At 41.2% G+C, this 72,089-nt stretch overlaps 2 protein-coding genes across 3 annotated transcripts in view; both read right to left on the reverse strand.

Annotated features, from left to right (window-relative positions):
* Positions 1 to 6,017: 6,017 nt before the first annotated feature.
* On the reverse strand, positions 6,018 to 44,385 carry LOC126253466 (collagen alpha-2(IX) chain-like). 2 transcript variants are annotated; one of them, XM_049954822.1, is made up of 3 exons: positions 44,232 to 44,385; positions 16,496 to 16,689; positions 6,018 to 6,389 (listed from the first exon to the last, which is right to left on the reverse strand). In XM_049954822.1, exons 1-3 carry the CDS (start codon positions 44,338 to 44,340, stop codon positions 6,213 to 6,215), a joined length of 480 nt encoding a protein of 159 aa, XP_049810779.1. In that variant the 5' UTR covers positions 44,341 to 44,385; the 3' UTR covers positions 6,018 to 6,212. The 2 variants fall into 2 exon arrangements, with proteins under 2 accessions (XP_049810779.1, XP_049810778.1); XM_049954821.1 differs by having other exon boundaries at positions 16,496 to 16,707; positions 44,232 to 44,370.
* A 22,202-nt stretch (positions 44,386 to 66,587) lies between these two features.
* LOC126253467 (collagen alpha-1(XVI) chain-like) overlaps positions 66,588 to 72,089 on the reverse strand; it is a 22,339-nt gene continuing 16,837 nt past the window's right edge. Inside the window, exons 2-3 of the mRNA XM_049954824.1 lie at positions 71,704 to 71,900; positions 66,588 to 67,694 (exon numbers count right to left, since the gene is read on the reverse strand). Of these exons, the coding sequence (XP_049810781.1) occupies positions 67,518 to 67,694; positions 71,704 to 71,900 (374 nt within the window). The 3' untranslated portion in view covers positions 66,588 to 67,517. The remainder of the gene's footprint in view (positions 67,695 to 71,703; positions 71,901 to 72,089) is intronic.

Consider the following 72,089-nt stretch of genomic DNA (forward strand, 5'->3'; position numbering starts at 1 on the left):
ATATTGGTTCCCACATATAAGGGGAAAGGGGTTATCCAAAACTGTGACAATTATAGAGGCATAAAACTGATGTCCCACACAATGAAGATCTGGGAAAGGATAATTGAGAAGTGGTTGCATCTAGAAACTGAAGTATGTGAAGAACAGTTTGCGTTTATCCTGGGAAGACGAACGACCGATGCAATATTTGCAATAAGGCCACTTACGGCGAGGCTCAGAGAAGTACAAGCCGAACTGCATATGGCCTTTATCGATCTTGAGAAGGCATATGGCAGAGTGCCGAGGCAAGAGATATGGAGATGTCTGAGAAGTTAATGCCTGCCAGAAAAATATATCAGGGTGGTAAAAGACATGTATGAAGGTGCATTGACACAAGTCAGGAGCAGTGCAGGTGCAACAAAGGCATTTCCAGTGAGAGTAGGACTACATCAGGGATCTGCTATCAGGCTGTACCTCTTTGACCTTGTCATGGATGTACTAGTCAAAGATGTGAAAAAGAGGCACCTTGGAGCATGATGTCTGTCGATGATGTTGTAATGTGTGAACCCACCCAGGAGGCACTTCAAGACAAGCTTGAGTAGTGGAGAAAAGCTCTAGAGGAAATGGGAATGGGAATTATTAGGATGAAGACAAAGTATATATGTACAAATGATGCCAAAGCCCTATATATTAACCAGCAAGAAGAACAACTGAAGCTGATCAAGATATTTGAATCCTAGGCTCTTACATGCAAACTGATGGAGGACTGGAGGCCAAAATATAGCACAGGATAAATAGTCGATGGATGAATCGGAGGAAACTGAGTGGAGTACTATGTGATAAGAAGGTTAGCTGCAGAATGAAATGAAAGCTTTACAAGTCTGTGGTAGGACCTGCGATGATATATAGCACAGAAACTTGGCCAATCACAAAAGCCCAAGAGAGAAAGGTGGAAGTGGCAGAAATGAGAATGTTAAGGTGGATGTGTGGGGTGACACGAATGGATACATTAAGGAATGAGTACATCAGGGTGACAGTGAAAGTGGGGCCCATAGGGAAGAAGATCCGAGATAGTAGGCTAAGATGGTATGCGCATGTGCGGAGAAGAGGGGAGTACTACGTGGGGACAAGAATTGAAGACCTAAAAATCGAAGGACCAAGGAGAAGAGGAAGACCGAAAATGAGATGAAACCACAAGGTAACAGGGGACCTACGGGAGAAAGGATGCCTCAGAAAAGAAGCACTGGATAGACATTTATGGAAGAGAAGGATCCAGCAAAGCAACGCCAACCCCACATGACGTAGCAAAAGGCTGAGATGATGATTATGATGATTACAATTTGTTCTTTCAAAAAAAATGGTTCAAATGGCTCTAAGCACTATGGGACTTAACCCCTACAACTTACAACTACTTAAACCTAACTAACCTAAGGACATCACACACATCCATGCCCGGGGCAGGATTCGAACCTGCGACCGTAGCAGCAGCGCGGTTCTGGACTGAAGCGCCTAGAACCACTCGGTCACAATGGCCGGCATTTGTTCTTTCATAAACAAAGGATTTTCTATCTATAAATATTATCTAAAAGTCCACAAACAGCTAAACGTTTATAGGATGACTAACTACTATGCATATTCCATAAAGCGTCACAGAAATTTTATATCTGATCTTGTGTAGAGGATATTACAACAAGTAAGAATCTTATGGGATTGATCTCAGTTAGAGAAATCTAAGATACCACACGCATTTAACCATGCTTACGCCTGTTTATGGTAGTAAAGTATCCTGATTCATGTTTCTGTATATTTAGTAAGTTTATTAGCTCTTGGATGAAGTTTCTGCTTATATATACTTTACAGATTATACCTCGATAGTTTATTACACTACCAGGCTGTATCATGAAAATAGGTCAATCTGATTTCAATATTATGAACAAGGCTGCGCTTCAGCAATGGTTAGAGATCAGTTATTGAGTCCAAAGCAGCCAGACTGTTGCAACGAAAGGTAGTTTTATTCAACCTTTGACCATGATCTTGACACATGAAAACCTGTCTCTTACAGAAATACGTGTAAGCCAAAGACAATTTAACAGCAATAACTACAAACCCGGAAACAAACATGTCGAAATTATGCATCATACAGAAACTAGAGCCCCACAAAGCGGTGTGAATATCACATATATCGTAAAAGATAACTGAAAGAAAAACACCAAATAATGAAGCAATTAGACATTTGTCCTAAGAGAATATGCTGTCAGTGCGCGTCATTGTACACATTACTAAATATGAAACTTCCTGATAGATTAAAACTGTGTGCGACACTCAAACTCAGTAAGTTTCATATCAGCGCACATTCCGCTGCAGAGTAAAAATGTCATTCCGGGTTACTAAATATGCTGGTCCCTATGATCAGGGCTTGATAGGCGAGAATAATTAAAATCCAGTAATAAACCCAGTGAAATAAAATGTCAGGCCATGCTATGAGCTGTGCTCCAACTGAAAGGACACAGAGTGTGAACACCAGGAAAACAAGGCAGGTGGTGCATGCACTGAGAGTGAAGAAGTACGCTTGCATCATGAATGGCCAATATGTGGAAGAGCATTGGGGGGGGGGGGGAGGTGGGGGAATGAGAGAATAGCGAAAAACAAAGAATAAAATGAATATAAACAATCACAACTACAAGAATCTTTTTTTTAGGTTACACGTTTTGGTCTGTTTTATACCATCTTGAGACCACATGGCATGCTGGTAGATGGTGGCAGTGAACGGAGCAAGCACTAGGAATCAATGAACCAACTTTTTATTTGATTTGATTGGTTTTATTTCTGGATTTTTACACATTTCACATTTGACAAGCCTGATCATAAGAGACATCATATTTAATACCTTACAAAATGATATGCGCTGGTAGCACATTTTTATTGGTTAAAAAATCGATTCATTATTTGGTGTTTCTCCAATGTGATTTTCTAGTTAGTACTAGTTTTATTAATTTAGTTATGTTTTACGATATGTGTGATACTCCTATACTTTTGTGGAGAACCAATCTCTGTGTGGCAAGTAATTTTGACAGGTGAGTTACCGGGTTTGTAGTTACTGCTGCTACATTGTCTTAGAGGTACTTTCATTTCTGACGAAAATGGGTTTACGTCTGTCGAAATTATGGACAAAGGTTGAGTAAAACAACCTTTTGTTCCAACTGGTTAACTGCTTTGGATTCATGAACTTTATCAATCTTGCGTTATTCGAGATAAATAGTAATATATTTTTTGTTAATTTACCGATCGATGTTAAGTCAGATTAATGATGTGGCATAAGATTCATACTTTTAGAAATATTTAATTTTGATGTATTTTCTATGTCCTTCATTTTCATAATGCTTTCAATGAATTTACATGTGGAAATTACAACTATTAATTTGGAATTATGTTGTCGTTGTTGTGGTCTTCAGTCCAGAGACTGGTTAGATGCAGCTCTCCATGCTTCTCTATCCTGGGCAACATTCTTCATCTCCCAGTACCTACTGCAACCTACATCCTTCTGAATCTGCTTAATGTATTCATCTCTTGGTCTCCATCTACGATTTTTACCCTTCACGCTGCCCTCCATTACTAAATGGGTGATCCCTTGATGCCTCAGAACATGTCCTACCAACCGGTCCCTTCTTCTAGTCAAGTTGTGCCACAGACTTCTCTTCCCCCCAAATCTATCCAGTACATCCTCATTACTTATGTGATCTACCCATCTGATCTTCAGCATTCTTCTGTAGCACCACATTCCGAAAGCTTCTATTCACTTCCAAACATGGCTACACTCCATACAAATACTTTCAGAAACGACTTCCTGACACTTAAATCTATACTCGATGTTAACATATTTCTATTCTTCAGAAACGCTTTCCTTGCCATTGCCAGTCTACATTTCATATCCTCTCTACCTCGACTATCAGCAGTTATTTTGCCCCCCAAATAGCAAAAGTCATCTACTGCTGTAAGTGTCTCATTTCCTAATTTAATTCCCTCAGCATCACCCGATTTAACTCGACTACATTTCATTATCCTCGTTTTTCTTTTGTTGAGGTTCATCTTATATCTTCCTTTCAAGACACTGTCCATTCCGTTCAACTGCTCTTCCAGGTCCTTTGCTGTCTCTGACAGAATAACGATGTCATCGGCAAACCTAAAAGTTTTTATATCTTCTCCATGAATTTTAATTCCTACTCTGAATTTTTCTTTTGTTACCTTTACTGCTAGTTCAATATACAGATTGAATAACATGGGGGATAGGCTAAAACCCTGCGTCACTTCCTTCCCAGCCTCTGCTTCCTTTTCATGCCCCTTGATTCATATAACTGCCATCTGGTTTCTATCCAAATTGTAAATAGCGTTTCGCTCCCTGTATTTGACACCTGCCACCTTCAGAATTTGAAAGAGTATTCCAGTCAACGTTGTCAAAAGCTTTCTCTGAGTCTACACATGCTAGATTGTAGGTTTACCTTTCCTTAATCTATCTTCTAAGATAATTCGTAGGGGCAGTATTGCCTCACGAGTTCCTACATTTCTACGGAATGCAAACTGACCTTCCCCGAAGTCGTCTTCTACCAGTTTTTCCATTTGTCAGTAAAGAATTCGTGTTAGTATTTTGCAGCTGTGACTTATTAAACCGATCGTTCGGTAATTTTCACATCTGTCAACACCTGCTTTCTTTGGGATTGGAATTATTATATTGTTCTTGAAGTCTGAGGGTATTTCGCCTGTCTGATACATCTTGCTCACCATATGATTGAGTTTTGTCATGGCTAACTCTCACAAGGTTATCAATAGTTCTAATGGAATGTTGTCTACTCCCGGGGCTTTGTTCCGACTTAGGTCTTTTAGTGCTCTGTCAAACTCTTCACGCAGTATCATGTCTCCCATTTCATCTTCATCTACGTCCTCTTCCTTTTCCACAATATTGTCCTGAAGTACATCACCCTTATATAGACCCTCTATATACTCCTTCCACCTTTCTGCTTTCCCATCTTTGCTTAGAACAGGGGTTTCCATCTGAGCTCTTGATATTCATACAAGTGGTTCTCTTTTCTCCACAGGTCTCTTTAATTTACCCCTATTGATATATGCCTCTACATCCTTACATTTGTCCTCTAGCCATCCCTGCTTAGCCATTTTGCACTTCCTGTCGACCTCATTGTTGAGTCGTTTGTATTCCTTTTTGACTGTTTCGTTTGCTGCGTTTTTATATTTTCTCCTTTCATGAATTAAATTCAATATTTCTTCTGTTACCCAAGGATTTCTACTAGCCCTCGTCTTTTTACCTACTTGATCCTCTGTTACCTTGACTATTTCATCTCTCAAAGCTCCCCATTCTTCTTCTACTGTATTTCTTTCCCCCGTTCTTTCCCTAATGCTCTGTCTGAAACTCTGAATTGTGTTACATCTTCCAAAAAACAGAAGTTTATAAAATATTAATTTGAGTCATGGATAGTTCTAGAAGCTTCTGAAATAAAGCTTAATTGGTGTACCCTGTAGCTTTCATGCCAAAATTGTTACTTCATTCACTTTATAATTTCTATTCTGACAGTACAGATGAGCAGGCATGAAGCCCTTTGCTAGTTTACAATGAACAATTATGTATGATGTTGTGTAACAGTTTCGTGAACTTCAGTGGAAGTAAAGAGATCTTGTGACTTTGTGTCTATTGAACAACAAGAAGTGGAAATAAATAGCAGATATGTGAAAATTAAACAAAAACGTTAGGCTATGCTAATGAAAACTAAGAACCTTTTTTTAACAAGTTTAAGCAGACGCCGCAGCTCCTGAACACTGACACTCAAGTAAAAGGTAAGTAAAACCTTTCAAATTGTCATAGAGCTCTCTCCTTAAAGTTTATGCAAAGTTTACTGCACTGACAGTTTTATTCACTAGTTCGCAATGCATTCTGGAACTACTATCTGTAAAGTTAATACATGAGAATGGAACTCTATACAGGGGTGAGGGGGTGGGGCGGGTTGGGGGAGTTTGAGCCAGGATACAAAGACTTTTTGAATGAATTTTTAACATAAACTCTATTTTTCAGAAATACACTATTATATGAAAATATGCTTAACACGAGAATGTAATCAATAAGTGAGCAACACTGGATAATTAGCTAATATGCTAGATCTAAGCAACAGCACAATGCACATCACCTTACTGCATTCAGGATGTATAGCCTGCATCTCAAACAACTAGGTTCACTGTGGTGGGAACACATTTCGAAGGGTACTGCACTTGCAGCCAATGAAGGTGCTCCTCAGCTGGTGCAGCAGCTCCTCGAATGTCAGACGAAGCTGATGAAGTGACTCCTCTTGCTTCACTTGCAGCTCGTACAGGTTCTGCTCCAGTTTCTGCAAGTCTTCACTCCACTCGCACTGTGAATATACACGTAGAGGCTTGATAATGAGGAAATACCATAGTCACCATGTTGATTAAGACGCCATCAGACACAGACACAAACACACTCATCTACACACACATACACACTTACACACACACACACACACACACACACACACACACACACACATACGACAAACTGCAAGAAACACATCACAGTTCCGATGTCTTATATAATTGAGGGATACATTAAACTGAGCTGTGCTTTACTGAGAGTTAGTAAGCATAGTTCAGAGTTACATTAGCACAGGTGAACTGACAATCTTGCATGAGCAATCTCCATCGTTTCTACAGGCCATCAGTCCCTCTCAGACGCGAAAAGAAGGGGCATCTGGGGACATATCACAGGGATAGCCCAATACTTAACCATCAAATCAGTCAGATGTAAGGATTTATAAGAACACGATGATGGCAAATGATGACGCCCAACAGAAACACCAAAATCATATTTGCTGTTACATCATATTACAAATGCGCTGAACTTGTTTATTTATGAAGCATTTGATGTAGTTCTTTAGAGTGAGTTAAAAATGGATAAAAATGTACAAGGATGCACTTGCATCACTGTAGCTCACGAGAACTTTGCCTACCTGAGTCAGTGTTCAGACTGACAGAACAACTGCAGTTATACGTCATTTCCTGAACAACTGGAAAGACTATGTGTTAACAGTTAACAGCCAAACCCGATTTTAGGATGAACTAGTTTCGCCTAGGTCAAAACTCGTTCATCCTGTTACCGATAGGATAAAACAGTTTAGCCTAGGTCGAATCGTTTTATCCTAGTAAGAATTTACATGCCTCAGGGTAAACTTGTACATCCTAGTCTAAACTAATTTCACCTAGTTTGTATCTTCTACAAGATTTTCAAAGTAAACCATATAAAGGAATAGAAATAAAATAGTTAATTAGTTATTTTTTAACTAATCAGCAATTTCACATCTATCACTAGATCGACTTACATATATCCAACCACAGAAATCATTTTATCTGCAATTTGGTTATTTACTTATTTTTCCAAGGTTTACTTTGGAGGCACTTAGAATTGCAGAGTACTTTTTTTCTTACAATTGCATTTGTTGTACAGTTTTTCATGCAACTACATTTCACGAAGCCTTCCCTGATCCAACCGAATGTTTTGTGGCTGCAATCGTTAAAGATATTTCAATATCCTGGTTAACATCTCTCACATCTAAAAACTTCTGAATGCAGACGTCGAAATCAGTTCTAAAAAAATAAAAAAGAAGTTAAAACAAATATTTTTTAAATATTTTATTACAAAAATTATGGAAAATTTTAATAAAATTGTACATGCAATAATGTTTTTGAAGTATGCCATGTTTGGTGCCACCTTTGAACAGGCCCTCATCAGTCTTTTGAAGTATTACTCCACTTATGTTTCGAAGGTCACCTCTACCACTATCTACATCTGGAATAGGTATGGTTACGTTGTCTCCACTGTCAGTTGGTGGATGGGATTTGTCAGAGGAAGCTTTCATTCTTTTAGCTTGTTTTTTTAAATTGTCTGTCGCAATTTTTCTAGCATTTTGAATGTCGTTTGTGTCAATTTCCATGATGTTATCATCATCACTGTCTTCGTACTATTCAGTATTGCTGTCATCTTCGATTGCCTTCTTTAGGTCATCTTCATCCTGAATACCATTTATGATTTCTTGAGGCAACGAGGAAGTGGAAAGTCTTACTCTTGGTTCGATTCCGATTAATGCTTTGTAAGGTGATTGTTTTATGCCAGAGTGGTAAGCTCGATTTTTCATGAATTGGACATACCTTAATCCTTCCGACCACTTCGTCGAATTGTTGTCCTTTAACCAAGAAGTTATCATATTTTCAATGTCTTGGATGGCACGTACATCAGATCCCTGACTCTGGCTGTGCCTTGGTTTTCCACGCACAATTTTCAGTTCTGACCAAAGCTTTGCGAGTTCACTTATAACATTATTGACAAATTCTCTGCCATTATCAGATTGAAGAATGCACGGCGCCCTTACAGTTAAGAATACATCATTCAAATGATAAGCCTCTTCTTCAGCCCTCTTTGATGTTAACGTTAGAAGGAGAACAAATTTTGTGAAATGGTCTTGGTAAACTAGAATGAATTTTAAATTCCCATCTGGTTATGATTAGGAAATCAATCAGATCTACTTGGCATCTGCTATTAATTTCCGAATGGAGAATTGGCTTTGAAACTAGCCCTCTTTTCTTTTTTGTCTTCTTTTGTTGACAAACATCACACATTGATAAATAGAGGCATACCATTTCCTTTGTGATGTTGGCATATTTTTTTGATGTCTCGGCCAACATTCTATCGCGACCACCATGACGCACGGCTATATGAGCTGCGCCAATCAAATCATCATAAGGTTCGTCAACTGGAACAAGGTATTTTATATTCACTTCACACCGTGCAATGAGTTTTTTCACATCACCAATTTTCAAAAAAACCAACCGTTTCAGTCTTCTTTTTTGTAATGATGTTCTTTTTTCCAATTTTTCCGCGTCTTCTACTTGTTCAACCAAACCCGCATATTCGTCTACTGATAAAACATTTTTATGAGAAGACATTTTATTTTCACTCTGCAAAATTTCCTCCAGGGGCTTTTCTCTCAACAGCTTTTGATTGGTATGTCTACTACACGAAGGCTAGTCCATGATGAAAGGCCTCACAATAATTATACTAGGATTATAATAAAATCCTTTAAACGCAACCAGCAACTTAACACGCGTACTCGTCGATTCAAAATACCGTTCAAAACAAAGAACAGTGCGAGAGAAGAGCGGTTGGCAGGCGAGAGGGGCGAGCCAGAGATGATTCGGGGATCCGTCGTTCGTACAGGCAGCGACATGCGTTCAGACTAGGCGAAACTAGTTCAGATTAGGATGTACCATATTTAAATTCTAACTCGGATAAACCGATTCGACTTAGGCTAAACTATTTTATCTTATCGGTAACAGGATGAACGAGTTTGACCTAGGCGAAACTAGTTCATCCTAAAATCGGGTTTGGCCAGTAACATATGCACTATTCTCCAGGTTCGATTAGCCGGCCGCTGTGGACGAGCGGTTCTAGGAGCTTCAGTCTGCACCGCTCTACCGCTGCGGTCGCAGGTTCGAATCCTGCCTCGGGCATGGATGTGTATGATGTCCTTAGGTTAGTTAGGCTTAAGTAGTTCTAAGTTCTAGGCGACTGAAGACCTCAGATGTTAAGTCATATTGTGCTCAGAGCCATTTGAATCTCTTGAACCAGGTTCGATTTTTTATAGGCTTGCAAAGGAATAATCTGAGCGATAAAGTCCGATTTTCAAATCTAACTCTAAGGGTTTCTTGTGGTAATCTAGTTTTATTCTGTACTCTACCATTTCACTCCACTTTATCGTTCATTTTTGTATTTAGCCTTCATGTATATCTAAAACTTAGAGTTTTGTAATTTTAGAATATGATTCACTAACAATTAAGTAATTACTCTTTCCATGACCAAGATACTAGAAGGTATCAGATAGATTATATAATGGTAAGACAGAGATTTAGGAACCAGGTTTTAAATTGTAAGACATTTCCAGGGGCAGATGTGGACTCTGACTACAATCTATTGGTTATGACCTGTAGATTAAAACTGAAGAAACTGCAAAAAGGTGGAAATTTAAGGAGATGGGACCTGGATAAACTGACTAAACCAGAGGTTGTACAGAGTTACAGGGAGAGCATAAGGGAACGATTGACACGAATGGGGGAAAGAAGTACAGTAGAAGAAGAATGGGTAGCTCTGAGGGATGAAGCAGTGAAGGCAGCAGAGGATCAAGTAGGTAAAAAGACGAGGGCTAGTAGAAATCCATGGGTAACAGAAGAAATATTGAATTTAATTGATGAAAGGAGAAAATATAAAAATGCAGTAAATGAAGCAGGCCAAAAGGAATACAAACGTTTCAAAAATGAGATCGACAGGAAGTGCAAAATGGCTAAGCAGGGATGGTTAGAGGACAAATGTAAGGATGTAGAGGCTAATCTCACTAGGGGTTAGATAGATACTGCCTACAGGAAAATTAAAGAGACCTTTGTAGGAAAGAGAACCACTTGTATGAATATCAAGAGCTCAGATGGAAACCCAGTTCTAAGCAAAGAAGGGAAAGCAGAAAGGTGGAAGGAGTATATAGAGGGTCTATACAAGGGCGATGTACTTGAGGACAATATTATGGAAATGGAAGAGGATGTAGATGAAGATGAAATGGCAGATACGATACTGCGTGAAGAGTTTGACAGAGCACTGAAATACATGAGTCGGAACAAGGCCCTGGGAGTAGACAACTTTCCATTAGAACTACTGACGGCCTTGGGAGAGCCAGTCCTGACAAAACTCTACCATCTGGTAAGCAAGATGTATGACACAGGCGAAATATCCTCAGACTTCAAGAACAATATAATAATTCCAATCCCAAAGAAAGCAGGTGTTGACAGATGTGAAAATTACCGAATTATCAGTTTAATAAGTCACAGCTGCAAAATAATAACACGAATTCTTTACAGACGATTGGAAATGGTAGAAGTTGACCTCGGGGAAGATCAGTTTGGAATCCGTAGAAATATTGGAACACGTGAGGCAATACTGGCCTTACAACTTATCTTAGAAGAAAGATTAAGGAAAGGCAAACCTACGTTTCTAGCATTTGCAGACTTAGAGAAAGCGTGGAATGTCAGATCCCTTAATCGGGCAGGTAGGTTAGAAAATTTAAAAAGGGAAATGGATAGGTTAAAATTAGATATAGTGGGAATTAGTGAAGTTCGGTGGCAGGAGGAACAAGACTTTTGGTCAGGTGATTACAGGGTTATAAATACAAAATCAAATAGGGGTAATGCAGGAGTAGGTTTAATAATGAATAAAAAATAGGAGTGAGGGTTAGCTACTACAAACAGCATAGTGAACGCATTATTGTGGCCAAGATAGACACAAAGCCCATGCCTATCACAGTAGTTCAAGTTTATATGCCAACTAGCTCTGCAGATAATGAAGAAATTGATGAAATGTATGACGAGATAAAAGAAATTATTCAGGTAGTGAAGGGAGACGAAAATTTAATAGTCATGGGTGACTGGAATTCGTCAGTAGGAAAAGGGAGAGAAGGAAACATAGTAGGTGAATATGGATTGGGGGGAAGGAATGAAAGAGGAAGCCGCCTTGTAGAATTTTGCACAGAGCACAACTTAATCATAGCAAACACTTGGTTCAAGAATCATAAAAGAAGGTGGTATACCTGGAAGAATCCTGGAGATACTAAAAGGTATCAGATAGATTATATAATGGTAAGACAGAGATTTAGGAACCAGGTTTTAAATTGTAAGACATTTCCTGGGGCAGATGTGGATTCTGACCACAATCTATTGGTTATGAACTGCAGATTGAAACTGAAGAAACTGCATAAAGGTGGTAATTTAAGGAGATGGGACCTGGATAAACTGAAAGAACCAGAGGTTGTAGAGAGTTTGAGGGAGAGCATAAGGGAACACTTGACAGGAATGGGGGAAAGAAATACAGTAGAAGAAGAATGGGTAGTTCTGAGGGATGAAGTAGTGAAGGCAGCAGACGATCAAGTAGGTAAAAAGACGAGGGCTAATACACTCCTGGAAATGGAAAAAAGAACACATTGACACCGGTGTGTCAGACCCACCATACTTGCTCCGAACACTGCGAGAGGGCTGTACAAGCAATGATCACACGCACGGCACAGCGGACACACCAGGAACCGCGGTGTTGGCCGTCGAATGGCGCTAGCTGCGCAGCATTTGTGCACCGCCGCCGTCAGTGTCAGCCAGTTTGCCGTGGCATACGGAGCTCCATCGCAGTCTTTAACACTGGTAGCATGCCGCGACAGCGTGGACGTGAACCGTATGTGCAGTTGACGGACTTTGAGCGAGGGCGTATAGTGGGCATGCGGGAGGCCGGGTGGACGTACCGCCGAATTGCTCAAAACGTGGGGCGTGAGGTCTCCACAGTACATCGATGTTGTCGCCAGTGGTCGGCGGAAGATGCACGTGCCCGTCGACCTGGGACCGGACCGCAGCGACGCACGGATGCATGCCAAGACCGTAGGATCCTACGCAGTGCCGTAGGGGACCGCACCGCCACTTCCCAAGGACACTGTTGCTCCTGGGGTATCGGCGAGGACCATTCGCATCCGTCTCCATGAAGCTGGGCTACGGTCCCGCACACCGTTAGGCCGTCTTCCGCTCACGCCCCAACATCGTGCAGCCCGCCTCCAGTGGTGTCGCGACAGGCGTGAATGGAGGGACGAATGGAGACGTGTCGTCTTCAGCGATGAGAGTCGCTTCTGCCTTGGTGCCAATGATGGTCGTATGCGTGTTTGGCGCCGTGCAGGTGAGCGCCACAATCAGGACTGCATACGACCGAGGCACACAGGGCCAACACCCGGCATCATGGTGTGGGGAGCGATCTCCTACACTGGCCGTACACCACTGGTGATCGTCGAGGGGACACTGAATAGTGCACGGTGCATCCAAACCGTCATCGAACCCATCGTTCTACCATTCCTAGACCGGCAAGGGACTTGCTGTTCCAACAGGACAATGCACGTCCGCATGTATCCCGTGCCACCCAACGTGCTCTAGAAGGTGTAAGTCAACTACCCTGGCCAGCAAGATCTCCGGATCTGTCCCCCATTGAGCATGTTTGGGACTGGATGAAGCGTCGTCTCACGCGGTCTGCACGTCCAGCACGAACGCTGGTCCAACTGAGGCGCCAGGTGGAAATGGCGTGGCAAGCCGTTCCACAGGACTACATCCAGCATCTCTAAAATCGTCTCCATGGGAGAATAGCAGCCTGCATTGCTGCGAAATGTGGATATACACTGTACTAGTGCCGACATTGTGCATGCTCTGTTGCCTGTGTCTATGTGCCTGTGGTTCTGTCAGTGTGATCAGGTGATGTATCTGACCCCAGGAATGTGTCAATAAAGTTTCCCCTTCCTGGGACAATGAATTCACGGTGTTCTTATTTCAATTTCCAGGAGTGTAGAAATCCTTGGGTAACAGAAGAAATATTGAATTTAATTGATGAAAGGAGAAAATATAAAAATGCAGTAAATGAAGCAGGCAAAAAGGAATACAAGCGTCTCAAAAATGAGATCGACAGGAAGTGCAAAATGGCTAAGCAGGGATGGCTAGAGGACAAATGTAAGGATGTAGAGACTTGTCTCACTAGGGGTAAGATAGATACTGCCTACAGGAAAATTAAAGAAACGTTTGCAGAAAAGAGAACCACTTGTATGAATATCAAGAGCTCAGATGGAAACCCAGTTCTAAGCAAAGAAGGGAAAGCAGAAAGGTGGAAGGAGTATATAGAGGGTCTATACAAGGGCGATGTACTTGAGGACAATATTACAGAAATGGAAGAGGATGTAGATGAAGATGAAATGGGAGATACGATACTGCGTGAAGAGTTCGACAGAGCACTGAAAGACCTGAGTCGAAACAAGGCCCTGGGAGTAGACAACATTCCATTAGAACTACTGACGGCCTTGGGAGAGCCAGTCATGACAAAACTCTACCATCTGGTGAGCAAGATGTATGAGACAGGCGAAATACCCTCAGACTTCAAGAAGAATGTAATAATTCGAATTCCAAAGAAAGCAGGTGTTGACAGATGTGAAAATTACCGGACCATCAGTTTAATAAGTCACAGCTGCAAAATACTAACACGAATTCTTTACAGACGAATGGAAAAACTGGTAGAAGCCGACCTCGGGGAAGTTCAGTTTGGATTCCGTAGAAATGTTGGAAAACGTGAGGCAATACTGACCTTACGACTTATCTTAGAAGCTAGATTAAGAAAAGGCAAACCTACGTTTCTAGCATTTGTTGACGTAGAGAAAGCTTTTGACAATGTTAACTGGAATACTCTCTTTCAAATTCTGAAGGTGGCAGGGGTAAAAAACAGGGAGCGAAAGGCTATTTACAATTTGTACAGAAACCAGATGGCAGTTATAAGAGTCGAGGGGCATGAAAGGGAAGCAGTGGTTGGGAAAGGTGTGAGACAGGGTTGTAGCCTCTCCCCGATGTTATTCAATCTGTATATTGAGCAAGCAGTAAAGGAAACAAAAGAAAAATTCGGAGTAGGTATTAAAATCCATGGAGAAGAAGTAAAAACTTTGAGGTTCGCCGATGACATTGTAATTCTGTCAGAGACAGCAAAGGACTTGGAAGAGCAGTTGAACGGAATGGACAGTGTCTTGAAAGGAGGATATAAGATGAACATCAACAAAAGCAAAACGAGTATAATGGAATGTAGTCAAATTAAGTCGGGTGATGCTGAGGGAATTAGGTTAGGAAATGAGACACTTAAAGTAGTAAAGGAGTTTTGCTATTTAGGGAGTAAAATAACCGATGATGGTCGAAGTAGAGAGGATATAAAATGTAGACTGGCAATGGCAAGGAAAGCGTTTCTCAAGAAGAGAAATTTGTTAACATCAAGTATAGATTTAAGTGTCAGGAAGTCGTTTCTGAAAGTACTTGTATGGAGTGTAGCCATGTATGGAAGTGAAACATGGACGCTAACTAGTTTGGACAAGAAGAGAATAGAAGCTTTCGAAATGTGGTGCTACAGAAGAATGCTGAAGATAAGGTGGGTAGATCACGTAACTAATGAGGAGGTACTGAATAGGATTGGAGAGAAGAGAAGTTTGTGGCACAACTTGACTAGAAGAAGGGATCGGTTGGTAGGACATGTTTTGAGGCATCAAGGGATCACAAATTTAGCATTGGAGGGCAGCGTGGAGGGTAAAAATCGTAGAGGGAGACCAAGAGATGAATACACTAAACAGATTCAGAAGGATATAGGTTGCAGTAGGTACTGGGAGATGAAGAAGCTTGCACAGGATAGAGTAGCATGGAGAGCTGCATCAAACCAGTCTCAGGACTGAAGACCACAACAACAACAGAGAAAGCTTTTGACAATGTTGACTGGAATACTCTCTTTCAAATTCTGAAGGTGGCAGGGATAAAATACAGGGAGCGAAAGGCTATTTACAATTTGAACAGAAACCAGATGGCAGTTATAAGAGTCGAGGGACATGAAAGGGAAGCAGTGGTTGGGAAGGGAGTGAGACAGGGTTGTAGCGTCTCCCCAATGTTATTCAATCTGTGTATTGAGCAAACAGTAAAGGTAACAAAAGAAAAATTCGGAATAGGAATTAAAATCCAAAGAGAAGAAATAAAAACTTTGAGGTTTGCCGATGACATCGTTATTGTGTCAGAGACAGCAAAGGACCTGGAAGAGCAGTTGAACGGAATGGACAGTGTCTTGGAAGGAGGATATAAGATGAACATCAACAAAAGCAAAACGAGGATAATGGAATGTAGTCGAATTAAGTCCGGTGATGCTGAGAGAATTAGATTAGGAAATGAGACACTTATAGTAGTCAAGGAGTTTTGCTATTTGGGGAGCAAAATAACTGATGATGGTCGAAGTAGGGAAGATATAAAATGTAGACTGGCAATGGCAAGGAAGGCGTTTCTGAAGGAGAGAAATTTGTTAACATCGAGTATCTATTTAAGTGTCAGGAAGGAGTTTCTGAAAGTATCTGTATGGAGTGTAGCCATGTATGGGAGTGAAACATGGACGATAAATAGTTTGGACAAGAAGAGAATAGAACCTATCGAAAAGTGGTGCTACAGAGGAATGCTGAAGATTAGATGGGTAGATCACATAACTAATGATGAAGTATTGAACAGAATTGGGGAGAAGAGGAGTTTGTGGCACAACTTGACAAAAAGAAGGGACCGATTAGTAGGACATGTTCTGAGGCATCAAGGGATCACAAATTTAGCATTGGAGGGCAGCGTGGAGGGTAAAAATCGTAGAGGGATACCAAGAGGTGAATACACTAAGCAGATTCAGAAGGATGTAGGTTGCAGTAAGTACTGGGAAGCTTGCACAGGATAGGGTAGCATGGAGAGCTGCATCAAACCAGTCTCCGGAGTGAAGACCACAACAACAACAACATAACCAAGGAGCTAAGAAAAGTACAAACCATAAAAAATAAACCATAAAAAATTATACCGCAGCAGATGGGTCTTCCACTATCGGTCCAGCACGTCCAGGAGGTCCGGGAGGTCCAACTGGCCCAGGAATTCCAGGTGGTCCAGGTGTTCCAGGTCGCCCGGGATCGCCCTTCCTCCCCGGTGGCCCGGGAACACCATCATATCCAGGTCTACCAGGTTCTCCGGGAGGGCCGGGAGGGCCTACTCGTCTGACTGCAACAGAGCTGGCCACTGTCATGCAGTCTTACAATTAGCACTGTCTTTACACAAACCAATGCAGTCGTAACGGTAGAAAAATGGTTCAAATGGCTCTGAGCACTATGGGACTTGACAGCTATGGTCATCAGTCCCCTAGAACTTAGAACTACTTAAACCTAACTAACCTAAGGACATCACACAACTCCCAGCCATCACGAGGCAGAGAAAATCCCCGACCCCGCCGGGAATCGAACCCGGGAACCCGGGCGTGGGAAGCGAGAACGCTACCGCACGACCACGAGATGCGGACGTAACGGTAGAAACTAGTGAGACTACCTGTTGAGGGGAAAGCTCTTTCAGGTACACCATGGGAGTTTAAAAAAGTAATATAAGTACCAAATTATAAGAAGTTAATATCTATAACTCAGACATTTACCTTGACATGTGATATGCTAGAAGCAATACATAAGTAATTATTATTTTGTAACTTGAGTAGAGTTTTAGACTGTATGAATCATGAGACACAGCAGACCCAACCGCATATTGAAACAGCGTCATACTATTTGCATAACCAGGACTCGCCTGTAAAGACGACATGGTGCCACTGCTGTGTTTGTAATTGTTGTTTTTCGCATCTTTGTGGCGCTACTCTCTCTGCTACCACTTCAAAGGAAGCCAGAACAGTGGCCGGCCTACTGACTGCAGTGCTGCAGACATCAGCCTGTTGATACTGGTCTTGCTGTGAACAAGCCCATTTCTTCATGGAAGGTATGTGACCTGCCTATACGGTACTACATGAACGAAAACACACTGTCTCGACTCTCGGGCGCTAGTGGAGTGGAGTCGTTGAGAAAGAGCATGGCGTTGGATATGTCGCTCCTGTATCAATCGCTCTCATATTCGCGTGAGAGTCCTGTTATTTCGACCACCCCAAACAGCAGTATGATGGAATGATGAACAGCAGTCTCAATAGGCGGCGATATCGCCGCTGCCACTGTCGAATTCTGAAATGTGCTGCTTACAAACAACATCAAATGCGATTTCTTAATGAGAACTGGCTATGTGTTTTTTCCCTTACGTACAGAATATACTCCTACCTATTTTGTGGGGTCTCACTGAAATGCTTATCATTTGCATATCCCATCATGTAGTAGAGTTATTGCTAATTTGACATTGCTTGCCTGTCACCTTCGTGGTATTCCAATTTTAATGGCCAGTAGTTTATACATGTATAGCAATAGAATCGGACCACTACCAAACTGAAATGAATAGTTATACATGTGCATTTGTTACTGAGTATTACTTTCTAACGTATGAAGTTTATTACTAATGCTGAACCACAAAATAATTTACTGAGCACAACTGAGTAAAACTGAGACACCTACCATGGCTAATGCAAGAGAGTACAGAAGCAGGTCACACCAGAGTCGACTGGATGCTGTTATATCGACAGCCTGCTAATACAAGAACTATCGCTATGACGCCAGGCAATTACCAAAACACAGACAGCTGAGGGACCAGAATTGTAACATCAGCAGAAAGGCAAAGCAACTGCTGTGTTGGTTACCTGTTTCCTTCACATCCAAGCACGATTTTTCTGTGGTTTAAATGATAGAAATTGATGCTGTAGCAAAATAAGGGTGGATCAAGTCCGTATAAATACTCTTCGTTTTTAGTCAAAGGTATCACACTCTACCAGCCGCCAGTCCTGAGGATTTACCTAACTCAGTCCACATGTCTATGAGTCTGCGGGTCTATGAGTCACCCTACCTGTTCTCTGTCACTGCCCTGATGCTGACGAAGTCTGATGCTGTGACCTTAGCTTACTTCAGCTTCTATTCTGGTGGCCTATAGCTTGAGCCAGTGGCTATGCGGCCATTCATCCACAATCGCTCGTGGAGGAAAACTCCTTACTGCTTGCCTCTACTTGCGTGGCCAGCCACCTCTGCTGCTGTCAGCCGTGTCACTCACCTTGGATCCAGGACATAGTTCAGAATGCACCTCTGCATGCTATGTCCTGGGCTGCCAGCAGTCTAATCTGCATTACGAGTCGCTGCTCACTGTTGTGGTCAGTGTCCTTGTAGAATCACTGCAGTAATCACCTCTGGGTGTCCAACACTGCACCCTGTCTGGCCCCCAGCTGATGGCTGCACCTCCCTGCAGGCTACACACGGGTTACGTCGCAAGGGGGTTTGGCTTCTTAAAGTACCATCATGACAGTTGTGGCTGATGAACAAAATAGGAATGTCATAACAATAATGTTTTAATGCCAACACGTCAGACGACTACCAGGCATCCACTCACCACTCCACTACTATCCTGGCCACAGTGGTGAACTATTGGCTACCTCACTTTTGCCAGCCCATTACCACCACCGACCACAGAGGCTTTCCACAGCCACCTCTGTACTAACATGCTCCGTATCCTCACAACGCCTGTCTCAAACCACCAAAGCACTTATTAAAATTTGTACTCGTAGCAATGCACTAGGTGTACACTAGAAAGATGTGAAAATTAAAGTCATGTGTCCTGGCTGTGTTATGCTAATAATTTTTAAATTTAATTAACAGGTGTGCAGCTCACTTCCCACAGAACCTTTATTTACAAGACATCAGCTATTAACAGTCAAAATTTTGATGCCTACATTAATCGAATATACAACAGTTTGATGACTGCTACACGCACAATAGATGGTGCTGAAATTTCATAAATATTTAATACACAAATAAATAAAACAGTAAACATATTCAACATATATGGAACCCTACAAATTATGCTACAAAACAGGCTGAGAATACCATACAAACTTTCATAAAGGATCATTATACGACGACCATTCCATCAGTCATAATGCCTACGTAACGACAAGGTATGGAACGAATGAGAGAATACATTAAGGCAAGCACCGCTCCACCGTTCCAAATGTCTACCCATAAAAACTTCTATCAACAGAGGTTAGCTATCAAATCTACCTCTTACGTAGTCTAAAACACATGGAGTGCTGAGGAGATGTCCTGTACAAGGTAGTTAGTGCATCATAAGCGCGTTATCTATCTTAAATATAACTTTTTTCTCACTAAAATTTCGCTCTATAACCACCAGACAAAGATAACATCAATTTTACATTTTTATATGTTGATAAAACAGAGGACTGATCAACTGCCTTTATGAAACCTTCTTATATACTCTAAAGATCCAGGATGTATGCGACAGATGGAAATAATGTTCGGGAAACTGACTCATCCTATTTTAAATAGCAGTTGCACTATTTAGTGTATGTGGAGGGCGGGGGCGGGGTGGTTGTGCAAATCGTGGGTACCTCTGAGCCTGCAGTAGCGTTCAGACGTGCATTCATCAGTGTTAGATTCAAGGTAATGTTCAAAGTTGTATCCACCGGCATTATGTGTGGGGCAGTATCCGGAGGTGGCTCCACCCGCACAAGGTAGGGTGTATGCGATGCTGTTAACCCTATATTAACTGTATTAATTAGGAATGACTTAACTGATCTAAATGCACCGCACTGAAATAGTAACTGTCACTCATTAGCTTCTTCAAAACTTATTCTGTAATGTTTTGTTAAAGCCAACGAAATGCATTCAAACTGTCACACTTAACTTTATATCGAAAATCCAATGAGCTGCTGAACAAGTTGCTACCTGCACTACAATTTTCAACTTAATGGTGAGGAGGCTGTGGTTTAATGGGTACCATAACTGGGACACATTAACTTGAATAACACATCCTGTCAGCATATATTGTGCTACTAAAGACCAACATATATAAAACATAATATTATACGACAGTTATATAAAATTACACGTTCCAAACAGTTAAAAGTAAACACATGTGACTTAAAAAAATGTTTTCACTGTAATTTGTTTCATCCCAGAGAATGTCCTGTATAATAATTAATTCGACTTGTTATTTGTTTAGATTAGATTAGATTAATACTAATTCCATGGATCATGAATACGATCTTTCGTAATGATGTGGAACGAGTCAAAATTTCCAATACATGACATAATTAAGTTAATTTAACAACATAATTAAGTTAATAGAACAACTTTTTTATTTTTTGTTTTTTTATTTATTTTTTTAATTTTTTTTCTTAATTTATATCTAAAAATTCCTCTATGGAGTAGGAGTTGTCATTCGGAAATTCTTTTAATTTCTTCTTAAATACTTGTTGGTTATCTGTCAGACTTTTGATACTATTTGGTAAGTGACCAAAGACTTTAGTGGCAGTATAATTCACCCCTTTCTGTGCCAAAGTTAGATTTAATCTTGAATAGTGAAGATCATCCTTTCTCCTAGTATTGTAGTTATGCGCACTGCTATTACTTTTGAATTGGGTTTGGTTGCTAACAACAAATTTCATAAGAGAGTATATATACTGAGAAGCTTCTGTGAATATCCCTAGATCCTTAAATAAATGTCTGCAGGATGATCTTGGGTGGACTCCAGCTATTATTCTGATTACACGCTTTTGTGCAATAAATACTTTATTCCTCAGTGATGAATTAGCCCAAAATATGATGCCATATGCAAGCAATGAGTGAAAATAGGCGTAGTAAGCTAATTTGCTAAGATGTTTATCACCAAAATTTGCAATGACCCTTATTGCATAAGTAGCTGAACTCAAACGTTTCAGCAGATCATCAATGTGTTTCTACCAGTTTAATCTCTCATCAATGGATACACCTTTGTGGCACATTGTACAATTGCCGCAGCAATCTGTTTTTATTAAGATTTAATCAACAGCATGTTTTCTTTTACCTTGTACCAGGATTAACGTATATGACTATGAAGTATGAAACAGCTTTAGAACATTGAATAAAGGAATGATATTCATTCATTGTTTACAAATTGATTCACATAAAAACAAAACCGCTTTTCACATAAGTGACTACTTAAATAATCTCACACATGCGAGAGACAGCTTGACTTTACAAAACTGCAACACAGTGCTTTGCATGACGGTGTTCTGAGAACAACTTCATTGTTTCACATAACACTTGATATAAACTTATCGAATACAGTAGACACTGTAGTGAGCACTTTGACACCTTTATAGACGATGTTATATAATTCCACCAGCTGCAGCGAATCAGACATTTCGCTACATCGTGTAGGTAAGATTCCATTTCCGTGGTCCAGTCGCGTTAATGTGCCCACTGTCCATGTCCGATGCCAACGTGCAATAACCTCCCACAGACGGCAGGTAGCAGCACTACCAGAGGACAGAATATAAAGCGCGTCGGGGATACGGAAAACAGTGCAGTCGTTTTTGTAATGTGGAAATGGAGTAATTTATCTGACGTCCAAAAGGGCATGATTATTGGCTTTTGGACCAAGGGGGAAGCATTTCCAAAACAGCTAAGTTTGTAAACTGTTCACATGCTTCCATGGTCAAGGTATACCTTGCATGGCAAAATGGCGCTATCGAAAACAGGCGTCGTGGTGCAGCAACGGCCATAGATGCCACAGGTGAATGACAGCTGTAGAAATATGTACAGGCGAATAAAGTGCAACTGTTGAACAGATGAACCATCCAGACGAACCAAGGGTCTACCGGCAGTGCCTCCTCAGTGATCATTCAGTGAATGTTGCTCCATATGGGCCTCTGTACTAGGCTCCTGGTGCATGCTGACTGCTGTTCATCAGACACGAAGGCTGGAATTTGGGCGCCAATATCGCAATTGGACGTCCACTAAGTGGTGACAGGTTGCCTTTTCAGATGAATCACGTTTTATGCTCCATTAGGCAGACGGCCGTTGGCGTGAACAGCGCGAACGTCTCAAAGCAAACATCCTGCAACAGTCGTTGGAAGGGAGTGTTATGGTCTGGGGATCGTTTCCGCAGCATTGTCTGAATGGCCTTGTCATTCACCGTAAGGCACAATGGATTAAACCAAAGATCCATGACACAGCAGCTTTGTCATTCTGTACGGCACAATGTATTAAACCAAATATCCATGACAAAGCATATTTGCGGAGACAATGTCCACCACTACATGCAGTTTAGTTTTCCTCAGCATTATGGCATCTACTAGCAGGAAAATACAACGTTTCACACATCTCATAGTGTATCTGCATGGTTTGAAGAGCACCAGGATGAGTTTACTACATTTCCCTAGACACAAAACCCCCTGAATTAAAACCCAATCGAGAATCTGTGGGACCACCTTGGTCGAGATGTTCACGCCGTAGATCACCAGCCGAGAAACCTAGCGCATACGGTAAAGGCACTAGAGTAGACATACGAGGGTCACTCCAAAAGAAATGCACACTATTTTTTTTAAATCCATCTTTTATTCTACATGTTTCAAAGTTTTACAGTGTGTAGATACATCCTTTAGGAACAATATTTTCATTTCTCCACATAATTTCCATCCCTCTTAACTGCCTTACGCCATCTTGGAACCAGCGCCTGTATACCCCCACCGTAAAATTCTGGACCAACCTGTTGGAGCCACTGTTTGGCAGCTTGCACAAGGGAGTCATCATCTTCAAACCTTGTTCCATTAAGAGAGTCTTTCAGTTTCCCAAAGAGATGATAGTCACGTGGAGCCAGGTCAGGACTGTAAGATGGGTGTTTCAGTGTTGTCCATCCGAGTTTTGTGAACGCTTCCATGGTTTTCTCACTGACATGTGGCCGTGCATTGTCGTGCAACAGCAAAACATCCTGCTTTTGCCGATGTGGTCGAACACGACTCAGTCGAGCTTGAAGTTTCTTCAGTGTCGTCACATATGCATCAGAATTTATGGTGGTTCCACCTGGCTTGGTGTTAACAAGCAAGAGTCCTTCCGAATCGTAAAACACTGTAGCCATAACTTTTCCAGCAGAAAGTGTGGTTTTGAACTTTTTTTTCTAGGATGAATTTGCATGATGCCACTCCATTGATTGCCTCTTCGTCTCTGGTGAAAAATGATGGAGCCATGTTTCATCACCTGTCACAATTCTTCCAAGAAATTCATCTCCACCATTCTCGTACTGTTCCAAAAGATCGCTGCATACCGTTTTTCTTGTTTCTTTGTGAGCCACTGTCAACTTCCTGGGAAACCATCTGGTACAAACCTTTTTTGACGCCAACACTTTCAGTATTCTGCAAACACGTCCTTCCCCTATACCAACGTAGCGTGATGCGTCTGTCAGCAGTCACCAATTCGTTAACTCTCTGCACATTGGCTGGAGTGTGTGCAGTACAAGACCTGCCGCTGTGAGGACAATCCTCAATATTGCCGTGCCCGCTTTCATCACGTAACCTGCTTGCCCACCGACTAAGTGTACTGTGATCGACAGCAGCATCTCCGTACACCTTTTTCAACCTCTTGTGGGTGTTTCCCACTGTCTCGTTTTCACAGCACAGGAATTATATGACAGCACGCTGCTTCTGGCGAACGTCAAGTGTAGCAGCCATCTTGAAGACATGCTGTGACGGCGCCACTCACGGGAACAGGTTGAACTAAGTTTGAAAACAAGCGGGAAGGATTTATCTACAAACTGTAAAACTTTCACACATGAAAAATGGAAACTGTATTTTTACAAAAATAGTGTGCATTTCTTTTGGAGTTACCCTCGTACCTCCACATCCCTATCGGTACCTTCCAGAAGTTCAGTGACGCTCTTCTTGCACGTCTCGCAGTGATCCGCACTGCAAAAAGTGGTTATTAAGGCTCTTGACGGTTCGTCACATTAATGTGATTGGACAGAGTATAGCTGCAAATTGAAGCTTTATCCATGCACTGACTCCATGACTGCTCATTACATGATGTCACAGATAACTACCTACAAAAGAGGGACTAACAAGCCACTTATTGTTCTTCAATATTTACTCTAACTTATACCTCTGGTTTCCCTACAAGCATTACTCTTTCTCTGAACCTATTTTTTTTCATTTTAACAATAATATTTGATCGCTTATTCTACACACATCAAAAGATGTTTTGCTTCACCCTGGTTCCCAGAACTCCTGAAGATAGACGTTGACTGTCGGTAGTATATCACAGACTGTTCAGAGATGTCACTGAACCCGCCCAAGGACGTAAACAAGCATGCATGAGCAGCGCCTATTAGATGGAGGGGGCTCCGACAGCTGATCAGTTCCAGTCATTCCACCAGGAAGTAGGTACACACCTCATGTTGTCTGTAGTTCTACAATGCCTGGACTGTCAATACCGCGGTTCGATCGCCTCCGCATTGTTACTTTGTGCCAGGAAGGGCTCTCAACGAGGGAAGTGTCCAGGCGTCTCAGAGTGAACCAAAGCGACGCTGTTCGGACATGGAGGAGATACAGAGAGCCAGGAACGGTCGATGACATGCCTCGTTCAGGCCGTCCAAGGGCAACTACTTCTGCAGTGGATGACCGCTAGCTGCGCGGGATTAGCCGAGCGGTCTACGCGCAGCAGTCCTGGACTGTGCGGTGGTCCCGGTGGAGCTTCGAGTCCTCCCTCGGGCATGGGTGTGTGTGTTTGTCCTTAGGATAATTTAGGTTAAGTAGTGTGTAAGCTTAGGGACTGATGACCTTAGCAGTTAAGTCCCATAAGAATTCACACACATTTTAACCTTCTTTTGATGACCGCTGCCTACGGATTATGGCTCGGAGGAACCCTGACAGCAATGCCACCATGTTCAGTAATGTGCAGCCAAGGGGCGTCGTGTTACGACTCAAACTGTGCGCAATAGGCATGATGCGCAGCTTAACTCCCGACGTCCATGTCGAAGTCCATCTTTGCAACCGCGACACCATGCAGCGCAGTACAGATGGGCTCAACAACATACTGAATGGACCGTTGATTGGCATCACGTTCTCTTCACCAATGAGTGTCGCATATTTTTTCAACCAGACAATCGTCAGAGACGTGTTTGGAGGCAACCCGGTCAGGACGAACGCCTTAGTCACACTGTCTAGCGAGTGCACCAAGGTGGAGGTTCCCTGGTGTTTTGGGGTGGCATTATGTGGGGTCGACGTACACTGCTGATGGTCATGGAAGGCGCCGTAATGGCTGTACGATACATGAATTCCATCCTCCGACCGATAGTACAACCTTATTGTCAACATATTGGCGAGGCAATCGTCTTCATGGACGACAATTCGCGCCCCCATCGTGCACATATTGTGGAGTACTTCCTTCAGGATAACGACATCGCTCGACTAGAGTGACCAGCATGTTCTCCAGACATGAACCCTCTTGAACATGCCTGGGATAGATTGAAAAGGGCTGTTATGGACGACGTTACCCACCAACCACTCTGAAGGATCACGCCGAATCGCCGTTGAAGCGTGGGACAATCTGGACAAACAGTGCCTAGCTGAACTTGTGGATAGTATGTCACGACGATTATAGGCATACATCAATGCAAGAGGACGTGCTACTAGGTATTAGAGGTACCGGTGTGTAGAGAATCTGGACCACCACTTCTGAAGGTCTCGCTGTATGGTGATACAACATGCAACATGTGGTTTTCATGAGCAATAAAGAAGGCGGAAATGATGTTTATGTTGATCTCTACTCCAATTTTCTGTACAGGTTCAGAAACTCTTGGAACCGAGGTGATGCAAAACTTTGTTTGATGTGTGTATTTAGGTACTAAATACCTTAATAAGTAATAAATTTTGAAACATAATAGTCTGTATGAAGCAATATTCATTGCTGCAAGTATGTAGAGAATCAAATTAACAGATAACCAATTATAACATTGTCACTTGATGGTATCTGTTTGTAATTTAACTATTATGACTACTGCTAAACAGTGTGAGCATGTACAAATCTAACATCTGCCACGACCTCTTCCAGAAGACTAAATTATCTTGCTGTTCATGAACGTTGAATAATGAAAATTCACTTTTCGGGTAATATATAGTAATAAGTGCATCGTTACAGGTATTTATCGGGGGGGGGGGGGGGGGGGGGCAGCCAACCACGTTCGATCTGACATAGCTTTCGGAGGCACATCCACCCACGTTCCGTTCAGGTGAGGATCGGGGCGGTTCCGCCTATGTTAGGTTTGGGATAGTACTGGCAGCATTCCACAGGGTTAAAAAAATCATTTATTCCCTGCATAGTATAACTGTTAACATATTTAGGCGTGTACTACTTAATTCTTTATCATCTCTTAACGGATACTTCATAATGTAAGACCAGAACACCATGCAGAACTCAATTAATGCACATCGGAAAGAGCTAGCTTGTACACTCTGCTAACCTAATAATAACTCAAGGGTGCTGTGGGAGATGTTCATGGAATATATTCGAATCCGTAACCACAAAAACACTCCTTAATGTAACTATTATAAATTTGTTACCTACATCCATATGACAAAATGCTTCACAATTTCCCCATTAGTAATATTACAGACACTTAAGAAAAACAGTATACTGAGGAAGTAATCAGAATTTGCAACAGATGCTGTGTGACTTTACGGCAAAACTGTATAAAAAAAGGAAGAGGACACCACATACACTATGTGATCATAAGTATCCGGACACGTGGCTGAAAATGAATTACAAGTTTGTGGCGCCCTCCATAGGTAATGCTGGAATTCAATATGGTGCTGACCCACCCTTAGCCTTGATGATAGCTTCCACTCTCGTAGGCATACGTTCAATCATTTCTGCAGAACATACTAATGTACATGATCTGTGAATGTGAAAGTCTTTTCTATAGTCCTTCAAGGTGTTCTGTTCTTTCTGAACATGAGTATCTTTTTTTCTGCCACCAGTAATGGTAGACATCATCCGCCTCACGGGAGGATTCATGGTCCATGGCTTACAAGATGATGGAGGGAAAAAAATGCAGCCCTGACACGCCCTGCCATGTCCGGGGAATGAGATATGAATGAGATAACACAGACATCAGCTGCCTACCCTTGAGGGGTGCCTGTCTGACCAATGACCTGTGTGCTCTCAGCTGCACAATACACAACTGCCCTAGTGTTCGTCATGCAGTCAGCAACACTGCTCCATGCATGTCTGGGGACGTGGGGCAGTAGTTGTTAAACCTAGAACCAGGAGGCTACCATTGGAAGTTGTGTGAAATATGTTGCTGCACTTCCACAGTGGAATTTATACACAGCAAGAGTGTACTTTGTTTAAAGAAAGTTAACCCCAAAACCACCGCAGTGTAATTATTATGTGGGAGATATGTACTTTGTCTAAGAGAAATGTCTCATTTAAACAGGTGGGCCAGATCCAAGACCTTCTTTTTCCTTGTCCAAAAAAGAAAGTTTGTAATAATAATAAAAATAATAATAATAACAATAATAAATAATCCTAGACACTCCCCAGGTGTGCTAGAAGTTCCTTTCCTGTGGTATTATGTGATAATAAACTATGAGCTGATAATTAAATACTGCTATAGACAATTCTAGAAGCATCTGACAAATGTTCTAAGTGTTTAAATAAATATACAACTTTTTATGATTTTTGGCCATTTTACACTGCCTTTTTTTTAAATTTGATGTTGACCGTATTGGATTCCCCATAATGGGTCATAAATTATTCTGAGTAATAAATGTCAAACTACAAGGATTCTAAATAAATAACCACCGCCCACCCTAATTGGGTAAGCAATTATAGCTGGAACCTAAATAAACGCCGGTGATCATTCCAAATGGCCTAAAGTGGTGTGGGAGGGCAATGGAAAAGGGGAGTTTGCGTTGAAAACAATGGATGCCATGAGTTAGCACCAATTGTAATCATCAAATGCTACAGATCCCAATGATTGGAAAAAAAAGTGCAGCCCATGCCTATGCACAACCAAATTAACAGAAAAGATCAAAGAAAGTATTGGCAAATCTCATCACCGTCCATCTGTTGTTAAAGCCTAGATATGTTATGAGCTCAAACACAGTGAGGCATCTCAAACAGAATTACCTCGAGCATGCTAAGCTTGGATAGCGAAAAAAATCGGTCAACTGGAACATAAGAAACTTCCTGACAGATTAAAACTGTGTGCTGGACCGAGACTCGAACTCGGCACCTTTGACTTTCGCGGGAAAGTGCTCCACCATCTGAGCTACCCAAGCACGACACACGACCCGTCTTCACAGCTTCAATTCTGTCAGTATCTCGTCTCCTACCTTTCAAACCTTACAGAAGCTCTTCTGCGAACCTAGCAGAACTAGCACTCCTGGAAGAAAGGATATTGCGGAGACATGGCTTAGCCACAGCCTGGGGAATGTTTCCAGAATGAGATTTTCACTCCCGAGTTAGGGTCTCGGTCGGGCACACAGTTTTAATCGGTCAGGAAGTTTCATATCAGCACAGACTCCGCTGCAGAGTGAAAATCTCATTCTTGAAACTGGAACATACCTTGCACTTTTCTCACATTACATCCTGAAAGACTGGCTGCTGTGGCCGAGCGGTTCTAGGCTCTTCAGTCCGCAACCACGTTGCTGCTACGGTCGCAGGTTCGAATCCTGCCTCGGGCATGGATGTGTGTGATGTCCTTAGATTAGTTAGGTTTAAGTAGTTCTAAGCCTAGTAGACTGATGACCTCAGATGTTAAGTTCCACAGTGCTTAGAGCCATTTAGCCATCCTGAAAGCCATGAATCACGAAAATCAGATAGATGCAGAGTTTCCTAATTTCCGAAAAGCACTTAAATCTGCACCACACTAACCTTTCTTAACAAAAATACGATCTTATGGGGTATCAAACAAAACGTGTGACTCGGTTAAGGATGCTTTGGTAAGCTGATAGAGCATCCTATCAATAAAAATAGAAGTAACTTCGGATGTACCCAAGGGAAGTGTATTGGGACACATTTTGTTCATGCTGTATATTAATCATGTGGCGAGAACATTAATAGCAACCTCAGACTTTTCGCAGATGATACAGATATTTATAATTATAGTACTGTCTAAAAGACCTTATGCATATTCAGTCAGTTGTTAATAAGTTTTCAAAGTTGTGCAAAGACTGGCAACTTTGTTTAAATGTACAGAAATGTAAAATTAAACACCTGACAAAACGAAAAAGCGTAGTAGCCTATGTATCCCGTGGTTACAGTATCAGTGACTCATAACCAGAATCAATTCACTCAAATGCCTGGATGTCACAATTTGCAGGAGTATGAAATGGAACCATCTCATAGGCTCAATCGTACTTGAAGCAGGTCGCTGACTTCGATTAATTGTCAGGATATCGAGAAATACAGTCAATCTACAATGGAGGCTGCCATTTGTACGTGTTACCTTAGAATATTGCTCAAATCCCTTGAACATATACCAAATAGGAATAACAACGGATATTAAATGTATACAAAGAAAAGTGACACGAATGGTCACAAGTTTGCTCAACTCACTGAAGAATGCCGCAGAAATCTCAAAAACCTAAATTGGCAGACCAACCATTCCACGATAACCTACCAACACCAGGGAACTAGTATTTAGTGAAGAAACTAGAGATAGTCTTCAGCCCCATATGTATCGCTCCTACTGCTCGTAGGAACTTTGAGGAGAAAATTAGACTAATTTCAACACTTAATGAGTCATTCTTCCCGCGCTCCGTAAATAATTGGAACAGAAACAAATCATGACATGTGATACCACGGTCAGTACATTCTGTCATGCGCTACACAGTGGCTTGCAGAGTATGAATGCAGATGTAGATGTAGAGGTTGGTGAATGCTTCCTTCAGGCTTCCAGACCATGATGACAGCTTCTCTGTCTGCACTCATTATTCCCTTCGTTTGCAACAATAAATAGCATTAATAAATATCACGTGAATAATTTGTTGAATACTCTGTTTGCCATCATTGATACACTCTATGAAGGAAATAACCTTAACAAAAAATAAAAAATGAAAAGGAAAAAAGAGAATATCGAGGTCATTAGAGGTCTTTAATGACGAGACAGGTCTGATTGCAACAGCGCGTTCAGCATGAGAAACAAATTATTTAACTGTGTCAAGTTTAATTTCTTACTCAACGACAGATTTGTCGTTTCGAGTACGCTGTTAGTGATGTTTTTTCCTCATTGACCTACGAGTTCTCTTTTTTTTATTTTTTGAAGTGATTGCGGTTCAGACAGGGGGCAGGAGGGACCAAAATGATATACACGACTAACTTATGGATGCAAATAAAAAGAATGTTATCGCCAAGTGACCCAAATATGTTGCTGATACTCACTGATGACTCATTCAGCCAAAGTTTACGTTTGTGTATTTAGTCCTCGTAGGCATACGTACCGTATCGCACTCCTTAGGACCTACATGGTTTTTTTGTAAACGTACAATGCTTTTCGACTTGCATAAAAAGCAGCTATATTCCTATCGTTTATCACGCAATAAAACTATCACGTTTTGCGTAAATTCACTATCTGCTCTGTTACGAAATCATCTCATGAGGTAATGAAACTAGGGATGAAAAAGTATTTATTGCATATAAACGAGTTATATGCTTATCATATCGTACTGATAATGAATCACGCGGAGGAGTCATCAACTAACTCGAAATTCTAAGAGTTAACCGCTTTTAAATTTACTCTTTCGTGTTGTTTATAGAAACAATAGAAGTAAGTTACTAATGGATTGTTACATACGTTGCAAATAATTTCCATATAGATTAGTTGCTTCCATGTATGTTAATGTGGTGTACCTTCTGGTGAAAATAATTGTAAGCAGGTGTACGGATACCAGATACAGGAAATTTAAAACTAAATTAAAACTATATAATAGAATCTGTCTTTATGATCTGCAACGTTATCCTTCAATACAGACACTTGATGTTTGTTATTTGAAAAGCATGTTCAGTTGGCAAGTTGACAAGTTTCACGTTTCTCGGTTGTGTCTAACAGTTAATATATGGAATCTAACTAAATTTAAAGACTTCATACAGTTAACTCGTGTTATTCATCTTCGCTGAAGAGTTTTCTACTTTCGTTTGATGTGGACCCACATTCAAAATCTCCCTCACATGACACGTCCTGTGTTTCACCTGATTTTACAACGTACCAAACTATAATTTAAAACTTTCGTTCAGGGTACAAATATTGATACTTGCCTTTCTGATTGATTATTTTATTTACATTATAGGTATAACCGATATTTATGCATATATTTTTATTTTCTCATTTTCCCTCTCTCTCTCTGTTTTTCGTATGTATGTGTGTGTGTGTGTGTGTGTGTGTGTGTGTGTGTGTGTATGTGTGTGTGTGTGTGTGTGCACTCTGGAGCTACGCAAAAGGACACACACACACACACACACACACACACACACACACACACACACACGGGAAAGAGAGCGACAAAAATTAGAAACGAAAAAAAAAAATTTTTTTTTTCTCCCCAGGATAGTAGGACCATATTGTAATTTATACAGAGAACTGACTAAAAATTACATAAATAAAATAGACAATTCCGTGTAGAGTTGCTAGTCTCCTATCGACACCTCTCCAGTTGAGGAAAGATTAGGACGGAGATCCAATTGCCTTGGGAAAGTGCATGAAGATTCAAGACAAAACAATTCAAGAAGACAACGAATAAAATTGGCAGCAGATGAGAGGAGAGAAAATGTGAACTTATGAAGGAGTAAAGCTGACTGTTGCCTTATCTGGACTACAATGAAAGAAGAAGGCAAAAACAGAGAGCACAGATTGCAAAGAAGTTCTTAGAGAGCGATTAGAAGATATATGTACAGTGTTTTCGCGTCGATCCACATGTGAGCGGAACGTGAAGTAGCAGTTGTGAGGAATATGGTAAAATGACACCGAAATGACTTAGACTCTTTCAGAACTGAAGAAGACCAGTCACAAAATGTATGTTGCCTAAGACATGGTTTCTGAAGATATACCCGAAACCGGTGATAATTAAAAGCCTATCTTCTAGAATTTAATATTTATTTGTTTGACTAACAGGAACCATTTTTTTTCTATCTAACAGCAGAACTGCTGCATTTGGTGCTATATTTGAAACAATTCTCCAACTGCTGGCACAGTTTCATGAGGCTGTCCAGAAATTTGTTTCCTACCACTCTTCTTCATATGTAAAAACGATAGCACATAGCAAAAGATCTGTGAATTACCTAGACAGTGGAAATATTCTATAAAGCACATATGTAAATGAGTACCTGACAAAAAACGTGATCTGAGTAAACAGTTGTCCCTCCCTTTTTCCGTTAAATCCTCCGAACGGCAATACACAAAGATCGTGTATCTCCTCTGCGTGAATATCAAGAGTGGCGTAAAAATTATGAAGATACGTCTTCGAGTCGCCGAAAGCACAACAGATACCCATCTTTACTCAGTAATCTCTTATTAAGCCTATGAAATAGCGCTGTAACTAAATTCATTGCATCAATAACTGCCATTCTGCAGTCGCAACACAGCGATGTTTCTTTCAAAATAAATTTACTGACGTGCATCTTTCATCTTACGCAAAATCCATTCTCCTACTAAGTTGACTGACATAACAAGCACTATAATTACTGAAGAGCAGCTTACATCGTTAAAACACAATAACGTCACAGGACCCAATGTGTTACCTGACACGTTCTGGAAAAAAAAGAGGGTATGTATTAGCTTTACTTCCGACCACGATGTAGAGCAGGAGTAATATTCCTACTGATTGGAAAAGAGTACAATGAAAGAAGAAGGTAAAGACAGACTGCACAGATTGCAAAGCAGTTCTTAGAGAGCGATTAGAAGATGTATGTTCAGTATTGATTTTAATTTTAAAAAACAACAGCCTCAGTTGCAAAGTTTACCTAGCTTTACCTAGGTTTCAGTCGGGATAATCCAACCTTCTTCGGAATAAAAGTAACTACCGTTTGCCCATAGTGGACATCGTCGAGCTAAAACTACAAATCCATGAATTATCGTCAAACTGTAAAAACTTAGTTGAAACTGCCTCGGCCCCACTTCGCGACCGCGATGCGGCAGCCACGAGTGCTGTACTAGAACAGCCGGCCGAGGTGGCCGCGCGGGTCTAGGTGCTCAGTCTGGAACCGCTCGACCGATACGGTCGCAGGTTCGAATCCTCCCTCGGGCATGGATGTGTGTGATGTCCTTAGGTTAGTTAGGTTTAAGTAGTTCTAAGTTCTAGGGGACTGATGACCTCCGATGTTAACCCCCATAGTGCTCAGAGCCACTTTTTTTTTTTTTCTGGAACTGACCATAGCGTCATGAGGCCCGCCTAGGCCGACACAGTACGTTGCACCTGCGCATAGACTGTGTGATGGGTACTTGTTGGGACAAGACGCGAAACTAACTCCTGACTTTTAATTTACTAGTAAAGTGAAATAAAAGAAAGGTACAGCTGAGGAAAAGGGCGTATATGTTATCCTGTGCAGAACGTACTTAAATCGACTGTCTTAACATTTATGAAGTATTCGTTGGTCATGATATGAGGAAGACATCATGTGCTTACAACGTATGCCCTGTCTAGGAAAATTTTGGGCTTAAGCACGAAGTTTAATCAAATGGTTCAAATGGCTTTGAGCACTATGGGACTGAACATCTGAGGTCATCAGTCCCCTAGAACGTAGAACTACTTAAACCTACCTAACCTAAGGACATCACACACATCCATGCCCGAGGCAGGATTCGAAACTGCGACCGTAGTGGTCGCGCGGTTCCAGACTGAAGCGCCTAGAACCCCTCGGCCTATCCGGACGGCGAAGTTTAATCATCTAAAAAGAACTTAGGAGTGGGAAGGATAATATAAAGCCAACATCGTTATTATTTGTGACAAGGTCTAAAAATTTTTTTGAGACGTTAATGTTTAGCATTTGCTTAGCTATGGTTACAACGCATGAACATCCTATTGACTTAGCACACAAATGGTCATGAATGAACTTGTGAACAAGTCTACATCTAATCTCTAACATCCGGCAATACGGGCCATGTAAAATAGATGGTCATTATTCAAGATTAGCATATTTGACCTGAAATGGTCTATCAAGTCAAAATAAACTAATGCACGTGCCTGATTGAGCTTCATGACGTAGATATGGTTATGAGTTACAGAAAACCTTAAAGTAGGGGATAATGTGGCCGCAATGGGGTACTCAATTTGTCTTCAAGGAGGCGATCCACATACATATTGTAAAAACTGTGTGTGGAACACTGCCATCATAATTCGGGCCTGGTGACCACTGCCATTGGACTTAGGGAATGATAGCGGAATTATTTAAAGCTAAAGTGGGACTTGGTGAACATCGCTCTGGTCAACACACTTAAAACTATTGACCGACAGAGGTCAATTACGCTCAAAGCTAACGTGTGACTTAGCGAACATCGCTCCAGTGAACACACTTAAAATAATTGACGGACAAAGGTCAATATGTACTTAAAGAACAAGTCTAAACTATGGGAGGATGACGGGAAAATGGTTAAATTATGATGTGATTTGGCGAACAACGCTCCAAAGGACACCTTTAAACGTCATTGAGTAAGATCAGTTCAAGCTGATCCAGCCGTCTGAACCAAAACTTCGTATCCAGTAGATTGTGGCAAGGTGACGTTACCCTCCAGTTATACTTATATGGATTTAATTAATTATGTTAATAAAAAGTTGTGTATGACTAGGTGATGGCATCACTGTTATCATATACACATAATATTGTCCACAGTCGGTCATATTGAAGGATTATGTGGTAGCACCTATATTCTATAATGGGATAGTGACTTGGTGATCGTCATTCCGGTTACTCCACGTATATGCTATTGACCGACGAAGTTATTATCCACTAATTAAATCAAGTATTGAAACCGTTCTTAACTCTAGAACGTGCATACCGAAATCGGTTGACCATCTGTGTGCATGTTCAACGTGTTCAATATGCCAAATATTAACCATTTACGCTCCTACCCTATAATGGTATAATGGAAATCGGGAGCTCTCTGGCTAGCCCATGGTTTACCAGTCGTCTAGGCTCAAACCGGTGTGGTCACGAGTCCACGAGAGGCGCAGCAGGCTATATCGTGCTGTTAGCAAAGGCACTCGCGTCGGTCGTCTGCTGCCACAGCCCATTAACGCTAAATTTCGCTGCACTGTCCTAACTGATACGTTCGTCGTACATCCCACATTGATTTCTGCGGTTATTTCAGACAGCGCTGCTTTCCTCTTACCACTGACAACCATACGCAAACGCTGCTGCTCTCGGTTGTTAAGTGAAGGCCGTCGACCACAGCTATGTTCATGGCGAAATGTGAAGCCTGAAATGTGGTATTCTCGTCACACTCTTGACACTGTGGATCTCGACGTATTGAATTCCCTAAATATTTTCGAAATGGAAAGTCCCATGCATCTAGTTCCAACTACTATTTCACGTTCAAAGACTGTGAATTGCCGTCGTGCAGCCGTATTCAGGTCGGAAACCTTTTCACATGAATCACCAGAGTACAAGCTGTAACACCATAGCCTAGACACTACATACCTTTTGTTGAGTCATTTAGTTTTCTATTTTGTTCAACATCCCATCGTGGAATTGTTGAACTTCTGTAATTAGTGTACAATTAATTCGATACTGTAATGAAGTGTAATCTCTGTAATATGCACAATCTGAGCAAATGATCTTTTGCCTTCCTTATATAATCTCTTTGGTTATAATTTTATTTAAATAATTTTGTTTAGAACTACCTATATGTGCAAATGATATGTTTTGTTTAAAACGATTGTTTGCTGTTATGTAAACTGCTGACCTTCACTTAGGATTCTTAGTTATTTTGTATGTAAAAGGTGTTGTGGTTCCCCTCGGGAATGGAACTGTGTAGCGCGCGCAAATGGTGGTTGGCCTAGGTAGAAAAGGTGGAACCAAGAGTCAGTCGGGGACGAGCTACCAAACTGTGAACTGCCCATGTAATAGTTGTATATTGTGCTGGTTCCGAGAGAGGCTTTTCCTGACGCTTTCCAATGCCTCGGATGGATGGATAAATAGCTGGAACTATTCTGGAATTGGTATCTATCATTGCCACCAAGAAATGACAGAATCCAGCAATTCTGCCTGCAAATCCACCTACCAATATGCAACTGCCACCACATTGCGCAATCACTGTACTGGAACACTGCAGTAACGTACAGTGAAGAATCAGCTTATTGGATTTGTTAGTGTGCTCAAATATAAGGTAATTTGTAACTGAACTCTTGTACCTATCGTGATTTATCCTCAGTCACTTATCCACTTAAGGTCCCTCCCACGCTAAATTGCTTACCGAGTGTCCTTTATTGAAAGAAAGTTAAAGTTAATGTGGCAAGAGAGTGAGCTAAAGTACATGATGCTTGCTGAAAATAATTTTTCTATTAAAACTGCTTATTAATATGTTGTTGCCAATTTCAAAATTAAAATTTCTTAAAACTGAGGATGGTAAAGTTTTGCTTAGTAAATGATTGCATTGCTGCTTGTTGCAAATCGCAAAAGGTGAGTCAGTTTCTGCCAGATATGTCAAGTTGTGTTTTACTGCAGTAAGAGTTGAGAACTAATATCTTGTTTCTTTAGTGTACTGAAAGTGTGTTTAGGTTGCTCTGCTACAGTGGCCAAGATTAAGGGCCCCCCTCCATTGAAAGTAGTTCAAATGCACAAATTTACTTAATTATGGAAAGTTTTAATTACTCTTCCTATTCAAGCCAAATTCTGTACAATATTGGGTTCCTCTTGTGTATTGAAAGTGCATGTTAATAATGTAATATGATCCACAGTTTATCCTTTATGCTCATTATTAATAACAATTAATAGAAAGACAACTATCTATGAAAACAGTAACTTCTTTATCCAAAAGCCAGTGAGAAGTAATTTTTTAGTGAAATACATTTAACTTTCATTCTTAATAGAAAAGTATTTAGTTGAGAGAGACTTAACCTATGACCAGTTCATAATTTTGCAGTAAACTACATTTACAAATTTTTTTGTCAGGAAAAATGTTTGAAAGGTAATACTGAACCTATGTCCAATTTATAATTATATAATTATACAGTGAATATTAACAGTAATGTTATAAAGACCATTCAGTTTGAATAAGCCCTGAAAGTAATAGTGTGTATTGTTATCAGTTATATTTATGCAAATAGTTCGTTCTGATCTATCAGCTCCAATCTTACCGTGAACATATGCAGGTGTCAGAGTTCATTGCACTCGCGTGTGGCAAAGTATAGGTTGTGTTGTCCGTTAAAGTTACTCATACTTATTTTCTTGAACAAGAATGTCAATCATTCTCTTGCCTAATTAGGCTGGCGACCGTTTTACTTATTCTTTGAACAGTGTAGATAGGTAAAATATTTTTTGTTACTGTTTAAATATTTACGTAATTCTGACTTTCACTTCCGATAAGCCACCTCCGTTAGGTACAACGCGGTCAACATAACAAAATTCCTCTCAGAGGGTAACACTGCTCTGTTGCTTTATACCATATTTGCTTTAACAAGATAGTTTTATTTCATAACCTGCCTCCAACTTTGAGGTTATGGTACAGCAGTAGCGGACGGTAGTGTTATAAAGCGACAGCTTCGCCAAGGCACAGGCCTTTTGAACCTTGTGTACGCGATACTACCGCCATCTGTATACGTGCATACCGCCATCCCACTGTTAAGTACCTGGGAGTCGTAAAGTTTTGATTATCACATTGAAAAATAAAATACGTAATTAATATTGTGTTTCAATTGTTTACAGATAAATGTCTACAGCCCATGTACACACAAAAACCCACGCAAGACAGTACCACAGCACGCCGATAGAGAAGTCAGAAGCAAATGGCGCAGATCATCCCCTCTTTATGAAGGGGCTGTAGAATTTTGTGTTTGTTTCCTGTAGCGGCGTGCCATGAGGTTGTGACGTGGGGATTTCGTTGTGTACAGACACGTGCCTGTAAACAAGTAATAAAATCATTAATTTCGGGAATTTATTTCTTTGGAGGTGGTAGCTGAAAGTCTGTGTCCACCCCTCGTAACAATTGCGTAGAGGTATGACATAGTTTTACTACACTACCACTCTCAATATTAAGCACAAGGAAATTCTCCGCAATATTGAGAGTGGTAGTGATGTTCAGTCCCAATGGGGCACTGTTAAGTGAGGCGTTCCACAAGGGTCGGTGCTGGGACGACTGCTGTTTCTTATTTATATAAATGATATGCCTTCTAGTATTACAGGTGATTCAAAAATATTTCTGTTTGCTGATGACACCAGCTTGGTAGTGAAGGATCTTGTGTGTAATATTGAAACAGTATCAAGTAATGTAGTTCATGAAATAAGCAGCTTTCACTCAGTTACTACTAGGCAGAAATCAAATCTGCATGTGGAATGCACTTCCTTGTCTCTTGTGCAGAAAGGAGTGCAATATTCTGCTGCATGCATTTTCAATAAACTACCACAAGAACTCAAAAATCTTAGCAGTAGCCCAAACTCTTTTAAATCTAAACTTAAGAGTTTCCTCATAGCTCACTCCTTCTATTCTGTCGAGGAGCTCCTGGAAGAGCTAAAAAATTAAGCAAATTCCAGTGTTACATTGTTGATTTTCTTTATTTAAACTTACGACTTGTCGCCTGAATATGTTTCTTATATTTCAATTTATCTGTTTCTACAATCGTGTTATAATTTCATGTATTGACTCGTTCCATGACCATGGAGACTTCTCCTTAATTTGGTCCCACGGAACAATAAATAAATATATAAAATAAACACGCGCTCAGTCGAAAGGAAAACAAATGGTACTGCGATAGGTTACTGGGGAATTGCACTTCATCTACAAAGGAGATTGCACACAGAACGCTTGTACAGTTCATACTAGATACTGCTCAAGTGTGTGGAATCCACATCAAATCTGACTCATGGAGGACGACCTGGGAATACAAAGAAGTGCGGTGTGAATGGTCCAGTGTGGAGACTGATCCAAACTCGTAAGTGGCAGACGCCTGAAGACCGTCGCATTACACCTCCTGAGGACCTACTTAGAAAACATGAACAGCAGCCTTTGATGGCAGAAACTACATCTACATCTACATGGATACTCTGCAAATCACATTTAAGTGCCTGGCAGAGGTTCATCGAACTACCTTCACAATTCTCTATTATTCCAATCTCGTATAGGGCGCGGAAAGAATGAACACCAATATCTTTCCGTACGAGCTCTGATTTCTCTTATTTTATCTTGGTGATCGTTCCTCCCAATGTAAGTCGGTGTCAACAAAATATTTTCGCATTCGGTGGAGAAAGTTGGTGATTGGAATTTCGTGAGAAAATTCCGTCGCAACGAAAAACGCCTTTCTTTTAATGATGTCCATACCAAATCCTGTATCATTTCTGTGACACTCTCTCCCATTTTTAGCGATAATACAAAACGTGCTGCCTTTGTTTGAACTTTTTCGATGTATTCCGTCAGTCCTATCTGGTAAGAATCCCACAGCGCGCAGCAGTATTCCAAAAGGACGGACAAGCGTAGTGTACGCAGTGTCCTTAGTAGGTCTGTTCTAACAAGGGAACCTCCCCATCGCACCCGCCTCAGATTTAGTTATAAGTTGGCACAGTGGATAGGCCTTGAAAAACTGAACACAGATCAATCGATAAAACACGAAGAAGTTGTGTGGAACTATGAAAAAACTAAGCAAAATATACAAACTGAGTAGTCCATGTGCAACATAGGCAACATCTAGGAGAGTTCGTGTTCAGGAGCGCCGTGGTCCCGTGGTTAGCGTGAGCAACTGCGGAACGAGAGGTTCTTGGTTCAAATCTTCCCTAGAGTGAAAAGTTTACTTTCTTTATTTTTGCAAAGTTATGATCTGTCCGTTCGTTCATTGACGTCTCTGTTCAGTGTAATAAGTTTAGTGTCTGTGTTTTGCGACCGCACCGCAAAACCGTGCGATTAGTAGCCGAAAGGAAGTGCCTGTCCAATGGAAACCGAAAACATTTGATTGCAAGGTCATAGGTCAACCGATTCCTCCACAGGAAAACACGTCTGATATATTCTATACGACACTGGTGACGGCATGTGCGTCACACGACAGGAATATGTTGTCGACCCACCTAACTTGTACACTTGGTGAATGAGTAAAAAGATTCTTCTACCTTGCCCAATTTAGGTTTTCTTGTGGATGTGATAATCACTCCCAAAAAAGTGTGAAAACATAAGAGTTTGTCACATAAACTGCAACAAATGAATGCAACAGTTTCACAGTCGCACAGTTTTGTCTGTGCTCTGTAAAAACAGATGTTTTTAACGTTTTCAGATTTTTCCGTATGTAGACCGTCAAATCCTGCATATGTCCAAGCAAATCTGAACATGTCCTGGAATTTTGGAGAGCGAAGTTGATTATATGTGAGTGCCTGAACTTTGATAATTGTCTGAAAATACCAAGGACCTATCGATCCGCAGCTGCACACGCTAACCACGGGACCACGGCGCTTATGGGTTTACATCCACCTGGATATTGCTTATCTTACACAAGGACTTCTCAGTTTGTATATTTTGCTTATTTTTTCATAGTTCCATACAACTTCTTCCTGTTTTCTCGATTGATCTGTGTTCAGTTTTTCAAGGCCTATCCACTGTACCAACTTATGACTAATTCTGAGGGGGGTGCGATGGGGAGGTTCCCTTGTAAGTGTCCTGCCAATAAAACGCAGTCTTTGATTAGCCTTCCCCACAACATTTTCTATGTGTTCCTTCCAATTTAAGTTGTTAGTAACTGTAATTCCTAGGTATTTAGCTGAATTTACGGCTTTTAGATTAGATTAATTTATCGCGTAACCGAAGTTTAACGAGTTTCTTTTAGCACTCATGTGGATGACCTCACACTTTTCGTTATTTAAGGTCAACTGCCACTTTTCACACCATTACGATATTTCTTCTAAATCGTTTTGAAGTTTGTTTTGATCTTCTGATGACTTTATTAGTCGATAAACGACAGCGTCATCTGCAAACAACCGAAGACGGCTGCTCAGATTGTCTCCCAAATCGTTTATATAGATAAGGAACAGCAAAGGGCCTATAACACTTCCATGGGGAACGCCAGAAATCACTTCTATTTTACTCGATGACTTTCCGTCAGTTACTACGAACTGTGACCTCTCTGACAGGAAATCACATATCCAGTCACATAATTGAGACGATATTCAATAAGCACGCAATTTCACTACGAGCCGCTCGTGTGGAACAGTGTCAAAAGCCTTCCGGAAATCCAGAAATACGGAATCGATTTGAAATCGTTCGTCAATAGCACTCAGCACTTGATGTGAATAAAGTGCCTAAAACTAAAATTATTCCTCTGCCTCTACGTGCTTATCCCGACATGTGTAACCAGTGAAGATAAAACTAGGCAAGTAACAGCTCCCACGAAAGGGTACGACGCGTCTTTCAAAAAAAAAGTTCAAATGTGTGTGAAATCTTAAGGGACCTAACTGCTAAGGTCATCAGTCCTTAAGCTTACACACTACTTAACTTAAATTATCCTAAGGACAAACACACACACACCCATGCCCGAGGGAGGACTCGAACCTCCGCCGGGACCAGCCGCACAGTCCGTGACTGCAGCGCCTTAGACCGCTACAAAAAAAAAAAAAAATCCTAAAGGGTCGTAATTTTATGTTTATAGTGGTGACAGAATACGATTGCGTCATTGTGCTGTCACTATGTAGTTGTTTCGATGAACTAATTTAGTTTCCTGTGGTTCAGGGTTCAGTCAAGCTGTAACAGTTTTCTCGGAAGGCTGAACATGGAATAACACTTCAATCAGTTTATTAGTTACTGTCCCGTTTTTTCTACTTCTGATGTTTTCTCTTATACCGCAAACAGACTGATTTCCTGGTGAACTTCCTGGTTTTTCCTCCAGTGATTCGTATAAGACCGTTTCGGACCGAACATTCTTTGGGCTTGGGTCGGCCCTACCGGATTTTCCCTTCCCTCGGTTACGAGTTACATTCTCATTTGGTTGCGTCGGTATTTTACTTCGCGGCTTATCTGGAGCAGCAGCAGACGCTTTCGCAATTTCGGTTGCCGGTGCCTGCCCTGAGGTGTTGACCGTGATTTCAGTTTGGCCACCACTTCCGCGTTCTTTATTAATTTCACTCACTTTCTAATCGAGGGAAACAAATGGAGACTGCAGTTTTGTAACCTCTCCCTGAATTTGTTTATTAACAGATAGCTGCTGAACTTTGCAGTCGGCTACTGCACCTGTTGTTTCTTGCAAATTAATGATGATTACACCCCCTTCATTTTTTGGTACCGTACGTGTATTATCTTTCTGATCATCAGTTTCTATTCGCATTTTGCCTTCAGGTTCCTCTGCCTCCTCATCGCACTGTTTTTGTTTGCAAAGTGAGGGAGTGGGACAAGACAGCTCGTCCTCTGAACAACTATCAGTTATTTCCAGAGGTCATTTTTTCGATTGCATTTCAGTTTCACGAGTAGTGGTAACAGGGTTTCCCTTTGTTGTTAACGGGGGAAATTGACCGTTATCGTGAGCGGAGACATGAGCTTGGCCCGCTGCGTTAACATCCTCAACCAGTTGATCCGGGCTATTCTTTGGTAACAGATCATTTAAGGTAAGCTTCTGAAGCTGTATCAAATTGCTTTTAAGAACAACAGTTCGCAGCGGACATTCCTGCCTGAAGTGGCCGGTTTCGTTACATATATGGCATGTAGCTTCCTGACCTGTATAAACAATTTGTGCCTTATACCAACAAACAGTTATGTGAGACGGAATATTCGTCTTAACGTCCATCTCTACACAGCGGACCCCTTTGAAACACTGCAGTTTAAAGCGAGGCGATCATCTTTCATTTGCAATTGATTTAACGTCTCCGTAGTTTGAAAGAGCTTCCTTAATCTTATCATTTTCAATTTCAATGGGAAGATTCAAGACACGAACGGTTTTGTAATGAATGTCCGCTCTATAGATGGAAAGCTTACTTTTATAACCATTTCTATGCACAAAATCTACTTCATAGCCCCACTTCCGTAACACTTTATCAACAGTCGAAGCACTGATTAACTTGACAAAAACTCAGTATTTTTCCTGATCCAGTTGCCAGGTATGGACGGTTTCAGAATTGAGACCAATTACCTGTGTAATCCAGTCATCTATTTCCAGGGATGTCGGATGAACAGGACGGGATTCCTTGTCAAAATCAAATACCAGAGTATTCTTCCTGAGGTTTGTAGCCATGGTTAATCCAGCGACGCAATTGCGATTAAACAACCGAAATTCCCGTTAGCAGCAGCAAGACCATAAAGAGCGATCAGATCACAAGGAATAGGAACGAACACGGAGATTAACGGACGGACAGCACTCGGCGAAGCACCTGTACAGCGATGTAAACACGGAAGTGCAGAGCAGCAGTCAACAGCGGCCACTCGCGAGCGCGGCTGAAACGGAGCTGCTCGGCTAATCGCGCGTGGCGACGCGTCTTTCTTCGTATGCTGCATAAGCGAATGGAACATTGCGAAACCTTAACATATGGCACAGTCAAAAATGCCCTCTTCCACGAAGTAGAATGTAGAGTACATTCTTTCCAGCAACTTTCATCTGTGACATTTTTGTCTCTCACTGGCAGTGACTACGTTAATGCGGTCTGTGATGGGACTAATTTAGCACACTGGCTCAGACAAGAATAGAGACGCAGCTACTGTACCTTCGTTCTCCTCCGGAGGTTGCGGAGGAGGAGCTCCGCCCACCACTATCGACACCGACAGTAAAATCAGCACCGCGAGGGTGAGGAACGCTGTGCTCGCGGCAGACATGGCGTCTGCACTGGCTGTCCCCGCGCTCGGCCAACTACGGCTCTGTCCGTGACTCAGCAGCGCAGCCAGCGCGACCCGTGACGCCAACAACTGGCTGCAGATAACACGACGGTCAACACGGCGCCGTCAGATCGGTTCGGGTCTCCCTAAAAGTTCACGTTGTACCGGGTGTTCAAAAAGTCAGTATAAATTTGAAAACTTAATAAACCACGGAATAATGTAGATAGAGAGGTAAAAATTGACACACATGCTCGGAATGACGTGGGGTTTTATTAGAACCACCCCATATTGCTAGACGCGTGAAAGATCTCTTGCACGTGTCGTTTGGTGATGATCGTGTGCTCAGCCGCCACTTTTCGTCATGCTTGGCCTCCCAGGTCCCCAGACCTCAGTCCGTGCGATTATTGGCTTTGGGGTTACCTGAAGTCGCAAGTGTATCGTGATCGACCGACATCTCTAGGAATGCTGAAAGACAACATCCGACGCCAATGCCTCACCATAACCCCGGACATGCTTTACAGTGCTGTTCACAACATTATTCCTCGACTACAGCTATTGTTGAGGAATGATGGTGGATATATTGAGCATTTCCTGTAAAGAACGTCATCTTTGCTTTGTCATACTTTGTTATGCTAATTGTTGCTGTTCTGATCAGATGGCCCGCATCTCGTGGTCGTGCGGTAGCGTTCTCGCTTCCCACGCCCGGGTTCCCGGGTTCGATTCCCGGCGGGGTCAGGGATTTTCTCTGCCTCGTGATGGCTGGGTGTTGTGTGATGTCCTTAGGTTAGTTAGGTTTAAGTAGTTCTAAGTTCTAGGGGACCATAGATGTTAAGTCCCATAGTGCTCAGAGCCATTTGAACCATTTGAACCATTTAGAGCCATTTCTGATCAGATGAAGCTTCATCTGTCGGACATTTTTTGCACTTTTGTATTTTTTTGGTTCTAATGAAACCCCATGTCTTTCCAAGTATGCCCGCATCTCGTGGTCGTGCGGTAGCGTTCTCGCTTCCCACGCCCGGGTTCCCGGGTTCGATTCCCAGCGGGGTCAGGGATTTTCTCTGCCTCGTGATGGCTGGGTGTTGTGTGATGTCCTTAGGTTAGTTAGGTTTAAGTAGTTCTAAGTTCTAGGGGACTGATGACCATAGATGTTAAGTCCCATAGTGCTCAGAGCCATTTGAACCATTTGAACCATTTAGAGCCATTTCTGATCAGATGAAGCTTCATCTGTCGGACATTTTTTGCACTTTTGTATTTTTTTGGTTCTAATGAAACCCCATGTCTTTCCAAGTATGCCCGCATCTCGTGGTCGTGCGGTAGCGTTCTCGCTTCCCACGCCCGGGTTCCCGTGTTCGATTCCCGGCGGGGTCAGGGATTTTCTCTGCCTCGTGATGGCTGGGTGTTGTGTGATGTCCTTAGGTTAGTTAGGTTTAAGTAGTTCCAAGTTCTAGGGGACTTATGACCACAGCAGTTGAGTCCCATAGTGCTCAGAGTCATTTTTTTTCCAAGTATGTGTGTCAATTTGTACCTCTCTATCTACATTATTCCGTGATTTATTCAGTTTACAAATTTATACTGAGTTTTTGATCACCCGGTAGATGCTGGACATTATTCGTCTTTATCTATATCTAAGCCCTAGTCATATTCTTCTTTGTGTCGTACAATACAAAAACCAACACAAATACCCAGTCAAATCCTGATAACAGTTCGAAATCGTGTAAAGACTGACAACTCGTTTTAAATATTCAGAAATTCAAAACTGCGCACTTCACAAAACGCGAAAGAATGCTATGACTACAATATCAATGAGCCATTACCGGAATCAGTAAATTTACACAAGTTCTTGGATGTAATAATTTGTATGCATATGAACTGGAACGATCACGAAGGGTCAGGTATAGGTGAAGCAGGTGGCAGACTTCAGGTCATTGAGAAAACTCTCTCACGGTAAACTGTCACAGCCGGCTTTTGTGACCGTGCAGTTCTAGGCGCTTCAGTCTGGAACCGCGTGACCGCCACGGTCGCAGGTTCGAATCCTGCCTCGGGCATGGATGTGTGTGATGTCCTTAGTTTAGTTAGGTTTAAGTAGTTCTAAGTTCTAGGGGACTGATGACCACAGATGTTAAGTCCCATATTGCTCAGAGCCAAACTGTCACGGTCATTTTGAAAAATCTGAATTGATATATGTTTCAAGATAGACGCCAATAGATGCTAAAGCCTATTTACAAACTTAACAATAAACAGTATAAGTGATGAGTCTAGAAAAACAGGGTGAGTCACTAACTACATCCTCCAAGAATAACACCGAAAGTTTGAAAGGTGGCTACACTGAGTCACAGCGCCAGAGATTGCGCCAAAGATTATTATTCCGCCGCCTCCACTGGGCAGTAGTAGTTCAGAGGACGTCAAGAGCAGTCGTTGTTCTGTTGGGCGAGAGAGTAGCCGATCTGAGTGTTGACTGAAATGTTTTACTGTTCGGTTGGTGTAATGTATAGATGGAAGAAGATGCAATTGTCAGAATATATTTGAGAAAGGAGATGGGCTTTTGATTTATGATGCTGGTGTAATGGAATATTTTCGTCAATGTAAAATGAGGTAAAAAGGTATTACAGTATTCTTTAATAACAATCCCTCTTGCTCACAGGTACAGTCAACAAAGCATCTGGCTCGTGTTCATTTATTAGACTTGTAATTATGGTTTCTATTTGCAATTATAGTATTTCTGGTTTTTCAAATAGTTCATTGTAAATGGTGTTTAAAATATTTTGTCGTATTGAGAAATAACCGAGCCCGATACATGTACGTTGAGTCATACTACCACACACAGAACAGTTACACTTGTGCTTTGTTGTTTCGTAGCTTTTATAGTTGCAGGGACTTAATTAATAAATTGTGTTAATGGAAATTCCTTGTTATTCTTTATTTTTATTTTATGCAGTCAGATTGCGTGCTATTTCTAGTCAGGGCCAACCGGTTACGAGACTTCGTAACCGGTCACACAGGGAGTAAACTTATTGCATTTATTCATTCATATTAGTCTTTTCTTTTTAATTAAGCCCCCTAGCAAGTTTGATAGGAGCTGAAAAGTTTGTGGGACAAAAGTTGCTTGGGACAAGAGGGGCCATAATGTGACGTTGGTTCTTTGTTGCTGGGTGGGGTCGCTTCGGAGATATGAAGGTCAACTTTGTTTCTTTAAATGGGATGCTATAGTTTGGTGCTTATTTTCTGATAGCGGCTATCGAGACGAATCCAATTATGTGTAACACTAAGGTCTTTGAAGGTCACAAAGGTGGCATCAACATCCATTTACAGAAGGTTTTTGAAGTGATCAACATTGGTTCAAAATGGTTCAAATGGCTCTGAGCACTATGGGACTTAACAGCTGAGGTCATCAGTCCCCTAGAACTTAGAACTACTTAAACCTAACTAACCTAAGGACATCACACACATCCATGCCCAAGGCAGGATTCGAACCTGCGACCGTAGCAATCGCGCGGTTCCGGACTGAAGCGCCTAGAACCGCTCGGCCACCGCGGCCGGCCGATCAACATTGGTATCAATGCAGTGTTGCAATCTTCTTATAATGGCTTGAGTGGTATTCCTTATCACTTTGGCACTTATCGAAGCACATTCTCTGACAATTCTCTCGCGCACATCTTCAGTTGTAGTTGGAACGTCTTCATAAACAATGTCTTTTATGAATCCCCATAAGAAAAAACCAGATGCGTCAAGTCTGGCGAACGAGCCGGCCACGACACATCACCTCCGCGTCCAATCCAACTCATTTCTCACTCATTTCTAGACATCAGCGAAAAATGTGCCGGACACTCATCGTGTTGATACCACATTCCGTTCCTTGTTCAAATGGTTCAAATGGCTCTGAGCACTATGGGACTCAACGTCTGAGGTCATCAGTCCCCTAGAACTTATAACTACTTAAACCTAACTAATCTAAGGACATCACACACATCCATGCCCGAGGCAGGATTCGAACCTGCGACCGTAGCGGCCGCGCAGTTCCAGACTGTAGGGCCTAGAACCGCTCGGCCACTCCGGCCGGCACCGTATTCCTTGTTCCTAAAGGTATTTTATCCAATATCAGGCCTAATGTTTCTTGCAGGAATGTGGTATACTTCCTACCATTAAGATTTCCTTCGACGAAATAGGGGCCTATAATTCTGTCTTCCAGAATCCCACACCATACATTCACTGACCACGGCTTTTGGTGTGCATCTTGCCGCAGCCAACATGGATTTTCAGTTCCCCAGTAATGCATGTTATGCAAGTTAACATTTCCATGGTTCATGAATGTAGCCACGTCAGTAAATAAACTCAAATTAATAAATGTCTCATCTCTCTGAATCTGAAGTTGAACCCATGGGCATAATTCAATGCGACGCTTATAAACCGACCAGTTAACTCTTGTTGGAGACTGTTATGGTAAGGATGATATTTATGGCGATGCAGAACACGAACAACATTACTCTGGCTCATGCCAGATTCCCTTGCGATTTGACGCGAACTAACACAAGGGTCTCGAACCACAGTGGCAAGAGTACCAATTTCCGTTTCCTCGTTAGTAACTTTCCTTTGCCGGATATGTTTCGATGCGTTAAAGATGTTGTTCTCAATTTACCATATATATATTATATGTACGACGTGTAGGGTGAGTACGTTGAGGATATCTTTCAGCGTATATGTCTGTAGCTCTCACTGAATTTCGTTGGCATTCTCTGTAAATGAGAAGCATATCGACTTGTTCTTCGAAGGAATACATGATTCACATTCGCTTGATTCGACGATACTAGTCTTACAGTTCCTATTAGTGTTGTATTACGAAACCGTCGAATGGTATTTACATGTCGGTGGCAAGTTAGATGGATACGCCGTATTCGGCGAATATTTACTATTTTCCCGATATACGAGAGAGAATTGTCAGAGAATGCGCTTCTGTAAGTGCCGAAGTGATAAGGAATACCATTCAATCCATGATAACAAAATTGCAGTACTGCATTGATACCAATGGTCATCACTTCGAACACCTTCTGTAAATGGACGTTCATTCCATCTTTGTAACCTTCAAAGACCTTACTGTTGCACGTCATTGGATTCGTCTCGACAGCCGCTATCAGAAAGTAGGTACCAAACTGTAGCATCCCATTTAAAAAAACAAAGTTGACCTTTATATCTCTGACGCGACCCCACCTAGCAACAAAAAACCAACGTCATATTATAGCCCCCGTTGTCCCATGCAACATGTCTCCCACAAACTTATCTGCTACTATCATACTTCGGAGTTATTCTCTCATCCTGTATACTACATCTCCGTATCGATCCCACACGAACAGCTAAGACATGATTACACTGATTGACTCAGCTTGCCTTCATCGCGAATCTCTCGCCCAAAGCGAAGTCCCAAGCGACTGGACAAAAGCGCTATTTACTCCCGTATATGAGAAGGGTGAAAGAACGGACCCACAAAATTACAGACCATTATCTTGAACCTCGGTTAGCTACAGAATCCTTGAACATATTCTCAGCTGGAATATACTAAATTTCCTTGAGAACGAAAAGCTTGTGTCCACAAATTAGTACAGTTTTAGAAAGCATCGCTAGTGCGAAACTCGGATTGCCCTTTTTCTCACATGAGATCCTTTGAACCACGGATGAAGGGCAACAAGCGGATTCGTTATTCTTGCATAACAGAATTATTGTGTTCTCGACTGTGAATGTTCATCAGAGACAAGGGTATCGTAAGAGTGCCACGGGAAAGTGTGATAGGACCGCTGTTATTGTCTGTAAACAAAAATAATCTGGCGAACAGGTTAAGCAGCAATATGCAGCTGTTTGCTGATGGTACTGTGGTATGTGGGAAGGTGACGTTTAGTGACTGTAGGAGGATATAAGATGACTTAGACAAATTTTATAGTAGGTGTGATGAATGTGATTTAGCTCTTGTGAGCGTGGGGTTGATCTTCTGTTCTGTTATTCTGCGCAACGGATTAATCTGAGATGTACCCTTTACCCTGTGGCTCCTGCAAGATGCAATTTCCACCCCCACACTACTACAGAAGTCAGACAGACACTCCTAACGTTCTAAAGATAAATGCCTGAAAAACTTTCAGCAATTTCGTCCGCTGTAAGGAAATGACACAAAAATTCACAAAATTTCTTACGTAATTAGAGGGATACTTGGATACTGGAGTAGCGCTAGTTAGTGTAAGAAAAATATGAAACTAACGAAAATTATTATTTATTTTGCAAAAATCCTGAGAAATCACAATGGCACTTTTAGTTATGAATTGAACAAGTTATATCCTGGTTCTTTTCGGAATGTGAAGCTACCTCTCAAGGATAGGATTCCCTAATGAAATTTCTATACGAAGTTTAAGATTGTTATTGACTTGGCAGAATGACTGAGAGGCACGCCTACTCAACTTGAATAATTATGCTTTAGAATATTGTTAGGTACGGTCGAGGCTGTCACATGTGAAGTGCAGTGAAGTGTACTGTTGTGGAGGAAATATGGGGCTCGCAATAGTTGTAGCGCACAATACCGTAAGCTACAATGACTGCTGTCTGCGCCTCTCGCTGCTGACAAATAAGATAACTATCGTTCTATCTGGATTGACCTTCGCCAATCAAACTTTCCCTACGCCTTGATGAAGTCAAGGATTCCTATTCGCCCCTAGTCTAACTATTGGCGTGGTACACAGGTCAGATAACCAGTCCACCGCGATGCCACTCAAAAATTCGCTCGCAGGCGTTTAACTATAACTCTGTCTGTTCACACCCCATAATAAGTGTGTCGGCCAACACAGTGAACAACGCTTAATTGCAAGGACTCAATATAGAGTCGCACTTCGTTTCGCTCTCGACAGAGGTGCTCTCCTAGTGAAGTACTGAGGAGAGACTTGTTCCTCACTCCAAGAGCAACAACGGAACGGTGCCTCTCCACACCAGACGTGAAGGGGTATATCTTTTGGTCTCTTCCATTACTCCTTCAGCTCAAGGCATCAGAAATATCGTCTGCCAATCAGCATTCTTCTAAAACGGGAGAATGACGTTTCGTTTAAGGCGACCAATCCGGAAATTTGTAGTATCAGCGTTCGGCGTTTGCTGTCTCCCTGTGAAAATCTCTGAAACTGCATGCTACGTGTAAAGAATGCATAGGCTGGACTCTCCCACACAATGTAGAGGAATTTGCTTATAAGCCGAACATGGGGTCGTTCCCCCTTTCACTCGGGCACACACTGTCTGCTGCACGGGCGGCCGAGGTTGACTCGTCCTCTGAAGGGACCAGCCTCCCGGTGTGTGGTCTGACTCTCTCAAACTAAAAGCTCCTGTGACCGTCGTGTCTGGAATGTATGTTTGTACGCCAGCCTCGAGTATTTCAACCCCGATGGGTACTTGTTATTTGTATATCGTTTACATGAATTCATACAACATTGACTTTATCTTACCGAGTTCGGGTTCGAATGAAGCGTCTTGATGTGCAGAATATGATATTGAGGGCGGAATATGTAAGCAATGAAGGTCAGGAGACCACGACGTCTTACACTCTAAATGTAGAAATCTATACGTTAATGCGTATGAGTAGGAAAAACATACCCATAATGTTCGAATACAGTATTGGTAGTGTGCAGCTTGGCAATCATATCGATTAAATATTTAGGCATAACGTTGAAAGCAATGTGAAACGCAATGGGCGCATAACAACTGTAGTAGGGAAGGCGAATGATCGACTTCAGTCTTCTGGGAGAATTTTAGGAAAGTGTAGGTCGTCTGCAAGGGAGACAGCATATAGGACACTAGTGCGACCCAGTGTTGAGTACTGTTTTGGTGTTTGGGATCCGCACCATACCGGATTAATGCTGGGCCAGCAACAGCGCGCCAGACTTCAAGCGTGCAGTGTATGCGGGCCCGTCCTCGGAAGTACATGGGGCAGCGCGACATTTCATTTAGCATTATGGTGCGGCATTTTGATGTCAGCACAACTCCCTGACTTCGGCAGGGTGGTAACGTCAGCGCTGTTTACCCTTCGCTATTTGGTAGTGGTATGAAGGACGTTCACAGGTCCAGTGGCTGTTTGTACAAAACAGGCAGTCTAGCAATCTGTCATCACAATCCTTTAAAATGAATGCGAATGACGGAAGAGAGGGATGAGAATTACCAATTCGCATGCACCATGACCATCCCGATTTTTACAAAAGAAAAAAAATCAGTTGCTTCCTTTCATAAATGACAGATCTATCGGCCAGCATTGCACAGGGCTGTGCCAGAAAAAAATATTGTAAGAGCAGATATATATGCGTTATCCGGCGACTTCATTGAGGTAAGAATTTTTCCTTTTTCTATTCAGAATTATCTTTCAGGGCCATGACGCAGCACTGCTGTCGTCCAAAATTTACCAAGTTAAATTCACAGTGAATTATTGAAAAGTCATAAGTGAGTGACAATTTAATTGAGAGGTTAGTTACATTGTATTATTACCAGGTTACTGAATTTTTTTTTTAATTGGGACGTTACACTGAATGTGAACGACATAATTATAATTTTTACTGTTGAGAGGTTTAGGAATTTTTCTTTTTTGAGGTTACATTAAATGAGAAATAATCTTGTGGGGAGGCTACACCTGGCGACAACCGGCCAGGATCGTACTTTCTTTGTGAATTTCTGAGTAGTCATATATCTGCTCTTGTTTACTTAAATGTAGTTTGCATCTGGCGCAACGCATTTACTAATTTGTCACTCTTTCTTTCACAGATCATCGGCAATTTATTGCTCTTTGTTGTAATTGTGTTTTTTCCATTTTTTATTTCGTCTTTGTATCATTTTGGTGCTTAATTTTGATTTGTGAAAAATGCTGCGAAAAACTGCTAACAGTACATCGCGATGTGCAATGAGTGAAAAAGCCGACTCGAATAATTTGACCGATAATACTAGCGACACTCAGTGTCTTAATGATAGTCCTCCATTTACAGACATCAGTGCGTGCCGATCTCTAGTAATGACTTTAATCCTAATGATGAGCAAACACATTCAATTATGTCCACACTTAATTTAACGACTACTGATGACGCGGCACGTTCCGTTACAATGAACGCTGTCCAGTTTGATACGCCTGATTTGCAAAATTTACGTAGCAAACAGATAATTGTTTCTAACGAAGGTGAACAGTGTACTCAAAATATGTCAGATTTATTTGATTCCGGTGTAGTGAGCAACAGTGCATATCAAATTGGCAAACCTTTTCAAGAATCAGAGAATAACCGAATGGTTACACAAAACGTGACAAATGCAGACACACCATCACACAGTACAGTGAATAGAGTCGCTAATTTTGGCTGGGATCAAGTTATGGCAGTATTGCTACAAATTAATTAATCGTGCAAACAACTCAATGAAAAATATGACAGGTCGATCAAACAATTTAATGAAAGTTTCAAACAGATGAATAAAAGGCACGACAACCTTAATGAACAGAACAAACAACTTAGTGAACAGATTACAGCCGTTACCGTGCAACGCCATGATACTAAAGAACAATTACGTGAGGAAATTAAGGCTTGTGCTAGGAATAGTAGCGAAGAGTTACGTAATACGCATGCAGCCACAACAAAATCACTTAGAGATGAAAGTAGTGCAGTCGCTAAACAATGTTCTGAAAACGCAACACAGTTACGCGACGAGTTTAAATTAATATCAGCAGAACTTTCACACACGCTGGATGCGGAAGTCGATAAGAGATTTGAACAACAGAACAGCCAAATTGACGAACGTTTTAAAGTGACAGAAATGAAAAATGTTTCAGTCACTAACACGTCACAGCATACGCCACATTCCGAACATTTGTCATACTCACACAGCCAGTGTAACTTAGGTAATTTACAGAGACTACGTGACTTAGAATCCGAACAGACACAGACAAATAGATTCTCATGCAATCCTGAACCTGTTTACACATTCAGAGATGATAACGTTGATTATAAGCAATTTTTATCCGTAAAAAAATCTAAGGTATTTAAAAATGACAGAACACAGATTCACCCTTTGGACTGGATACAACAATTTGTTTTTGAATTTTCACCGGCATTGCCTGTAACGCAGAAACTAAAATTTATTTGCAGCGCGTAAGTGACCTCAGGGGATTCACTACGCTTCGATGAATATGTGCCGTAGTGTGCACAGGGCCCCGAGCCGTAGTAGTGCTATTTCATCTTTAGTTTTCTGCACTGCTGCCTTCTCTTTTACTATCCTTTATATCTGTCAAAACAGCTCTTCAACTATCGATCTATCTATAATTATGAAAGAGTAAAGAAAACCTGATGTGACAAATTTTAGGTTTAAGTAGTTTGAAGTTCTAGGGGACTGATGACCATAGATGTTAAGTCCCATAGTGCTCAGAGCCATTTGAATAACTACCAAAAGTATTCCCATTTGTGCTTTTAAACTTTTCAGTTCTTTCTCTAACATTACCTAAGTATCAGATTTAATTTTCCCAGTGTTAGATTTTTGCTTTCATTATTTTTATTAACCTCAGATTTTGTCCTTTCAGTATTTGGATTAAGTGCAGATCTTACACTCTGCATATTAGCTGCTAAATTAGAAATAGTATGCAATACCAGTGCATTCCGATCTAATGTAATAATGTCACCTAACTACCATGCTATTTTCTGCCACTGTCCTCTTCCCGTTCTGTAAATTAGACTATGAGTTCCATCTGACGTATCCACAGCTAACTTTCGCTACCGCACTTGTTCACAGGCAGCTGCTGCAAAACCTTTAGCTCAGGAGCCACAACGCAAAACTGCCTAATTAGTTGCAGGATCTGTTTCACGTTATGAGATACTAGCAATGCTATTTGTGAGTTTCAGGGTGAATTAGCTAACTTGTGAATTCAATTCCGTAGAACCCCCATTGCAACGGGATGTTTTTAAGCACAGTCGTCTATCCCAGAAGAGAAAACCAATTGCGTCCCACCGTCAGGGAAACGTACAATCGAATTCTAAAGAGTTTGTTGCTAATGTTATAGGATTGTGTCATACGCTGTCTGCTTTAGGCCCAGCAGCTAAATTCATTCCAAAATATTGGTTTCGTAAGTAATTCTCTAGTCAGAATGACGTTTTGCGAATGAAATCAAAATAAAAGTTCGAAATTAATAAGCAAGGGAAATATTATAAATTATTGTATTCCGTTGGATAAATAATAGTAGGCTACAATGAAAGGGTGATTTATTCATTTAATCTGTTACACGATAAACTGAAATGGTGGCCCTACAGAAGTAGGCAAATAAAGCATAAAATAATTAACAACAATAGAAAGAATGCGGATAAGAATGTTTAAGTTCGAAAGAAAGTGCTAACAAATTCCCACAATGCAACTAATCATCATGGAAGCACATAGCAGAAAGTCTCATGCCGCTTAACTGTTCATAAATCAATTGCTAACTCACTGTTATTCAGAGTCCGGTAGCGCAATTAACACATATAAATTTCTGCTGATCTACAACTGTTTTTATCAAACTTGCCATTCATCATAATCAAAGTCCGATGAAAGCTGGTTCTGCCAGTGATGGTCATGTGTTGGTCAGAAAGAGGCCAGATGAATGCCTGCAACCAATCCGTCTGCGTGCTAGACACAGTGGACCTACACCTGGAATTCTGGTGACTGCAAAATTGTACTCATTCTAGTGATCCGACCTGTTGTGCCGCCATTCATCAACAACTTTCCAATGGGTGTTTTCCAACAAGACAACGTCACCCGCATGATGCTGTTGTAACCCAGCATGCTCTACAGAGTGTAGACATATTGTCTTGGCTTGCTCGATCACCAGATCTGTCTACAATCGAGCTCTTACGGGACATCACTGGACGACAACTCCAGCGTCATCCACAAACAGCATTAACCATCCCTCTGTTGATTGACCAAGTGTAACAGGCCTGGAACTCCATCCCACAAACTGACATCTGGCGCCTGTACAACACAATAGATGGAAGTCTGCATGCTCGCAATCGACATCCTGGCAGTTGCTCCAGTTACTAATGTACCAGAATTTAACTTTTGCGATAGCTTATCTCTCACTTACATTAACCTGTGTTCTTGGAATGTTAAACACTGTAATACACTGCTGGTCATTAAAATTGCTACACCACGAAGATGACGTGCTACAGACGCGAAATTTAACCGACAGGACGAAGATGATGTCATATGCAAATGATTAGCTTTTCAGAGCGTTCACACAAGGTTGGCGCCGGTGGCGACACCTACAATGTGCTGACATGAGGAAAGTTTCCAACCGATTTCTCATGCACAAACAACAGTTGACGGCGTTGCCTGGTGAAACGTTGTTGTGATGCCTCGTGTAAGGAGGAGAAATGCGTACCATCACGTTTCCGACTATGATAAAGGTCGGATTGTAGCCTATCGCGATTGCGGTTTATCGTATCGCGACATTGATGCACGCGTTGGTCGAGATCCAATGACTGTTATCAGAATATGGAATCTGTGGGTTCAGGATGGTAATACGGAACGCCGTGCTGGATCCCAAAGGCCTCGTATCACTAGCAGTCGATATGACAGGCATCTTATCCGCATGGCTGTAACGGATCGTGCAGCCACGTCTCGATCCCTGAGTCAACAGATGGAAACGTTTGCATGACAACAACCATCTGAACGAACAGTTCGACGACGTTTGCAGCAGCACGGACTATCAGCTCGGAGACCTAGGCTGCCGTTACCCTTGGCGCTGCATCACAGTCAGGAGCGCCTGCGATGGTGTACTCAACGACGAACCTGGGTGCACGAATGGCAAAACGTCATTTTTTCGGATGAATTCAGGTTCTGTTTACAGCATCATGATGTTCGCATCCGTGTTTGACGACATCGCGGTGAACGTACATTGGAAGCGTATATTCGTCATCGCCATACTGGCGTATCAGCCGGCGTGATGGTATGGGGTGCCATTGGTTACACGTCTCGGTCTCCTCTTGTTCGCATTGACGGCAGTTTGAACAGTGGACGTTACATTTCAGAAGTGTTACGACCCGTGGCTCTACCCTTCATTCGATCCTTCCGAAACCCTACATCTCAGCAGGATAATGTACGATCGCATGTTGCAGGTCCTGTACGGGCCTTTGTGGATAGAGAAAATGTTCGACTGCTGCCCTGGCCAGCACATGCTCCATATTTCTCACCAACTCAAAACGTCTGGTCAGTGGTGGCCGAGCAACTGGCTCGTCACAATACGCCAGTCACTACTTTTGATGAACTGAGGTATCGTGTTGAAGCTGCATGGGCAGCTGTTCCTGTACACGCTATCCGAGCTCTGTTTGACTCAATGCCCAGGCGTATCAAGGTCGTTATTTCGGCCAGAGATGGTTGTTCTGGTTATTGATTTCTCAGGATCTATGCACCCAAATTGCGTGAAAATGTAATCACATGTCAGTTCTAGTATAATATATTTGTCCAATGAATACCCGTTTATCATTTGCATTTCGTCTTGGTGTAGCAATTTTAATGGCCAGTAGTGTAGTACCCTCATGCGCCTGAAGCCGGTATTTCTCGTTCATCACAATAAAAGATTGTGTTTAACGTGACGTGTCTGCCGGCGCCAGTGGCTAGTTGCGACGTTTTCCCACAGGCTGACAGCGACTGGGTATACAGAACTCCAAAGAACTGAACCCTGCAGGAATCCCATATGCCGGGGAAAGCTTGCAATAAAATCTAAGAGGAGGAATGAGAAGAGGCCATCCAGAACCTTTGTGTTTGGGAGCGTGGCCCTAGCACTCATCAGGCTGGCGCCTAGCTAACTGGGAATGTTGATTTTTGCTAAGAAACTGTAAGATCAGCTACCATTGGTTAACTTATATGAATTCTGGAATGGGAGAAAGCAGCTCATCTCTGTATACGTGGTGAAGGATGTGTTGTTTGGAACTCGAAACAGGACAGAGAGTGGGAGTCAGATACTGTATGGTTCTGAGCGCCAACGCTATAGCTCCTCACTATTGGTTAATCATATTAAAACTATGGACAGTAGACTGCTACATTTTTCTTTTTTTTCATCAGTCCTCTGACTGGTTTGAGGTGGCTTACCACGAATTCCTCTCCTGTGCATATCTTTCCATCTCAGAGTAACCTACGTCGTCAATTATTTGCTGGATGTACTCCAATTTCTGTCTGTCTCTGCTCATTTTATTCTGTACAGCTCCTCCTGAGTACCAGGGAAGTTATTCCACGATGCCTTAACAGATGTCCTATCATCCAATTCCTTCTTCTTGTCAGTGTTTTCCATATATTCCTTCTCTCGCCGATTCTACAGAGAACCTCCTCATTCCTTACCGTATCAGTCCACCTAATTTTCAACATTATTCTGTAGCACCATATCTAAAATGCTTCTATTCTCCTTTGCTCTGATTTCCCACTGTCCATGTCTCATACAGTGCTCTGCTCGAAACGCGTATTCTCAGAAATTTCTATCGAAAAGTAAGGGCTGTGTTTGATACTAGTAGTCTTCTCTTGGCCAGGAATGCCCTTTTAGCCGGTAGTAGTCTGCTTTTAATGTCCTCCTTTCTCGGTCCGTCACGGGTTATTTTGCTGCCTGGGTAGCAGAATTCCTTAACTTCGTCTACGTCGTGATAACCAAATCGGATCTTAAGTTTCTCGCTGTTCTCATTTCTGCTGCTTCTCATAGCTTTTGTCTTTCTTAGATTTACTCTCAATCCATATTCTATACTCATTAGATTGTTCATTCGATTCAACAGATCTTGTAAATCTTCTACACTTAATGAGGATAGCAATGTCATCAGCGTATCTTGTCACTGATATCCTTTCACCTTGAATTTTAAACCCACTCTTGAACCTTTCTGCTTGGAAAAACCCCTGACATTGGGGATCAGAATCATGCACAATTCACACTCAAAATGTAAAACTTCACTTCTTGCTTGGAGCACGGGGGAAACTTCAACCAGCCGGCCGAAGTGGCCGTGCGGTTAAAGGCGCTGCAGTCTGGAACCGCAAGACCGCTACGGTCGCAGGTTCGAATCCTGCCTCGGGCATGGATGTTTGTGATGTCCTTAGGTTAGTTAGGTTTAACTAGTTCTAAGTTCTAGGGGACTAATGACCTCAGCAGTTGAGTCCCATAGTGCTCAGAAACTTCAACCGAGAGAGGGACATGGACCCCAGGGTCTGAGGGAGAGCAGTCTTCGACGCAGGACAGATGACTTACCACAGCAGTCAGTCACGGACACCGGTTACTAAGTATGGTCAGCAATATCTTTGTTCGCAAACCAAGTTGTAGGAGGCAAACGAAGACTTTAAACTAACGTTAGGATTTTCACACTTCTATTTCAAGCATACCGATTAGCAATCGCAAGCTCAACATGAGGTCAATCAAGGCAGTATATACATGCGTAAATCTTTCTGTTGGTCTTTTCTTATTTCTTGATTAACAACGGGCAATCGCAATGCAGCTTCTGCACACTTGGTTGCTACCCAAAGTGCTTGCTGATTCTAAAGTGTTCACTCCACATCCATCATTCTACTATTGCCAAGGTGTTGATGTTAATTCAATTGTAATCTGTGTTGATACCTCATGAACGTAACTGTCCTCTATTATCTGTGTCGTTTTTTGTTAACTTGAAGTCTATAGCGACTTCTAATAAATAGGGTTTTATAGGGACCATAGTTTCATTCAGCAGTTAGATGAATTCCCTACCTTTATCATCTTTGTAAGTGGCTGCACCTATGCTTCATGTGTCTCAGGACCATCCCTGTTTAATTATTTCAGTACACTAAGTTATCCGTTAAGTGGTACCTGCAATTACATTCATACGATCCAACGGAGAGGATCACCTACATCTACATATATACTCCGCTAGCCACCAAGCGGTGTGTGGCGGAGGGCACAATTCGTGCCAAAGTCATATCCCCTCCCTCTACATCCTCGGTGAAGGTCGGATTTCGGAATTTAGTGAGCTGCCCCTTCTGTTTAGCGCGCCGTCTATCTGCAAGTGTGTCCCACTTGAAACTTTCTATGAGATTTGTAACGCTCTCACGATGGCTAAATGTACCAGTCACGAATCTTGCTACCCTTCTTTAGGCCTTCTCAGTCTCTTGAATCAGACCGATCTGGTAAGGGTCCCATACAGACGAACAATACTCCAAGACTGGACGAACTAACGTATTGTAAGCTATTTCCTTTGTTGAAGGACCGCATCGCTTCAGGGTTCTACCAATAAACCGCAATCTAGAGTTCGCCTTACCCGTTACTTGTGTAATCTGATCATTCCATCTGAGATCATTTCGAATAGTTACACCCAGATACAGATCGTTCTGACATACATGGTGGTATGTCAATTGTTCAGTCCTCAGCCATAACCTCACACTGCAAGCTTTCATATTGTCTATCCCGCTGACCTGTAGCAAATCTCGAAGCAGCTGAAGTTAACAAAATGGACCATCATTGAAAATATAAGCAATTTACATCTACTATATACATGCTGAAAAGAGCTCCTCTATCTCTCGGACGTCCTCAGACCACAATGTTCTAGGTCTAACACTTTAGTCATAAATAATTTAAACACAAATTTTGCACACACATGCATAAATTAACAACAAGGAAAACGTCATAACTAACAGGCAACAATAAAGATGGGCAGCTCAATAGAAGAGTCTGCTTGAGCTGTATCCAATGGTAACAAATACACGGTGACCCAAAAATCAGTCAACATTTGAAAATGCACTAATTTATGGAATAATGTAGGTAGAGAAGCAAAAATGGATACACATGTCTAAAATGACGTGGGGGTTTCATTGAAACTTAAAATGAATGCAAACATTGGCCAAAAGGTGGTGCTATACAGCAACATGTCAGTAACGCCTCATGAGAATCTTTATAAAATGAGCTGCAGTGAGAGGTGGAGTCAGCAACCGTAGCATGTCGACTTTACCAGAAAAGGCACTGTCAGTGAAGCTTTACTATCACAGTGGAGGATACCCTGTTGCACTTTATCCTATCGCTATAAGAAAGATATTCGAATGGGGAAAGGTCCTGTGACAAGCGTCGCTGTGAGGAAAATAAGCACGAAGTTCAAAGCTATGGGTTGTTTAGACGATCGGCCCAGTGGTGGGCGACCAGAAACAAGTGGACAGTTCATGAAGAAATGGAGACTTTAGCGGTTTCATCTCCGCATGGTGAAGTCAGCGCTCGTGAAGCGGTACGTCACACTGGCATTCCACTCACTACTGTTTGGAGAGCACTTGCAAACTTCCACTACCTTATGTAATCTGGACTTTAATAAAAATGCCAAGGTAACGTTAATCAAAAAACAAGGAGGAGTTTTGATCTAAATAACAATAGATTTATTCATTCCTAACATCACAAGACAAAAAATGGCTAAAGAAACGTTACACAAACATTTTTATTTGACAAGCGCTTTCACTAATATGGGGTCTATGGTGGACAAAGTGATCAGCTGGGGATCGACACACGACACTAACCAGAACACTAATCGCTTTTTCTGACTTCATACACGTGAATCTGGGGTATAGCACAAAAACTACGCCACAATCAAGCATCTATACTCCACTATTCCATAAAGGAAAATATAGTTCCAAAGAACAGGGTGCAGAGAAGCATATATTGAAGGCCTACGCCGTAGCAGCAAATACTTTACCCTCCTGCTGGTCTCGGCGGTACACCATGATGCGTTCGGCGACTGAAGTCATGGATGGCAGCAATCTGTTATTAATGGCGCACGCCCAAAAAATGCAAGTACGCGGTCTCGCGTTCGGCTAATTTGGAACGCAGGCATTTCCCTATGAGCCTCTGAGACCCCGGTGGATTCCAGTGAGCAGGTGAACCAGTTTGCTGGTCTGCCAAACCAATCTGACTCTGTCCCACGACTGTGACGGAATATTTCGAATGTTAAGACAGCCGACTCAAATTAGCCAAACACCTGAACTTCTTTACTAGAGAACGACAGTACAAGTGTGTCCTTGCTATGAGTTACCTCTGCAGAAGTGTCTCTGGAAGGTTCCAGATACTGCTATCAAGACTGTACGCTTGTGTAAGTGGAACTGTGCCCTTTCCCGGCATCAATGGCTTTTACTCATGACGATTATAGGAGAAAGTCATTGTAAGCTCGATGTTTTATTAAAAGTAATGCAGGTCGTAAACTGAAAAGATTTTATTCTGGCATGCTACCGAAAATTACTCCAAAGGCACATTTGAGTAAGCTGCTAATCCTAGTTCACAGCGTTAACTTATACTTATTAATGGCAACCCTTCACTCACAGAAATAAGTGATGGGTACTTTCACACTGACATTCTTATATTGATTCGTTGATTTTGTACATTTCTCATCTTTTATTTAAGAATTTCGTAGGTTTCACCCTCAAGTTGTTGTATCCACTGTTTTCAAAACAAACAAAAATACGATGTTATTTTACTATTTCTTTTTCATTAAAGTTTGTAACTTTATACGCTTATGATCATAACAAATGATGTGACATGCTTACCTGTTATTATTACTAATTATAAATACTCTCTTTACTATTTGGCAGAGGGTTAACACGTGGGACTTGTTACTTAAATTTGTGATGGTAGTAGTAATGGCCTTGGTATAGTGATTGTTACCGATAATGTTGGTGATAGTCTTAGCATTGTTTCTTGTATTTTATGCAAAAATTGTGTTATGCTAAACTTTAAATGTGTTATACGGTCGCAAATGGTGAATGCCTCCAGCCTTTATCCAAGGTGCCCTGTCTGGGGTTAAGTTTATATTGTATGGGAGTAGGTTGCCTTTAGCTTCGCACACACATGGAATCCAACTCGTCACTTACACTACCTTTTGATATGTCATATACTTTGCCCACGCAGAGGCATATATCGCCTTCAGGGGATTGAAAAAGAACTTGTTATTATTTGTTGTACTGTTTCCTTAATTCTTGTAACTTCATATATTTATAGCTATAACAAGAGATGTGTTATGCATACTTTTTCTTGTTATTGTTTGTTATATATTGTACTTGATATCTGACTTAGGGATAACTGTGAAAATTATATCAGCTACTTTTTGTGTAAAATGCTGTGAGATTGTGCTTATACTTGAGATATTAATTGTCATATACTATGTATATTGTATAGTGATTATTGCTGGTGGAGCATACTATGGCCTCCGCATACAGTCTTAGGACTAATGAAGAACTTGAATGTGCCATAATATACTTTTTTTGTCATGTGATTGCCTTTGTTAAAACCTCCAGTCTCTGTGAAGGATTTTGACAGATGAATGGTATTTTCTGTATCAGTAGGTGGCACGTTTTAGCTCTTTATGTTTACTTACTCGTCTTTAAAAAATTTTTGTAATGATCCTTTGCAACTATTTCTTTGTTCCAGAATTATTTCTTTGTTTATTATCTTTTTCACTGATCTTACATAGTTTTTATCCCATCAATAGATTTGTAAGAAAATTTTAAAAGTTTTGTCTATGTATGCATGGTTTTCATGGCTTTTAAGTAACACATTACGTTATTTTAGAGTTTCGTTTCCTTAGTTTCATATAACTTTGTATGGCTATGATCATAATATATGACGCTACATGATTACTTATTCTTGTACTATGTAGTTGCAGTACAAGTCTATCTATTTGACATAGAACTACCTGTTGTAGCCACATTTTGTAGTTACATAATATATCTAACCTTCCATAAGATAAAGTTTATTTTTTAGGAGTAACTTCTATATTTGTGCATTGTGTTATTGGTTTTATGGTGTCATATTGTGCATCTTCTATGTTACGTACACATTTCTTGTTCTATGATGACAATTTTTGTAATAGCAATTAATTTGATGTCAATATTTATAATACAATATTGAGATAAGCAGTGCCTGTACATACAATGAACTTGTACACAGCTATAGCCTGACTTACTATCTCTGCTTTATTGATTTCTTGTATCACCCATCTTTGGTACTTCCTTTATAATGTGTATACTACATGATGACCAGTTATCTGCTGTTCTCATGGGTCACGCTCTGTTCTGTGTTAAAGTAATTATTGCCTTTCTGTATGTAAGTAATTGAAGATGATTTTTCATGTCAGAATATTAATCTTTTGGTACTTGTTATTTCATGTAGAGCCTGTGTGCAAAATATTTTCGCCTTTTATGTAGTTTTTTGGGCTTAATTTTGGTTGTTAGAGGAACGGAGATGGTTGTACATGACCAAAATTGGTTCTAATAAAATTATTAATACAGCTCTCTGTCATATAATACAAAAAAATACCTTAATATGGTTGGAAATCGCCTAGAAAAATGTTAGATTTCAAGAACATTATCTCCACAGAAAAGTTATTTTTCAATTCACAAACAAGATTCTACGATATTTAAATGAAAAAAAATTGCCAACCGGTATTTTGTGTGACTTGGCAAAAGTATTTCATAGTTCATTTCGTAGTGTTCTTCTACAGAAGCTCACATATAATGATATCAGAGATCTCATTAGCATTTGGTTTTGGTCATATCTAACTAAATGGCGAGTCTTTCCTAAAGAAAGCCATGGAATGTGTTAAACGGATCAGGATCTTCAGAAAGGGGAATAATTATTAGGTGTACCACAGAGATCGATATTTGATCTGCTCTTGGTATTGTTATCTACAAATGGCCTTCCATCATACGTAGTAAAAACCGAAATAAATCTCTTTGCTGATGGTGCAAGTATTATAATCAATCCTAATGGGGTAACTTTAACACTTGAAAAAGTAAATATTTTCTTGAAAATAAGTTACTGGTTCTCTGCAAACGGAGTGTCACCGACTTTAGAGAAAACACTATACATGCAGTTTAATGTTACACAAGGCCTGACCACAGCATTATCAATAATGCTGGATGCTAAATCAATAAATTAAATGGAATATATTAAATTATTATGTTTTATATTGGCAAGAACTAATCTCGAAGTCACATGTTGAAAATCTTCTTAAATGTCTAAGGTCTAGAACTATTGCATTACGCAAAATATCAGATTCTGGAAATGAGAACGTCAAAAAGTTGGCTTCCTTTTAAATGAAATGATCGTATAGCATTGAGAGCCGGCAGTCCCCACCTGGTGAAGTTCAGCCACCGTGTTGTAAGTCTTTTTATTTTTGGTTGACGCCACGTTGGGAGAGTTACACGTCAATGATGACATGATGGTGAAGACAACGCCACACCCAGTCCTTGCGCGGAGAAAATCTCCGGCCCGGCCAGGAATCGAAACTAGGTCCGCTGTATGGCAATCAGATGAGCTGGCCACTCGGCTAAGGAGGAGTATACTTGGTTTCTCTGCTTCCATTCGGTAATGTCTTACGGTGTCATATCCAAGTGTAAGGAGGGAGCGAAATTGGCAATTTACGGGCTAGGGAGTTTGTTATTAAGTTTCAAAACGGCAAAGAGATAGGGCAGTTGAAAGCACAGCACTGAGAAGGTAGAAATTCAGTGAGTAGTAGAGATGATGAATAAGACCAAAGAAATGAATCAAAGTCTGATTTGTTAGACGAAATAGAATAATCAGAGGTGAAACTGTCGAATATCCGATTTTCATACAATGGGATTGATTAGATACAAGGAGTAACAGAGCAAAAGAAAATAGATCTCTTTAGAATGTTAGCACGAAGTAAAAGATATTTTCAGAGAAACCTAATACAGTAAAAAATTATGAAGTAACAGACTATGAACCTTTGAATGTGACATCAAATTCAATGCCTATGTAATAGTAAGTGGCAGTAAGAAACGAAATCCAAACAACGTTAGAGCAAGGGGAAGAGAGGTGGGGGAGGAGGGGGGCGGCAGCCGATTGAAATCCGTCAGAATCCTTTACAGATGGTAGGTAAGCCTCATAACAAGACATACTGTTTGCTGTTGGTTTTGGTCTTCTGCATGAACACCGGTTTGACGCGGCATTCCATGCTGGTCTATACTGTACAAAACTCTTCATTTAATGATAATAACATGTATGTTATCAAACAGAAATAAAATTGTTTATTAGCTTGTGACAAAATGATTTGTACCATCATTAAATATCAAATTACAAATAAAACCCACAGGAAGCAAAGTTATTGTCAGAACAGGAAAAAATTAACTTAAGTATCATTTAGTTTAACGACAAATAGGATGTGAAATTTTATTTAATCAATAATTACATTATTCCAGAGCATCCACTGAAATCTTCAGTTTAAAAGTCGGAACACATCTGGGAAATTAAACACCAATTCTACCACAAGAAAAGATGTTTTATTTATATAACAAATGTGCTTTTACATTATGGACTGATTTTATTCCTCTTCTTATTTAATACAAGACTGGAGTCAATAAGTAAGCGAAAAACATTGGGTATTTAGCTAGTGTTATAGATACAAACGAAAGGCGCAAGTAAAGGGTAGTAAAATATGCAAATAATCCCAGTAAACATAGGTCTGGAAATCAACCATTTCCCTACAAGACGTATTACAACTGAATACTTCAACAAGAGCCAAATTACAAATTTGCAAATAATAACCTCCACATTACAACAAATGCTTCTCGTGGCCACCGTCCGTTTGAAGGCAGGCCTCAACAAGTCTCCCCATCACAGCCTGTACGCATCCAAAGATCGCAGTCGTTTTCCGAATGCATTGACAACCAACCACGAGACGCTCCGGCAATACATCACCACCGTCTACAGGGCTGCAAAAAACTGAAGCTTTTAAATATTCCCCCAGATAAATATTCAACGAATTCAAGTCAGGGGACCATGAAGGTCAAATATGTTGGCAAACCACTACCGATACACTTGTCGTTGAAACGCTATTTACCAGTTCTTCGGTATCTGAACCGATGATAAAATTAAACGAGGGCAGATAATAACTTTGTAATTTACGCCGCATTTGCGATGTTTCGTAATAAACGTAGCCTTGAATGTTAACAGTGCTCTAACATTAGCATGACAGCCTGTACATACATCGTATTGAGGAACCCATTGGTATCTCGATCTTTATTTATTATGATTATTTCCTTGTTTCATTGTTGTCTACTCGTCCCTTTGTATTGTACCTATAATAGTCAAATACCCTATATATATAATGGAGATACAAAGAGGGGCTATAGGACAGTGTACATCGAATTGCTGCATCCAGGATGTGCAGGCAGCAACCCAAACAGGTTCACTGTGGTGGGAACACATGCCGTTGGGAACTGCATTTGCAGCCTATGAAGGCGCCCCTCACCTGGTGCAGTACCTTCTCGTATGTTAGACGAAGCTGGTGGAGTGACTTCTCTTGTTGCACTCGCAGTTCGTAAAGAATCTGTTCCAGATTCTGCAAGTCTTCACTCTGGTTGCACTGCCAACAAACATAAACAGGCTTTACAATGACGAAACACCACAAAAAATGGTTCAAATGGCTCTGAGCACTATGCGACTTAACTTCTGAGGTTATCAGTCGCCTAGAACTTAGAACAAATTAAACCTACCTAACCTAAGGACATCACACACATCCATGCCCGAGGCAGGATTCGAACCTGCGACCGCAGCGGTCACGCGGTTCCAGACTGAAGCGCCTAGAACCGCACGGCCACATCGGCCGGCCGAAACACCACAGTCAAGATTGGTTAATGGTTAAGACAACTTCAGGCACAAACAACGCTCCTCCTTCCCCTTCCCCCCCCCCCCTCTCTCTCTCCCCTCACACACACACACACACACACAAGGGATAATGGGTGAAGGAGAGAAAAACTTGGTGACTGGGAAGATATCAGCAAGGGAATTCTACAGGGTCTTATATAAACTGCCCAACAAACGTTTTGCACCACCTTCTGCATATCTGCAAATGCGTATGAGCTAGGATTAAAAGAGTGCGGTGGAACAAACAATAGACCTTATATAACAGGAAAAATGTAACTTTATTGGTACATCAAAACAAACTAATAGCTAAAATAAAGGCAGTGTATTTAGAACTGAACAGCTCAGCACATCTGTGCACTCAAAACCTGTTGATGGGTGACGTTTGATATCGCGTACCTCCACTCCAAGAATTGTCATATGCTAGGACCCACCTTGATGGGTCGTCCACCATGTGACAGAGATGTAATTAAATGTTTCCCTGGGACATTTAAGTCTCTACTTTATCTACGATAGTGATCGAAGCAGAAGATATGAATTAAAATTTGTGCTAGATCCCTACCAGGGCAGCAGTGATAATGAAAGGGAAAATAAGCTGAAGATATGAATTGAAGTTTGTGTTGGGAAGGGCACTCAGCTTGGGTAGTTCGTGTAGCAATGTTGAGCATCGTGCAGTGGTGGTGTAATAGGAGACCCGGGTTCGAGTCCTGGCCGCAGCACAAATCTTAATTCATTTCTTCTGCTTCGATCATTATGTGATAGAGATGTTGCTGCTTAAACCCGTCCATCTCATCGATGGCGGGTATCCTGAAGTTATCTGCTGTCAGAGGAAGGTTTCAGCTGGGCTCAGACAAATACAGCAGGTCATTTCGTTCGGTTGATTAATGCCTCCTGAAGGAAGGCGTTCACGAGATTGGCGAAGTGGGCTCGTACATTGTTGTCTGAAAGACAAACCCATAACAGAACATTTGTCAGTAGTTGTGGAGGGTTCTGTTCCGGTACTGCACAAGCCTCAAATCAGTCTTTATAGCAGAAAGCACGTCTCACATCCGTACATGATGGACTGCTTGCCTTAGATGCTTATTGTTATCTCGTCAGCTAAAAACCCTTTTATGACGCTCGTTAGGCGTCAGTTACTTCCTTCACTCATTGGAGAATGGAATCTTGGTTCGTTTCCAGACGTTCACTTGCTAGTCTTCTTCACGCACCATGATGCTGAGAATTTTTTAATGTTGATCGCACTGGCTGCCTAGAGAGTAACTTGATCTTGTCGAGATAATCATAGGTTGCATGGATCGGCGCAATCTTTCAAGTTGCCTCCGAAAAAGGTAGCACACAGCCTATGGCATTCTGTTCCGAGTAGCTAAGAGCCATAGTTTGTAGGTACCAGTCACGAGCAGCGATTTTGGACGCAGACGATCACTACGAGGCAGATCTTTGGTGTTTTTGTGTCTCACGAGAGAGGCTGAGTGTTCCCAGGCGACTTCCAGTGCTGAAGATTCATCTTGTGCTTAAGGTCTAAGGTTGAAACGATCCTTCGAGGCATCTTCGTAGACTCAACAGTACACACAAGCCACGTTGTCCCGCTCATATCTGGAAACACGTAGAGCTATAGTTATCTGCACTGAAAATGCAGGTTAAATTTTACCGTCTTTACACAAGAATCTGTACATAGCTATTTCCCGTGATCAAAAGAACGTTTAGATAGAGGCTTGCTATCAAAAATCAAACTATGCAATCCATGAGGATGGTGCAAACGCTTTTTTGAGCAATTTTGTGAATGCAGAGTTGTACTTTTGCAGGCAACAATAGCATTATAATTGAACATGTTATGGGGAAATTATTGGGGGGGGGACGTTTTTCATAATATTTTTGAAAGAATCATTAAGTGTTTCTCTGAAAATTGACACAATCTTAGTTTTCAAAAGAAAGTACGCAGCAGTACAGCAAATAGAACACAATCAACAACAATTATTGTAGCATATAAGCAGGAGTTGTAACTATGGGATAATATTACAGTTCGTTTAGTGTAAATCTTGGTGAAAAAAAAACATGTTACTCATTTGCTCAAACGACGAAATTCAGCAAAATTTGAGCATCCTATAACAACTTGTTTTGGAAACAAGCAAATCAACGTCTTAAAATATTTACACATTTCTTCTCATTGATGTCTCTTAGCTTAGTTATTGGATGACACATCACTTAGAAATAACTATTGATTCCACATAAGCAGACGATGAGTATTAAATGTAGTGTTCAACAAAAACCAACTTGTAGACATCTCTTCCTAAGAGTTATACATTGTAAGTGCTCCTTCACAAGATGTATGTGCGCTAAGTAAATTCGTCGTAAATAGTCCCTTGCAATTTTAGAAGAATAGTAATGTTCATGGTTAGAATACTAGATGAAAAAAATTTCTTTATTACTCATCCCAAAAGTTGTCAGTAGCTCAGAAAGGAGTATCACATTCAGCCTCAAAAGTTTTCGCTCATATGCCTAGCAGCATAAAATGTCTGTTCAATGGCAAAGAAATTTTGATTTTATTCTAAAGTCATTACTCCTGGACAATTTCTTCTATTTCGTAGACGAATACGTAATTAAAACCTGATGGAATATCTAGCTTAAGAAAGGAAAAGTAACTACCTTTAAATGTATCAGTACCAAAAGAAATAGTATCAAAGATTAAAACGCACATTTTCATTAAACTGAAGCTAGTGCACTATTTAGTAACTTGTTAATGGATAGAATATAGCCATATTCACAAAAAAATTATATGTATGGACTCCTTCAACACCAAGCCGATACAAATCGTGTAAATTATCTGTGGAACATACAACTAATTTACTAAGCCACACACACACACACACACACACACACACACACACGTACAACTGAATGAAACACATCGGGGTTGGTACGCAAAATGTTTTATATGCTTGAGGAATAAGTTAAAGTGTGTGAGAGTTTGTAAGCACAGTCACATTAGAGCAGCCGAAAAGGCACCGTTATGCCAGCAAGCTCCGTCATCTGAGCAAACCATTAGGAGGGATGACTCTGAGGCATGCCTACATCTGAGGACATACCACAGGTGCGGCCCAATGCTTAACCGTGAAATCAGAAAGATATTTTAGTAAGGATTTATATACAAATGATTATGAGAAGTGACAAGGACCGAGGACAACAACTAACTCATAATTAATTTCGTTACATCTTCTTACTAATGTAGTGCACTTGCCAATTTATGAATCAACTGATGTTGCTGTTCTGTTCTGAAAATCTAAGAGGATGCAGTTGCCTCGCAGCAGTTTGCCAGAACATTCATCACTAGTTCACTATTCACCCAGCAAAACATTCGTCAAAAAATTGTTTGCAAATGGGCATCATTCCTTGAAGGACCGGAAAGAAAGTATGCTCTGTTTTTCAGTTTAAATTTTCTGTAAGTTTATAAATGAAAAATTTGGCCTATAGACCTTGATTTTCAAGTCGATACAAAAGGCTTTCCTGTGGCAAATAAATTTTATTCTGTACTGGAGTTCTCACAGAATTTTAGATCCTTCCACTCTACTTTATTACTCATATTTACAAACTGTGCTAACCTTTTACCTTCTTGTATCTCTAATTCTTTGTAGAGGTTTTTAATTTTGAAATATTTTGTCACTGTTCTGTGAATTGTCTAAGACTCTTTCGATGACCAACTAGCTAGGACAAGTATAAACAATAAGAAAACCAACCGCCGCAGATTTCACTGCTGAAGCAGCATCCAGTGCCGGTCCAGGACTGCCACGTGGTCCGGGAGGTCCAATTGGCCCAGGAATTCCAGGTGCGCCAGGTGTTCCAGGCAGCCCAGGATCCCCCTTCCTCCCCGGCAGCCCGAAATACCCAGGAGCTCCAGGTGGACCAGGTTTACCGGGCGGGCCGGGAGCGCAGCCTATTTTAGTAATAACAATAGAAACAAGTGAAACTGTCATAGAGAAGAAACAACCTTCAGGTACAGCACAGAAGTTGGAAAATATGACTGCCTAAGTACAAAAACACGTTATCTGTAACTTATATATTTACCTTGACAAGTGATATGCTAGAAGGAATAAATTAGTGATTATTGTCATTGGGAATATTT

This window comes from Schistocerca nitens, chromosome 4, assembly GCF_023898315.1.
Source record: "Schistocerca nitens isolate TAMUIC-IGC-003100 chromosome 4, iqSchNite1.1, whole genome shotgun sequence".
NCBI lineage: Eukaryota > Metazoa > Arthropoda > Insecta > Orthoptera > Acrididae > Schistocerca > Schistocerca nitens.

Excerpts from the sequence above, each read along its gene's own strand:
- LOC126253466 (XM_049954821.1), bottom strand. The coding sequence starts at position 44,340 with ATGTCTGCCGCGAGCACAGCGTTCCTCACCCTCGCGGTGCTGATTTTA. Across the intron at positions 16,708-44,231 it reads ACCTCCGGAGGAGAACGAAG|TGGCCAGCTCTGTTGCAGTC; the intron begins GTACAGTAGCTG and ends ACTGCATGACAG. Across the intron at positions 6,390-16,495 it reads TGGAAGACCCATCTGCTGCG|TGCGAGTGGAGTGAAGACTT; the intron begins GTATAATTTTTT and ends GTATATTCACAG.